This window comes from Miscanthus floridulus, chromosome 18, assembly GCF_019320115.1.
Source record: "Miscanthus floridulus cultivar M001 chromosome 18, ASM1932011v1, whole genome shotgun sequence".
NCBI lineage: Eukaryota > Viridiplantae > Streptophyta > Magnoliopsida > Poales > Poaceae > Miscanthus > Miscanthus floridulus.
This window is the reverse complement of record NC_089597.1, coordinates 27,819,060-27,889,775: the sequence shown is the minus strand read 5'-3', so window position 1 is coordinate 27,889,775 and position 70,716 is coordinate 27,819,060. Positions and strand designations below refer to the sequence as shown.

The window sequence follows — 70,716 nt, the reverse complement described above, 5'->3', positions numbered from 1 at the left end:
TATATTGTTTTCACTAAGCGGTTTTGAAACCCAAACTTGTACTATTATTTGTTAACCCCTTTGTAATATAATTTCCGCTGCAACCCGATGTATGTGATGTGTATTTGCTTAATCACGTGATCTTGGTTGTGATGTTGATTTACCGAGGTCTTTCAGGACACTCGGTGGACTACCGGGTTTATATGAGTGAAAGTATGGGTGTGTTAACGTGTTAGCGGGGACAACCGTACTTGATCTTGTATAAATTGGGCGGTTCTGTCACAGCTGGTATCAGAGCGAGATTAAGCATAATACTGTCAGGTACATAGTTTTAAAAGTCAAGTTTTGGTTTTAAAAGGTCTATTTTAACTAAAACTTTAGCTATAGGCAAATTTATCAAAACTTATTTGCAAAACTATGCTAGCGACATCCTCCTTTATGCCCAGTTAAGGACTATTAGGTGGCTATCTAAGTGCTAACTTTGGGGGATGTACTTTATTGAAATTTTTACTTTCGTCATCCATACGACGTGCTATTGTATAGATGCCATTCGCTTGAATGGTAATGTATGGATCAATTGCCTCTACACCCAGGTAAGTGTGAGTTGTGAGAGCATGACCGTCCAACTAGCGGTCTAGGGGAGAGTTAGCTGTGGTTACTGGAATATTTACATGTTACACACATATATATATGAAGGTACTTAATTGCGGGTATATTTATCGGGTAGCTATGGATATCAAAGTATATACATCTGGGGATGTATACATGGAGAGTATCTTAGTTTACTGTTTTCATTGTGCGCTTATTTATCTCTTGTGGGGATGGGCTGCAATGAATTTGCCTGCAGGTACGCTAACCACAAATGCGTAGATTGAATGTAGCTGACGACTAACTATATATCGAGAGAGTACGTGTTATGCCACCGACATAGAACGTGATTGCCACCTTAGGCTGGCAATTTCGTGAGGACGAATAGGACGAGCATGCATCATGATTGTGCTTGTGCATAAATATGTTTCCCTTCCTTTGTTTAAAGTACTAAGTAACTTGTGATCGATGTATTGCACTATCTTCCTTGTGCGGAGTTAAACAAGAATGCCTTGTTCCATGTTTCTTGAATAGGAAGTGCTTGAGAAAAGTGTGTGCTTAGTCTTGCTATAAATAATTGTGGTTACATGCTTAACCTATAATGTCCTCTAGTTTAGCCAAGTGGTGGGTATGTATGCTTGTTATCTAATTAGTGCCATAGTTATCACCCCTTTTGTCCTCGGTAAGCATACGAGTGTTGAGGAGCGCTATCCTAGAACCACGTCCAAGTTTTGGTAATCTCATGGTTGTCATTTTCAATCAAGTTCTCTCTTAGGAGCCTAAGCCTATACACGTGGTTGCTAGCCATTGAACGTTGTGCTATGAAGACTTTTATCCATGCCTTTGCTTGATTTTTGACCCAAGCTTAGCCCCCCCTTATTTGCTCGTGTGTTTTGTGGTTGTCCCGCTCCTGTGTGGGAGGACCTTGCTCAAAAATCCTTGTTAGACCTCATTGCTCCTTCTACTAATGATCTGGTGCAACGCTAATCGCTATCTACCCCGCTTTGGAACCTTTTTCTCACAGATCATGTCATTGCCTTATCAACTGAATCCTTAGTCAGTGCCTTGGCTCTGTCCCTTGAATCTTGTTTATTTTGTCTCCAACCTTCCTATGTCTCGGGATGTCTATCAGTCTTGGTCTCATGTTGCTACTCGACAAGACCAAATCTTATGTTAATCTTTATCTGGTAATCACTTGGGTGGACACAAGACGTATATGGAAATTTGGCAAGAAGTCCCCTGCTCAGTTGTCTTTGGCAATTAAGCTATGCTCTCTTATGTTGTGTTTTGATCTTTGGATCCTCTACTTGTTAACTCCTAACCTTGTGACTACCTTTGTTTGCTATCCCTCCTTCGCATAGTGCTTGCTCCTATGCAACCCAATTTATGCCATGTGAGATTTCTTGTGGGTTGTATGTTCAGTAATGGTGCCACAATTAGCGATCTACGGTGCCGCGACGAAACCGAGAGCCTCCTGTGGGTGCACACACAAGGCTGTGCTGCTCGGCGCGCGCTGGTATCGAGGTTTCTAGTCATGATCCATTACAGAACTACACCGACATGTTATTTTCACGTGAGCTCTTCCTTGGTTATCTCTCCTTATCATGTCAAGCGATCTATATGTCGAACTAGATGCAATAGGACTCCCTTGTGAAGTCGTCCAATGGTTAACCTTTGAAGAACAGGTCACTAACAGGAACATAAACAGACTGCAAGAGGGTAGACAAGTGACTCTACTCGACGTGACTGTCCCTGTAATGACGTCGATCATCTAGTGAGCAACTTATGTCATTTCATTGGATCAGAAAGGTGCACCACACTTAAGGTTGAACAAGTTATCAGTCGAATGATAAATGGACCAGGAGATTATGTGCTGTAATAGGTCACCTGGTATATATGAGATTCATGTCCAAGTTCTCAATCTTTAGGTGCATAAGGATGACGTAGACGAACCGACCTTCTTTGGTGTGACCCCTTTCTGCTGACTTCAATGGCGACCATCTGTAGGCTTCGACTAAAATTTTTATTATCAAGAGTGAAGATTTGGAACCTTTTTAGTGTTGAGGGACAACTGATTTGTTACCAATAGGAAAGTTAGTCTTCAGATAGGTAACAACTATTTGGTAACTATGAAGGCCAGATCTCACAGAACAATGTTGATCAAGGAAACAGCAAACCTGGCCCCGCAATGCAAGTGCTACTTCTCCAAATGTGCTATCCAGTCAATTCCATCTTTGACAATCACGTATATAGTACAAGACGTTGTGTCGGCTAGGTAGGAGCTAGCGAAAGCACGTCCCTAGTTTTTAGTCAGCATCTTTGTGCCCCAAGGTGCCACTAACACATGTGTCCGGACTCTATTGGATGAAGTGCCGAAGGATATATAGGAATGGTTCCTTGTCAATGTAGAAATGCCCTACATGTGGAATAATGTTTTGTGCCCTGTGAAAATAGCCACAAGTCCAATGCTTGTGCATCATCAAGTTGGTATCTAGATCAACGGCGGAAATTGTTACCTAAGAAGCATGGCAGGAAAACTCTAGCCTCCATCCTCAGCTAGAGAAAGACTGATGTTGCTATGAGAAAGGTTAGAGAGTGCCAAACACACACCTCAACGTGTGGAGCGAAGAAAAGGGAGGACACGAAATCTGTCCAGATTTTGTGGCACTAAACCGGTTATCTTCAAGCCGGCAGTTAGTGACTCAAATGGAGCTAGATTGACCCCAAACTTGGTGATCTCATTCCTTGCTTAGGACCCTTCAATGTCTTAAGTTGGTTTGAGTATTGGTTGAGTAAAACGTTGGATTTGAGAGATATCTTGTCAGGCTCGGTTTGCTGTCATTTTAGAACACAACAGTTTTGGTAGATGAAATTGTTTGGATGGTCAACGGTGTCCGGTTGAGTTGATTTTTGGTGAGTAGTTAGAAGACCCATGGATCTACCCGCCCACCAAATTTTGTGCATATTGGAGTAATAGTTTGTGAGATATGAATAGAAAACAAAAGGGTACAGAATCTGCAATTCCGTTGTGACTGCGATCATCATTTGCATTAGAGAGTTGTGTTTGTCATTCCTGCCAAGAAATTACAACTTGTAGGTGTATTGCTGATTAGACAACCCTCCATACCCTTGAGAAGACTAATTGCACCCCCATGTGCCTTGCCTTTGCCCTCTTAGATCAGCAATGCGTGAGCAGTCAAGGTGTTCTCGAAGTCAAAAATTGTGCCCTTGCAATTCGAAAGCAATTGGAAAGATGTCAAACCGCAGATTTTTGGATTATGGTTTTTGGGATATTGATTGGCCTTAGAATGGAAGCCTCGACAACAAATGTAGTAAGAAAGCTGGGTTTGCTACGATGCAAGTCAACCTAACTTGCTGTGCAACTGCACCACGAAGGCAAATTGTGCTCAACCTGCTTGGTAGTGAACTAGTCCCTAGTTTTGTGAATTACTTGCAACTTGTATTGCCCTCCAAGCCTCGCTAACATCCTTCTACGTCAATGGTTCTCCAATGCTGACATGCCTTTGGTACCTTATATGTGTTTTTACCCAAGAGGTTGCATCAGATTCAACCCAGATCACTGTTGCAACTTGGATACGAAGGCTCCCTAAGGAATGATCATCGAGAACGTTGAGCCGACGGTAGTCTAGTGCAAAGTCCATATGGTCTGTGCTATATCCACTTGGGAAGTAGATGCTGCAAGTATTTAGTCTATGTTTGTATCGCTCTTCGTACATCAAGGACGAAGTACGTAGGACATTGCTATCTTGGATTCCTCCCAAAGTAACAATACATCATGAAGGCCAACGAAGGAAATTCTTCAGACAAAACTTACTACAAAGGACAAGTATCAGAAAGTGTCTTGACCAAATTAGCCTCTCTTATGCTTGAAGCTATGTAGCCAAAAGCTCTGGCTGATATTGGAAAATGATAGCATGTCTCTCTTCCATAAAAGTCTTTCATCCTGAATCTCGGGACGCGATTCTTTTAAGGGGGGAGGGCTGTAACACCCCAGGTGTTTGCCACCAATTAAGCAATGGGTTTGAGCTCAAACATGGCATATTAAGTAATGATGAAGATGTCAAGGTCAACCTATAGAAACGAGCCCCAACCTAAACTTGGAGATTGCACCTTTGCTCGCCTATAGACCTCTTTTCAAGATATATGCTTGGGTGGTGTTATTGGGATATCTTCATGTGTCTCACATCAATATCCATCTATATTAATCCATGGAAAAGTTTCATGAAGTTTGGAATCAAGAAGTCACATGAAATGACAAGTTATGTCCTCGCCTGAATTGTTTTACAAAGGGAATGGAATTCTAGATCATCAACCAAACCTTGGTACTATGCCCAAATGACTCTAGATGAACTCTACAACAAAAGTCATGAAAGGTTCATGTTGGGCAAATGCCAAGAAAATGCTCCAATGGATCAAAAAGGATAATTTAAGCTTCATCGTGATCCTACTTTGGTCAAAGTAGAACAGCAGGTTCTATACCAGTTTTGAGGTTGGACCTTAAATTAAAGTTGTAGTCCATATCATGTAGAACAAACTTTGTTTTTGGACTAAGAGCTAGATCATCTTGGAAGTAAGTCAAATCGAGGTCACAAGATCAAATTTGCTGCTGATTTCAGCACTTAGAAATATTCTAAGTCTAGAAATTCATGGACATCGGCATTGGCGTCTCGTGTTCTCCAAATTTTGTTAAGCAACTCAATTTGGTCCAAAGATAAAAGTTGGAGTGTACATGATGGCGAAGAGCATGTATAAGGATGGCACTCAGTTGACTTCATTTTGGCTATCAATTTTTGGAAATGGTTAATCGCCGTTAATGCAGTGACAATGCTCTCTTGGAGTGTCATTAACCACTAATATGCTGCCCCAATGGCTATGGCCCCTGAATCAAATTTGTAGAGCATCAGAAGGAGAATAATTTTGCTTCAAGGCCCATAGCCCGGTTCGGAGCAGAGATGGCCCAAAAACGGACCCCAAGTCGGGCACAGAGACGCACGCCACGTGTTCGTTGTTTTGTCTCCGTGGCAGCCATGCAGCAGAGCGCGCACTTCATTGCCGCCGCGCATCCGACCTCCGCGCCACGCGCCGCCCTGCTCCCTGAGCCTCCAAATGCGAATGCCCGAGCTGCCCGAGCACTCACTCGTCTCCCCACTCTCCCTCCCTCGCTCTCTGGTGCTGCGCGCGCTCCGGAACACGGCCGCCATGGTTGCCGCCGCGAGCTCGAGATTTGGCCGCCGTTGTTCCTTCGTCTCCAGCCTCCCTCCACCCAAATTGACAGCTCCACCACCTCCATCACCTCGCGCCGCAACTCCCGCACCCCTCGCCTGAAGCCACTCGTCGCCGGCGCGCCCTCACCGCGGTGCCGCTCGGCCTAGGCCGCCAGTGCACGTGGCTGGGGCTCCACGCTCCACCTCGGGCTGAGCTGAGGCCACCGGCGAGTGCGCGCAGCCCTGCTCGTGCTCCGCCACCACTCCCCCGCCGACGACGTACCTTCTCCGACGGCAACAGCAAGCTCCGGCCATCCTCTGCTCTGTTTTTCCGACCAGGGACCTCGCGCAGCAATTCGACTAAAGGGAGGGGTGTAACTGCAATGTCATAGACTCAGGTGAATAGTGCCATAAGGACTGGTTTGTAATTATTTTGCATGAACTTTGGAAATTCATAGTAAATCGTAGAAAATTCATAAAATAGTAAATGAGGACTTTTTGGAATCCTTGTGAAATTGTATATGCAGTGGATCTATAATATGGCATGTTTTAGTTTAAATATTTTGTGGTAAAAATAGATTTGTGCAGTAAGGTTGTAATGCTAGTTGAATTTGTTGTTTTTCATAACTGTAGATCTAGGGCTCCAAATGAAGTGAAATTTTTGTGGCATGCTACTCATGTGATAGTTGATGTGTGGTAAAAATTTCATGAGTATTGGATGAAGTATGAGTGAGTTATTGGTTTATCTTGCTCTCACATGAATTCTTGCTTTAGCAACTTGTCTTTTTCATAGAGGTTGCTATACATATCCAAATGGAGTGAAATTTGTACAGTAGACTATTGAGAGGATATGTGAGCCACTGTAATTTTTGTAGAAGTTATTGTGCACTTTTGGTATATATTCATTAAGTCACCTTGTTATCTAAAATAAATTAAGAAATGCATTAAAAGAATTTATTTGGTCATGGACACTAGGTTTTCTGGTGTTCTTTAGTCATGTGTGAAATGTTGGTAAAGTTGGTTTTGCCCAATTATGTATTTGCAACATAAGTTAATAATTATTTTCTTGCCGATATGGTTTATGGACAGATCTGGGAACTTAGCAAAGTTCTTCATGATAATGTGCTTTGTTGTGAAACTTGTTTATACAAAAGTTGTAGATAATTCATGTATCTAGCTTCTATTAAAATTTGGTGTCATTTGGCCAAGTAGTTTAAGAGTTACAGCTGTTTAAAGTTGGGTTTCAGAAATGACTGTTTTCTGTCAATTGTGGACCAGTTTTTGTAAATGGATATATTTGGCTTAGTTAACTTGAGAATCATGCTAAGATGATTAAAGATGAATTGTAGAAAATTTCATAAGCTTTCCATAATGTCTTCTTGCAAGTCATTTGGATTTGTGTAACTCCAGTTATAGCTAAATCTTGGAGCTACTGTTTGCATGTCCAGAAATTGGCAGATTCCAATTATAGTGCTTGCTTGTATATTGTTAAGTGTGACGTATGCCTTGAATGATGACTGAGTTAGAGCACTTGAGATCTGGGGAAACTTGTGTCATGATTGGTTTTGTCGTCTTCTTTGCCATCTTAGCATGATAGATTGTGTGATGTTTAAGTTAAGCATCGCAAAGTACTTAAGTGTGTTAGTGTAAACTATGCTTGTCTTGCTTGCTATTTTGTGATGTGTCTCATGGTACTATTCTTCATATTTATGCACTTGCATATTGCATCTCATCTAGGTACGCTAGATGAACCACGTGAAGGACGTGATGTTGGAGCCGAACCCAAAGATGGTGTATGGAGGATCTATCCTGAAGATGGAAGGACTAAGCAAGTGTTAGGACCTATGATGTCACCAGGATGGTGCAAGCTAACTGAACTGACTTGTGGCGGATCCCAGGCAAGCCCCGGAGCATTATAAGTCTCCTAATTATAAAAGCAATTCTTTCTATATACGAGTTATATATTGTTGCATTAAGTTGTAGGAGTTGATTGAAACCGTTGATGCATTTATTACTATCCTTGCCTACCTTATTACCTTTTTACCCTGTTAGGTCAGGATCGAATAACTGCTTAGCCTTGCTTAGACCAGTAGCGATCGGAGATATCCGGTCACCTACATTATAGGTGGTTACTGGAAGAATTTAGCTATGGAAAGAATGATATCCTGGAATTAACCATGTGTGATGGATAATTGGAGACCGGACGAAAAAAGTTGGAGGCAACCAGACAGGGTTCTGGGGTGCTATTAGTTTCCGTCTGTGTCGATTAAGGACCGACCGTTGTTGGGCCTCGAGTCATGTTGAACGCATGCCTTACATTTAGCTGGCCGGATAAAGTACCTTCCGACCGCGAAGCTGGGAGATTTTTCGGGCCGAGTAGATTGCCCGCAGCGCACTGTGCCGGAGCAGGTGTGGTAGGACATGGGGGCGAGATGATAAGACCAAAGTGCAGTCGGTCGGCCCCTGGGTACATGTGGTTCCTGACAAACTTGAGATTCCTGGAAAGTTGACTCGGTGATCAATATCTCACTTTAGCGGGTGAGTGAGGTTTGTGTAAGGAATAAATCACCAGCTGGTTAGGAATCGATTCGAATCGCCATCGCTCCTAGATAGTGAGCACTTGACTCGAGTTACTGCATCGTAGTAATTATTATGGAACAATGATGGTTATCTGGATGGTATGAGATATGCTAAATCTAAATTGGTAACTGGATGTTATTGGTTAATCAAGTGATTGCTATAGTACAGGTGCTTACCTAGATGGATAGGTCATAATAAAGATGATGCAAAGTACTTAAATTGGTTTCTTCATGATAGCTTATGCTTTTCGCAAACAAGTCAGCTAGCCCACTAAAGAAAGCCATGCATAATCCTTGGTGTCGCTTTATTTTGGTTTAAGACGGGTAAGTCTGGCTGAGTACATTCGAGTACTCAGGGTTTATCCCACCTTGTTGCAGGTGATGTTCTCGACCTGTTGAAGATGGTGGCTAACCACCGGTGGGCTCAGTGATTCTATACTTACTTCTCATCTCTATGCTTTTGTCGGATGATGTCACTATGCTAGCAATATATTTGGAACTTATATTAATGTAATCATTTGAAAGCTATATTGTTTTCACTAAGCGGTTTTGAAACCCAAACTTGTACTATTATTTGTTAACCCCTTTGTAATATTATTTCCGCTGCAACCCGATGTATGTGATGTGTATTTGCTTAATCACGCGATCTTGGTTGTGATGTTGATTTACCGAGGTCTTTCAGGACACTCGGTGGACTACCGGGTTTATATGAGTGAAAGTATGGGTGTGTCAACGTGTTAGCGGGGACAACCGTACTTGATCTTGTATAAATTGGGCGGTTCTGTCACACCCTCCCATAATAGTCATCGCTGTCTGCAGCGACCGCACTGCCAGTTGGCGGTACTGCTCGAGGGTATCCCATCGCCCCCCCTCTGCGATATCTTTAAGGGTGAACACGGGCTCCCCCTCGGGGTCAGCCCAGTTCCGCCAGAAAACACATGGGAAGTTCCACCCATGGGGCTCGGGCCATAGCCGGACAAGGGCCGAACTCCCCTCAGCGGGATCTGGGACTGGCTGCTCTGCGGTATTGGCCGCTTCGACGTCCGTCGCCTCCTTCCCATGGGAGGAATCATCAGACGAGATTGTCTGAACCAGGGGCGGCGCCAGAACTTGCTCCATCTCCACCTCCATCGCCTCGGCCTCGACGGACCCAGGGGCTCTGGCCTCCGCCATCTCCACCTCAGTGGCCCCGGCGTCCACCGCCCTGACTTCGGAGGTCTTGGGGGCTCCGGTCTCACCCTCAATGGCCTCGACGATGGTGGACGCCCCAGCCTCCTTCGCCCCAAGACCCACGACATCATGGGGCACGGGCTCCTCCTCTTCCACTCGCTCCGCGGCCGCCTCGGTACCCTTTTCCTGGGTAGCCGCCTCCTCCGAAACGGCCCCGCCCAACGCCACGCCACGCTGCACGCCAGCCTGCGCCTCCGCTGCCTAATGGGCGGAGGAGCTAACGTTCACCTTGAGCGCCTTACGGGGCGCCAAGGCAGGATCTTCCACCAGATGCTTCTGGCTGGAAGCAAAGACACTCCCAAGGTCAGCATGCGACCAAGGGGCAAACAAGATGTACTACAAACTCCACCAGAAAAAAACGCTTACCGCAAACGGGGATGCAGCCGCTTCGGCACCGCCAGCCTCCTCTGCAACGGCGGTGGTGGCAGCAGCAGCACGGCCTCTGTGTCCACCGGTGCCAGCTGGCCTCCGCCGGACCCCGGCACCTCCTCGACCCTTCGCGGAGACAATGGGGTCGCCCCCACCATCGCTCGCTCCACCTCCGCCGTCGGGCCCATTGGGCCGACGACACGCTCCTCCGACACCCGCGCCTCGGGCAGTTCGGCCTCGGTCCCGGGACGGGCCGCCACCGACCCTGGGACACCTCCTCCTCCTAGGAGCGTCAGGCTCCTTGCCGGCGCCCCGGGCACCATCTCCCTAATGTCGGGGAGGTGTTCCAGGCAGGCCGTCCCCACCTCGCGCCCGCCGCCGTCACCCGAAGAATCCGACACCGACGACGAGGGAGACGGCTCCAACGGGAGACCGTCGAGCTTCTGACACCGGTGACAGGCGTCCAGCTTTTCGCGAGGAGCTTCTTCGTGTGCTTCGCCTCCTTGGCATCTTTCTTCTTCTTCTCCTCCTCGGCGCGCGCCCTGTTCACGACTCGCCACCGGGCGTCCTCGGGAACGGGCGGCGGGGAGTCTCGCACGTCTCTTATCCCCTGCTGGAACGACGAAGTAAGACAACAGACAAAAAAGGCGGAAAACAAGAAGGCCGCGAAAGCCTCGGCAACATCCAACTTACCAGTGAAATGTGCCCCCGCGACGGGCGCATCAGGAATGGCATCAAATCGTCGAGCTTCGGCTTCCCGTCTACTGCCTCTCTCACCCGACGCAGGGTCTTGTCGTCGGTAAGGGCGAAGGCGGACATCTTGATACCGGCAATCGGGTCGCTCGGGGTCATCTCGAACAGCCACCGCCGCCGGGCCATCAGCGGCAACACCCTCCGGCGGTGAAAAGCCACCACGACCACGGCCGCTGAAAGGCCGCGGTCACGCAGCCTCCCCAAGGCCCTCAAGAGCGGCTCCAGCCTAGGCTGATCAACCTTGATAACGCCGTATCCCCATTTCTCTGGCTGACTCTCTACAACCCGCCCGGTATAAGGGGGAAGTCCTCCGTCGTCGTTGCGGAGGTAGAACCAGCTGTCATACCAACGACGGTTGGACGATGACAGCTGGGCCGGGATGTAGAGGGACTGCCGGTCTTGGCGCACGTGAAGAGTGCAGCCGCCGGCCCTCAGCACCTTCCGAGCCCCCCTCGTTCCCCCCGGCTTGGTGGTGAACGTCGCTCGGAACAAGTGGAGCCACAACTCCTAGTGGGGAGCGATCCCCAAGTACCCCTCGCAGATGGCGACGAAGATGGCCGCCTGCGCGATGGAGTTGGGGCTGAAATTGTGAAGCTCCACGCCATAGTAATGCGGGAGCGCCCGCATGAACTGGTCCACCGGCGACCCGAGGCCTCGCTCGTGGAAGACGACGAAGCTCACCACATAGCCGTAGCACGGCCTCTGCTCCGACTCGTTCCCCGGAGCGATCCACTCCGGCTCGTCAGGGTCGGTGATCGGGCGAAGAAGACCGGCCTCCACGAGCGACCGCAGCTTCTCCTCGGTGACGTCAGACCGCTCCCAGGGATCCGCCGGGATGATGACGGGACCACCAGCCATTGCGCGGCGGAGGACGCTGCTACGGCGGTAATCTCTCTCCCTCTTTCTTTCAGTCTCTCTCTCTCTCGCCCTTCTCCTCCCCGCTCTATGCTCTCAACAACGGTATGGAGGCAACAAAAGCGAACGCGGAAAAGGTAAGGAGGGGAAGGGCGAGGCTCTTTGCGTATTTATGCAGGGACGAGACGAAACCACCGGGCGACGAAATCGGGGAAGTTTCCCCCAGAAAATCCGCTGCGGTTATCCAGATCCGGTTTTACCGCCCACGCGCCCACTCCCTCCTCATTAATCACGCGTACGGTTATGTCCCGTCGGCTGACACCATGTCACGTCCAACCGCAGCAGCAGCAGGCGCCGTTTCGCCTCCCCAAAAAAGCCACCTCAAAAGACGCGCCTACCGTTGTTAGCCGTAGGGAGAGAAATAACCCCCACCCGATTCCTTTCAGGCAAAGGAACTGGGCACCGAAGCCCACTACGGTCCAGGGGTTCGAAGGCTAGGCCCTTAGGGGTTTCGACAGCCACCCCAGGGCAACAGAGTCAGGGGCGACTACAGGCGAGCCTATACGAGGCCGAGGCCCAAGCAAGCGAAACGCTTGGGACGCCCTGTGTCGTGTCCGAGACCGGCAGGGAGGTCTCCGAATGGGATCCCACCGTAGGGAGGCACCGAGCCACCGAGGCCCAGCGAACGGCCTCGGCACCCACTAGAGAAACCCTCCGGTACTCTTGGAGCGCGTCTCCGGACCGCTAGCCGACCCCCAGCGAACGGGGTACGGGCCTCCACTCGGACTTACCCGATAACAGCTCACCGGAAATGCCATCGCTCGCGCCCACCGAGGGTAGCGTGGCACATTCCACCCCTCCTTCCGAGCGAAAAGGAAGCGCGAGGGTCGAATAAAAAGTCAGGAGAATCCCTGACGGCCCTCCTGCTCCGCGCAGAGGCTAAGGGAATCTTCCTGCAAAACATTGTCGAGGCCCAGCGACTTGGGCTCGCACACGAGGGGGCTCGGCAAAACAAACCCTCCTTCCGAGCGAAAAGGAAGCGCGAGGGTCGTTCAAAAAGCCAGAAGAACTCCTGACGGCCCTCTTGCTCCGTGCAGAGGCTAGGGAGCTCCTTCTGCAAAAGACGCCGAGACCCCGCGACCTAGGCTCGCACCCGAGGGGGGCTCGGCAGATAGACCCTCACGCGCGAGGGGCGAACCAAAAGCCAGGGGGACCTCTGACTGCTCTCTCGCTCCGTGCGAGAGACTCGGGGGCTCCTCCTGCAACTTTGCCGAGACCCAGCGGCTCAGGCTCGCACACGAGTGGGCTCGGCAAACAGCCCCCCGTCCGAGCGAAAAGGACGTGCGGGGGATGGACAAAAAAGTCGGGAGGACCCCTGACCGTCCTCTCGCTCCGTGCGGAGGCTCGGGGGCTCTTCCTGCACCCAAGATAAAGACAAGCGACCCGAGCCCGTTACGGTCCAGGGGTTCGAAGGCTGGGCCCCCAAGGGTTTCGACAGCTGCCCCAGGGCAAAAGAGTCAGGGATGACTACGGGCGAGCCTGTACGAGCGCACCCTGTGTCGTGTCCGAGACCGGCAGGGAGGTCTCCGAATGGGATCCCACCGTAGGGAGGCACCGAGCCACCGAGGCCCAGCAAACGGCCTCGGCACCCACTAGAGAAACCCGCCGGTGCTCTTGGAGCGCGTCTCCGGACCGCTAGCCGATCCCCAGCAAACGGGGTACGGGCCTCCACTCGGACTTACCCGATGACAGCTCACCGGAAATGCCGTCGCTCGCGCCCACCGAGGGTAGCATGGCATCTTCCACCCCTCCTTCCGAGCGAAAAGGAAGCACGAGGGTCGTACAAAAAGCCGGGGGAACCCCTGACGGCCCTCTCGCTCCAGGCGGAGGCTAAGGGGCTCTTTTCGCAGCATCGTCGAGACCCTGCGATCCGAACTCGCACCCACGGGCCCGGCAAACACAATAAAAACCCCTCACTCGAAAGAGAAAAAAGCCCCTGAAGAAGTGAAATCACTCCTCCAGGGCCTCGGGGGCTACACCCGGCGGGTGCGCTCGCGTGCACCCACCGAAACCTCGAGTACAAAACACCATCCCGACAGGAACTATCAAGAGCCAATTCTCGTCAGAACCTCAGGGGGAGTGCCTCCACTCCCCCCAAGGCTCGGGGGCTACTGTCGGATACCGTGAGAAGGGGTACCCTAAGCAAGAACCAAAAAACGACTGCTTAGACTTCGTAAAGATCGAAACCAGCTAAACACCGCTGGCCTCGGCTGATTCTCCGACTCGCCCGAGGCCCCCTCACCGCTGACCTCGGGCGATCCCCCACCGAAGGCCTTGGCCGACCCCCTCTCGTCGCAGGCCTCGGCCGGGCCGCCGACCCTCCGTCTCGCGCGAGGCGGGCTCGACAGCACTCTGCTGCCTCTTCCTTCACCCGTCCCTCTGACAAAACGTCGTGTCGCATTAACTCAGCCAACTGCTGCCCCTGACGTCGGCCGCATGCTCGACACAGTACAGCGGAATGGCCGACGGGACAGGAGGCAGGACTGGGCAGGGGTTACCCGCCACTGTGCCAACCACTATGCACATGGTTGACACCCATGCCTCACTGTGCTGCCAACTCCTGCTCCGAGAACAACGCAGCGTGGGGAGCCACGTCTGGGATACTGTGGCCTCGGAATCAGTACCCAGGACCAATAATTCCCTCCAAGGCCTCGGTAGTTTGCTTCAGGGGCTCGGCAGCCTGAGGATCCATGTCCGCCGAGCCCCCACGATGGCTCGGCCTCGGCATCTGCAGAGCCACGGCTCCCTACGACGTCATCGCACGATGACCAGCACGTCGCCCGCCATGTCCTGCCTCAAGCTGTACTGGAGCCCCACGACGCACAAGACCAAGTATGATCGGCGCGTCACTTCTGCACGACAAGGACGGGGCCACTCCATCGACCATACCACGACAGTGGCCGGCTACAGGGCTCGGACAGGCCACCCTCATTTATAGAGCGCTATGTAGCAACATATGTACGTTCCTGGTTCTCCCTTAGAGTATAAAAGGGAGGGACCGGGGCCATTTCAGGGGGAGCAACGAGTAGAAAGACGAACACACCAATAGAACTACACGCTTCCACGCTGCTTGAGAACAACGCCTCAAGCAGCTCGCACCACCCCCGTCGAGACCTGGGGCTAGCTCCCTCTCTCACCTAGCTTGTAACCCCCTACTACGAGCACTCCGGTGCAAGGAATACAAGATTGATCCCTCAGACTGGACGTAGGGCCTCGATCGCCTGAACCAGTATAAACCTTGTGTCTCTTTGCATCACTATCCGGGATAGGGGCACGCAGCACAAATTCACTCGTTGGTTGAGGGACCCCCGGTTCCAAAACACCGACAATCACAAAATACATCTAGAACATCATATGTATACTATATGAACATTGCATGCACTATAAAATCTGACAAATTTGATCACGTAAAATCTTTCGAAATATGTCGAGAGATAACTAGCCACTCTCATATTTATTTGGTATCATAAACATTAAACATATTTTTTTATATATGATTGCTTCTATCTGGTTAAATTTAAGATTTGTTGATCCTTGAGAGATGTGAAATGAGCATTTACTTTTGTACGGAGAAAGCATGTCTGGTAAATGGTTGTGTTTGATTTCTAGCGAGAAATCTCGAGCCCAAACTCGAAAATTGCACTTCCTCTCTTGTGCTTCTGCACGCCTGCTGAGTGCTGACATTGCTGTTGCGATGCCTTCTGCGTCATCGTCCTCATCTTCCTCCCTCTACATCATCGGCGCCTCCTCGCCTCTCCGTGGCGACCCCATCATCGAGGGCAGCGACACGGAAGATGACGGCGGCGGCGGCGGCGCGCTCTCGAGGTCCGTGGCCGAGCGCTTCGCCTCGTCCTTCCAAACCCAAGGCCAAGGGACCCTTGACGCCCTCTGCAGGCAGTACGGAGTACCGGCGGTCCTCCCCGCCGCCCACCAGCGCGCGTGCTCGCCGCCGCCCCCGGGGACCGTCTGCGTGTACGCACCCGCGCTGGAGGCCGGCATGCGCGTCCCGCTGCACGGCTTCTTCTGCGAGGTGCTCGCCCACTTCGGCGTCGCGCCGAGCCAGATCACGCCCAACGGGTGGCGCGCCATGGCCGGCTTCGTCGTCCTCTCCCACTCCGCCGGCGTGGCCCCGTCTCTCCCCGTGTTCCGGCACTTCTTATCGCTGTGCGCGTTCAAGTTCAAAGGGTGGTACTGCTTCCGGGGCAAGGACGTCGCCGGCGCGCTCTTCAAGGGAATGCCCCCCTTGGATTAAGGGGTGGAAGGAGGCCTTCTTCTTCCTCAAGTCGCCGACGCCGTGGCCGTGCCGCGTGGAGTGGGGCGAGCTGTCCAAGGGCTCCACTGTTGAGCCGGTACTCACCAGAGACGAGAAGAGCGTGGCGAAGAAACTGCAGGCGGCAAAGGCCGCGCAAGCGCAGGCGTCGGGAGTTACTGTGAAGAGTGAGCCTTGCAACGACACGCCGTCGTCTGGGAAGAAGAGGAAGGCGACGGAGGACGCCGCGAAGCAAGGTCCGTCTCGCCCTGAGCCGAGTACGCCACTTGATCGTGCCCACGCCTCGCCGTTCTCGTACGCGTGTTCACCTTCCCCGCCGGGCTTCTCCAGCCACTAGTCATGGAAGATTAGCCGTGAGCGTGACTATGATTCAATGCCACGGAACATGGCTCACAAACATGACGGCGGCTGCACCACCAACTGGGAGAGCGCACGGCAGATGCTGCAGAGCATCGTCACGCCGGCGCTGGAGCAGACGTTCTCGGCGGCGAAGCCCTCCGACGTCATCGCTTCGAGCTACATCACAACGCTACAGGTTCGCTTTCGCTCCAGACAGAGACAGTGACTCGTTTCGTGCATGTCTCATACTAACCCGCTCTCGTGTCATCGCCGCGCCGCGCACGCAGGCCGCGAACTACGCGTCCTTCTCGCTGGGCTACGCGCTTGAGCTCGAGGAGAAGCTGGCGGCGAGAGAGCGCGAGGCGGACGCGCTGCGGCAGGAGCTGTCCCAGGCCAAGTCCGAGCTCGCAGGAGCGAAGAAGGCGGCCGCGGAGGAGCTGAGGAGCGCCAGGGAGGCTGCGGTGCGCGAGTTCCGGGGCTCCACGGAGCAGGTGCTCTCCGATTAGCCGAGCATGCACTGGCCGGGTACGAGAAGGGTAGGGAGGATATGCAACATGTTCGCTTGCTCGTATACGATAGTGGATTATAAGCTGGAATAGTACTTTTCTCTCACACCAAACCAGCTAGTAGTAAATAATCCACGATTGTTTACGGCTTGCCGAACAAGCTGCATCGATGCTTGCGGACTTTTGGTTGCATCGATGCCTACCGAACAGGCTGCATTGATACATGAAGCGTGCCGTGCTGCGCCGGTACCCGCACCTCGACCCGGAGCAGTTCATCGTGCCGGCGGACGGCGGCGGAGCACAGTAAGTAGCACGCGGCGGCAGATCGATGCTTGCGGATTTTTGGCTTGCCGGTCCCCTAACCTAACCAAACCCAGGATCATGCGTGCTTGGTTAGATAAGATAGACCTCATGTATGTAGCCAAAACATTGCATTAGAGATCAGACGCTAAACTTAGGGGGTGATTAGTTGCTTTGGTGATGGGGAGCCGGGATGAAGAGCCAGTCCAGGATGGTGAAATGCATGCTCAAACCGTACACCCAATCATGTTTGGTTGTCTTTGTTGTTGGTCCGGTACAAGATGAGATCTTGTTTGGTTGCATGCATGGATGAGAGTTTTGAGTGTATGACACATGGGCCTCTGTATCATGGGTGCATCGCGTTGTCCTGCATCACGAGGGAAGTAGGAATCGAGAAGACGGACCCATGCGGGACGGAGGGGTGAAGATGAATGAGACGGAGCAGGGAAAGGATGCGAGGCAGGCATCCAAACACGGCCAAGTGCACCGAGCGGTGCTGGGATGGGGCTCAAGATGGCTTCCTGCGTGCAACCAATCATCCCCTTAGTATCTCTCTCGTACGCGCCTGATTTTGGTTTTTAATCGCATTTCGCCACCTCTAGAATATTGGAATTCTGGCATTTTGGTTTCTATTTCGTCGAGATGTTCAGCTGCTGGACCATGTTCATTGATGATTCCGAGTTAACTTACCGCATGTTTAGTTTTCCATTTAGGCCAAAACTTTTGCTGTTTTATCCTATCTTTTGGCAAAATGGATATAAACATCATAGGCAAAAACAACAAAACTTGGGCTGTAAAACTTTTGGCATTTGAGACCCAAGTGGCCTAAAACTGGGCAAAAAACATCTTGTGAGCGCGTGTTGTGTCTGCATGGCTAAAGTTTTGCCATGCATCTAAACACCAAATACCAAAAGTTTTGTGGCAAAAGATTAGGGGCAAAAGTTTTACCATTCCAAAAGCATCTAAACACCCCCTTAAGGTCCCTTTTTTTTTGAGTTTCGGCTAGTAGAAAATATATGGAAATAGTATGGTAGTGGTAGCCCACTGATGATGTTCAGTTGTTCACATAACAATAAACGGTCGATTATCGACATCATTGATGGCGGTGTAGCAGTCTTAAATATGTTGATGATACAATTATCTGCCTAAAACATGATACACAGGACGCTACAATACAATTATCTGTCTAAAACATGATACACAGGACGCTAGGAATATGAAGCTCCCTGTTGACATGTATGAAATGTTAGTTGTCTTAGGATACGCCGATAATACAATTATGCGTCAAAAACATGATACACGGGGCGTTGGGAATACGAAGCTCATGTTATACATGTATGAAATGTTAGTTGGTCTCAGAATCAACTTCACTAAGAGTGAAATTGTGATGACAAAATGTGAAAAATTGGGACAGCAGGTGTCCCATTGAGTCTAAGTAGACTGCATTTGATTTATTGGTTACCACTTGAGGAGAAAAGGTGCTAAGAGACTGGATATTGGAAGACTGATCAATTCCAACCTTAGCAATGCTCCTATAATCCCAAATGGAACATTAAAAAGCTTGATCAGATCAGATGTTCCTTCTTCAGGCAAGGAGGAGGCACCAAGAAGAAATATCACTTAATCAAATGAACTAAGATATGTAAAAGCAAGGAGGGGGACTAGGGGAGGGGTATCAAGATATTAGAAAAATGAATATGAATCTTTTATGTAAATGGTGGTGGAAGTTGGAGAAGGAAAAAGGCCATAAGGCAAGACATTATATTCAATTCAAATACCTCCAGGGAGAATCAATTTGTACTATGAAACACAGACAAAATGATTTACCTGTTTGCTTAGACCTTTTGAAAATTAGAAACATTAAAGATATGAAGGCACGCCGAATCGGCGGCCTTCTAGGCTGTCCACGTCAGTTCTTTTAATTTTGTGCGTTAGATCGAAATTCCACGGCTCAGATGAGATAGACGAGGATGGACGGTAGCAGAGGACGAGAGATTCTCGACATCGGTGCGGGTGGTCGGCACGCATCCTCGCATGTCGCTGGGCCCTTCCTTGCATGCATGCAAAAGTTCACTGGGCCCTTCCTTGCATGCATGCAAAAGTTGCCGACACTCACTTGCTTGCTTACTTCACTTGCTTCTTCACGGGATAACCGGCTGTCCGCAGAAAAAAAATCTCGTCCCCTCCAATCGGCGTCCCGTCGTCTCCTCCGTGGCTGTCGCCCTGCCCTCTTCCTTCCCCTACGCCGCTGCTCCGCCTCTCACAGCGCCGCCCCTCCCCATCGCCTGCACCGGCGGTGCGCCCTCTCCAGCGCTTGCTCCACCTCTCCCTCGCTCCTCGTCGCGACCGCCGAGGCTCCCCGCACCCTGTGTGCGGCGCAGCGGCGTCCCCCCGGCACGGCGCCATGGTGCGCCGTCCAACGCCGGTGGCCGTCGCGGCGTCCGAGCCCCTGCTCTCCCCCGGCGCTGCTCCGGTGACTCCGTGCCCATATCCGTCGATCTACCCACCAGATCCGGTGCCGGTGCCGGTGAGGTCATCGCTGGCAGCTAGGTTTGAACTCGCCCAGGTCAGGTATCACACCACCGTCCTCGTTGTTCTTCTCTGCATCTTCACAATACCTGTGCTTCAGTGATTTGATTTTCTTTGATGTGACTGCGGCAGGCTGGCTGGCAGCGACGGCCTCGCGTTCTGCAGTGGAAGGGCCGAGAGTCGCAACAGCGGAACCCTAGCCTCGACCTCTATCTCCCTCTAGCCACAGCTGTTCAGGTACGAATCTCCTTTCCTCATCGTTCCTCGGGTGGTTCGTGCCCCGCTGCCTTCTAGATTTGTTTTCTTGTGGGGGGTCGTGTCGTGTTGCGTAGATGCGGATACGGACGCGGACGCGTCGGGGGCTGATTTGCTGATTAATTCTTCCCTTCTTGCTTTGTTGGTAGGTCAACGGTGAAGGATGAGCAGGCACTGGAGCCGCACGATCTACGTCGGCAACCTCCCCGGCGACATCCGGGAGAGGGAGGTGGAGGATCTGTTCTAGAAGGTGGGGAAATTTTTTTAATTGTTTGATTCCTTGCTACCCTATTAATCATTACGGCGCCGGCACATCCATGGAGGTCGAGCATGGCGTGGAGAGCCAGACCACGCCCCCAGGTGTCTGTGCGCTGCAGGGGGAGGCGTTCCACCACCACTAGCAGCAGCACCAGTGCCCGGTGCAGCATTGCGTTGCGTCGCCGCAGCTACAGCTCTCGTCCGCTCCGACCTGCCGAGGCTTGCCACCGTGCTATCCGCGTCGGCTGCCCGCACCTACTCGACGCCATCCTCCACTGTTGTGGCGCCGCCTCGCACAGCCTTGCCTCCTACCAGGGCAAGGCAGAGTGGGCTGGATCCAAGGGTCAGTGCTGAGGAGTCGCAAGCTCCAAGAAGGTCTGGACCCTTTCACTTTTCTCCTCTCCTGACGGGAATGTTCTTTTTCTCTCCTCTTGGTTCTAGATCAGGTGGAGTATTGATTTGTTTTTCCATCTGATTTGGGGTCCTCTGTATCCTCGATGCTGGCTGTGTGTGCGTCGATGGACCTTCTGTTTGTGGCAGCGGATCTATGAGCCTTGTTTTGTGTTTTTTTTCCTCTGTTGGTCAATTCGTGTCCTCGTTGTTTCTCACACTAATTCTAGTTGCAGATGATTGCTGTAGTTATCTAGACGAATAGAGGTGATGGAGAAGAAGCAGGTCTCTTCTTTATGCTATAACCTCATGAGAAGCCTTGCATCTGTTATACCGAACCATGCAATCTTAAATTTGTGGGAATGTTATATGCAAAAAATTAAACCAGAAATTGCACTTTGAATAGATGTGTTGATAACTTAGCATGGCAATGTAGGAACCAGGATAATAAAGCAGGTGACATTATGTTGAGTAATTTTTTGTATATTATTATATTATTATACTGATGATAGTAGACTACATGCGTGTAGGATTGGAATAGCTAAATTTTGCACTCTAGAGTGGCTAAATTTGTTATGCGGCACTAACAGGGAGAATCCATAAGAAGCTTGTAGTGTCTTTGGTTCATGGCTACCTAAAGACATGGAAGAAGCAAGGCAGGATGAAATGAAAAGATTTTTCCATTATGCTTCTAAATCAGTCTCGCATCTGCTTAGTTTCTAATCAAGCTTTCAGCTAGGATCCTCTATGATCGATTGTTCAACCTCACTCTTTCAATATGGAAGTAGAGAAAAAGGATGCAAGCCCAAAGTATGGAAAAACGTCTCATTTGTTGGCAAAAAGTTTTGGTGGTTAAACCTAATTTATGTTCAAAATGCAGGCTTGGTCCAACAAAGAAGTCAAACATTTACAAGGGGTGAATGAGAGATTACTAAAAAGAATTGTTGTACTAAAGGGAACAGTTAAAACATTGAATTCTAAAATAGATCCTTTGACCCTAGACGATTCGCTTAACCAGTTTGTAGAACAATGCTTGGGTTCAGAAGATGTCATTTATCTAGTTGGTGGTTTTGATGGCTTCTCATTTGTGCCATCACTAGACTCTTTTTCCCCTTCATTGGACGTAGTAACACCCCTCAAACCAATGGCTGTTGGCAAGTCATATACCTCAACTGTTGCACTAGAGGGCAAGATATTTGTTCTCGGTGGTGGTGATGGTGTTTGCTGGTTTGATACAGGTTGCTACTTGGCTTCTAAGTTTAGTTCCCTCTTGAGCTCTTGTATTTCAATCTCTGTCCTGATTCTGCATTTATCTTTTGGATGAAGTTTACTGTTATGACCGAAGCCGTGGTGATTGGTCCACATGCCCATCGTTGACTCGTGACAGGTGGAGCCTTGCTGGGGTTAGTGTCAATGGGAGAATCTATGCATTTGGTGGTGGAGATGGAACTGAGTGTTTCTCTGATGTTGAGATGTTTGATCCTACTCATGGTAAGTGGATAAAAAATCAGCCTATGCTGGAAAAGGTATCAGTTTCTACCGTTCATTTGTTCTAGAATGTGAAAACTTTTTTTCTCATACATTACTGAAGCCCTTACACTTGGTGGAACATGCATAAATCTGCCTAAGACACAAATAGCTTGGGAAATAATAACCATTTACTCATGAAAACTGTGTACTTCTACAGTGAAGAAAAACAGTTCCTGGTTCCATTTTAATTTGATGTACCGGCCTTTTTGGAAAAATATTTGCTTCTGATACAAATCTCCACATAATATGATAAACTCTCTAGCTTGACTGTCTTTGTCACACTGTTCTTCAGCGCTTAACTCTAGCTGGTGTGGCACTAAATGGTGTGATTTATGCTGTTGGTGGCTTCAATGGTGTTGAATATCTGAGGTGATGTGCTTTCCTGCCTGTACTTAGTACTTGATTGGTTTGGTTTTGATCTGGTGGCAATACAACAGCTCATAAAACCTCCAGACATCTCAAAACAGTTAGTTAAACCTCATGCGCTGGCCTATGGTTTAGTGCAAATCTAAATAAACTGAATTATTTCATAAATGTTCATTAGCATATTCTCTGTTGCTATAATGGCAGTGGTATTTGAAGTGAGAGGAGCAACAAGAAAACTATTCTGCTAACTTTGCGATGTGTATTGGCAGCACTACTGAAAGACTTGATCCTCGGGAGCCTAACTGGAAAATGCTACCAAGGATGAGTGCAGGAAGGGGCTGTCATACACTTACAATGCTTGATGAGAAGATGTAAGTCATGTAACTCTTTCTTTTTATGTTGAAACAATGAACTGAAGATATGTAGGATGTGCCTTCTGAAAAAAATGCTATATATATAACGCATGCCCAGCAAATGAGGGGGGGGGGGCATCAGGGTGTATACTATCCTTTGTTGACGTAATTTGCCTTTGTATTTTCTTCCAGATTCTCGATTGGTGGATACGACACTGGCCTAAAGCAATGGTGGCTACTGTTGAGGTGTGCGAGCCAAGGATGCCGTCATGGATGATGGTTGAACCCATGAACTACACCAGAGGATATCATTCTTCAGCTGTGCTCGGTGGCTCAATATTCACCTTTGGTGGGGTGAAAGGTGAAGCAGATACAATCTTGGATGTGGTAAGTAGCAACACCAAATGACAGATTTCTTATCGTGTTCATTTGGCCGTTAATAATTCAACTGAGCTGGAACCAAAAATCATACATCCAAAATCTTGCGTTTAGTTGCCAGGGCTTGATAGTGAGGCAGTCACTGAACTGGTATTTGTCAAGGGTCGGCCTACATCAACTGCCAGGGCTTGATAGATGATGGCAGCTGCATTTCTAGTGCACTAGGCCACTAGCTGTATTTATCTGTCCACCACATTCTGGATGGCAATGAGAAAAATAATTTTGTATGGTGGTGTTAATAAGTTGTACCAACAAAAAGGATATGCATAACGAACTGCATAGCTCATAAAAGCTTACTGATTTTGTGTAGAACATTATTAGAATTTAAAGTATTTACTAATGCTTAGTAGGGGGGCCGGGGTGGGATGTGAATGTCCCTTTTCCTGAGGCAAACACGATAGGTATGTTGTCTGCCTTATGTTTATGATGATTACATTGTCCTGTCTTTTTGCAGGGCCAGAAAGTTTTAATATTCTTCGAGGACATTCAAGGGCCACAATGTTTCTCATATGTAACAATGCTGCACAAGCCATTCTATCTTCGTTATTCCTTAAGTATGCAGGTAATGGTTTTTGACATTTGCTCTTTATTATTATTGCAGTTATCACATCTATTGTCTAACTGAAATACACTGCAGCCACAATTTTAAAGAAGTATTCATCAACTGTTGCCACAATATTTACTGTCCTAGCTTCTGCTGCATTCTTGGGGCATACCTTGACCATTAATTTTCTCCTGGGCATATCAGTGGTGTTTATTTCAATGCACCAGGTAAACTGGCCTTTTTTATTACTTTTTTTTGTTGAACAACCATTGTTGTATTTCATGTATCTTTCTGTCATTTCTCCTTAGTTCTTTTCTCCACTTGCTAAAGTCAAAGATGACAAACCAGCTGACTTAATAGAGTTGGAAGATACCCAAATTCACCGGTAAGTTTTTATCTCGCTTCAAATGGTATTAACAAATTACTCCAATACTTGATTTAGGTTTCACTTGGCATTGCCCTTTGAAGAAGTGCTGTTTTGCACTGTGTCCATGATCTCCGTCTAGACTTTTATAGCTTTGGCATGTGCTTTGGGATGCCTGTTAATGTTGTTGTAGAAATAGCAAGCTGTTTATTAAGTTTCTTTTGACATGTGGCCTCATGTGGTGCATATTTTCCACAGGTCATCTGAATCTTCTTTTGTAAATATGACCGCTGGTGCCGCTGATGATGTGAGTATCTTATTTTCCATTTTAGAATAGATGTGTCATTTTAGAGGCTACATCTACTTCAGCTTTCATTTCAGGCGAGCCATCGGATTGGAACTGATGAGAGGAAAACGCTCTTGCCTACATGAACTAGTTTCTTGAGGTATACATAGATTCTTGTAGCCATATTTCTACTGTGTTGCCCAGTTAACAGTTTGACATGGTAAATAGCTATATGCACGTAGTTTGCCAATTCAGTAAGGTGTATGATTATAGATATTTTACACAAGCTAAATCGTGATTTTTTGGTGGATATTTGACTGTGACAGTTCATTTTCTATACCACTTTAAGAAAACAGATTGTTGCAAATTGATGGTAGAGGCCCCAAATGCTGATCCATAGGCTCACATTGTTTTGGATATATGCTTGAAGATGAAAATAATCTGGTTAGCTGTACCTATTAGCTCGACATAGGTTGGCAGCTGTGGGCTAAAATATAAGATTTTGATTTCCACATGCGTTCTATATTTCTATGAGCAATGTACTAAGCGAGACAAGTTTCCTGGAATATTTGTCTCTCTCACAAGCAAATGAACACCGGTTCTTTCTGTTCTGCAGGTAGGATAGGAAGACAGCTTTTTTGCCGTGTGAGCAGTAGATTTCATGTAGCATTGTGAGTTGAATAAACTATTGTACACCGTAAAGCCAAAAGAAAGAAAGAAGTACCAACATGTTCTCCATTTTTTCCTTTCATTTTTGGGATGAGGCCGGTGGCCGGCCATAGTGGCCGTGGGAGTGACAGAGCAGCATACATTTTGGTAGGCATATAATTCAATAGGGATTTTGCGGATACGCTACTTGTAACAGAAAATTTCCCTGGAGGCTGTATATGAACAACGTCGATGTGATAACCTTTTTGTATGGAACCTTTTCTTTATACTATTGATTAATTGTTTTACTATTGTTACTACATTGTTACTACCGTGTTCAGTGTTTGACTTTTGCGTAACCACGAAGTCTGTTTGGACATACTGTTGAAATGGGAACACCCATGTAAGCTGAATCTCGATTTTCACGGGAATTCTACCTGCGCTGGGGACGCGAAGCCCCTGCGGTAGAGCAAGTCGCTCATGATGCTGTTGCAGTGATAGACTGCTAACGTAACCATTTTTTAGTTGGGCTTAGAGTCTGTTCCGTGATAGACTGCTAACGTAACCAGGAACCCTCTGGTTCTACCACCCGACCATTCCAGCGATTTTTGTCGAGTCTTGGCTGTTTACGCAGTTTCTTTATGATTTTTAGTGGTGGAAATCGTCTGGCCTTCTCCTTAACAGTGGCCATCGCAAATTACAAGACAGAGCACACGTAGGCGCTTCTCCTTTCCACTTTTTACAGCGTCTCGCTGAAGAGGTTAAGGCATTTGCCACTTGGTTGTACTCTCTCTCTACTTGAAACACTTCAAATCTCCTACAACAAGCACATCACCCGCAGCGAAGCGCGGGCAGCAGTGGTTGGGGTTGGTGGACACATTTAGTGCCTCTCTTCCTTACCATCAGATAAAAATGATTCACCGACCATGCAGGACCATTTGTACTTACACATGCATCCATGCATGTGCACGTTGCTCCCGAGATGGTCGGTGGTTGGGGTTGGTCGCCATTACTACAGCTATCATAATTGCATCTACATCCATACTTGCAGAGGCTCTCGTTCCTTGTGGCTTTGTGCTTTGCATCGCCTGCGGTTACGCCTATCATGACCCAAGTCTCCCCGCACTCTTTTTTGGGCTCTTGTCGGAACCTTGGCTTACAGCCATATTAGTCCTTAATGGTCTCGGACATCGCTCACCTCGAACGCATAGGACGTGCATTAATGCATAGCCTGTTTGTGCATTATTGTGCCGTATTGTTGGTAGATACAGCATCCATAGGTGTCACGCGTGTCGTAGTGTGCATGGCCTACTCGTGCTTGTTACACAGTTAGGTCTGCACTGTGGCTTTGTTCTCCGTGTTCGCTCGTGAGTCACTTCAGTAGTGACCCACGTCTCCTCGTACCCCTTTTCTTCGCTCTTGTCGGACCCTTGCCTTGCAGTCATACTACTCAATAATGGCACCGCACGTCACTCGCCTCGAATGCGCGGAATTTGGTCGATTAGTTCGTAGTGATCCCACGCAAGAAACCTGATGAACCGCGCCAGGACCACAGACCGCTCCGCCTTTATAAGCAGAGCCTGCCTTAGCCATTGGCACTCTTTTTTGGGCTCTTGTCGCAACCTTGGCTTGCAGCCGTATTAGTCATTAATGGCCTCAGACATTGCTCACCTCAAACGCATAGGACGTGCATTCATGCATAGCCTGTTTGTGCATTATTGGGCCGTATTGCTGGCAGATACGCCATTCATAGGTGTCACGCGTGTCGCAGTGTGCATGGCCTACTCGTGCTTGTTACAGAGTTAGGTCTGCACTATGGCTTTGTGCTCCCTGTTCTCCCATGAGTCACGTCAATATTGACCCACGTCTCCTCGTATCCCTTTTCTGCGCTCTTGTCGGACCCTTGCCCTGTAGTCGTACTACTCAGTAATGGCACCGCACGTCACTCGCCTCGAACGCGCGGAATTTGGTCGATTCGTTCGTAGTGAGCCCGCGCAAGAACCCTAGTGAACCGCGCCAGGACCACAGACCGCTCCGCCTTTATAAGCAGAGCCTGGCTTAGCCATTGGTACCACCACTCGTCGCACTTTACCTCGCATAGGTTTTCCCTTTGAGCAAGCTTTGTGCTTAGGCCTTCTTTGTAGCCACCACCAGAAATGACAGGAGCCTGCGTTAGCACTTACTGCCTGAACGTTGAGGGTTTTCCTAGAATCCTGCATGCCACCCTACAAAAGCTCGGAGTCAAAGATCGTCCTGAGTATGAGGGCCGTGAGTATCAAAAGTATGGCACCGATCGGTGTGAGGTTACCATCTACATTGGGAAGAGTAAAGAGTTCCCCGACATCACCGAAGCTTGGAGTGTGACCGCAACCGGGTTTACCTTCACTGACACCTACCAGGTTGTGGCCCGCAAAGCCTTGCGGTACCTTTGCCAGCTCTATGAAGAGCCGATTGCCCGTACCCCCATGAAGTTCTTTCCACCCTTGGATAGGAATCGGCGGCCATGGATGGCTCGCATGGAGGCTTTGCAAGGGCAGGATGTGCAAGAAGATAGTCCTACCATGGTGCACTTGACCACGTACCTGCTTGCTCTGGATGAGCAGTATGACCGGCAAGCCTTGGAGCTGAGGGCGTGCCTCCAGCGCGCCGAAGAAGCCGAGATCTTCATTCGGATGCTCCAGGTGCAGCTCGCCGAAGCACATGCCAGTGCTGCAGCTGCTGAGAGCCGGGAGACTGTCATGTCAGAAGCTCTGAAGGAGGCCGAAGATCGTCATGTTCATCAGCTGGGTGAGGCCTATCTGTTCACTAGGGCCAAGCGGAGGACGCTGGTTGATGAAAGGCAGGATGCCCCGATCTTGGAGGGGGTCCCTATCCACCCGCCTGAAAGAAGGAGAACCGGTGATGTAGAACCGCCAGCACCTCCACCTTCGGAAGTGTTAGAAGCAGAACCCTTGGTTCCTCTCACTCAGCCATTGGCACGAGAAGACGCAGATCCATAGCCAGGGCGGTAGAAGAATCCACCGAGCAAAGGCATAAAGATGCGTGGTTCCAAGGTAGATTAGTTGCCTTGGAATGCTGTACCCGTAGTAGTGGTGTTTTTCGTCGCTGTCCTCTTGTATTGTACTCTTGTCGTTATTGTCATCCGTAGTTATTGAATGCGTGTTGTAGTTTCGCCTAAGGGGAGTGGATCCTAATTCACTGTGTTGTAGTTTTCCCTATTTTCACCTATAATGTAATCCTATCCAATGTTGTACTTTAAATCTAAGTGTGTTAGTTGCTTGAGTCCAACTCCATCAAATACTTCTTTCCACTAACATGTCATTTATTTGCTGGCCTAGAATAGGCACCATGTAGTGACAACCAACCTCTATGTTCGTTTACAATATTGAGACCAACCTTCCGTACCAACACGATGACAAAACATATTAGACATATAAGCTATATTTCTTAAAATTTATATACCAAGCACATCACCCGCAGCGAAGCGCGGGCAGCAATGGCTAGTTTATATGCAAGGTAGATCAAGTTCAATTAAGAATAGAAAGAAAACTCTTTTTTAGAAAGATGATTGGTTATATGACAAGCTCCTATGCCATATGTTCCCTGATCTATTTAAAATGTGTGAGCATAAGGACATTTCTGTTTTTCAAGCTAAAAATGGGATGCAACAAATCACATTTAGTAGGTGGCCGATTGATGACATGAGAAATATATAGGATAAGATATGTTTGGAACCCTGAAGTATCAAATTGAAGGAGGAAGACAGTCTTATGGAAGTTTGGAAAGAGTGGTTAGTTTTCAGTAAAGTCTATTTACAATGCTATGACAACTAATGATGCAGGTCCATGTCACAAAAAATATGGAAAGGTAAAATTCCAGTTAAAATTAAAGTTTTCTTATGGATGGTGGAAAACAATGTCATCTTAACAAAGACAACATGTCAAAAGAAAATGGGGTGGTAGCCCTGAATGTCATTTCTGTGATCAAAATGAAATGATGCCTCACTTGCTGTTTAGTTGCAGTGCTGCTAAAGTTGTTTGGGCCACGGTTGCTCATTGTATTGGGGCTCAGAATGTACCCAAAACACTACAACAAAGCTAGATGTGGTGAGAAATGGCTCTCGAATGGACAAAAGTTATACTTTTGGTATTGTTGTTGCATGTTGGGCAGTTTGGAAAACGAGAAACGATATATGCTTCGAAGGAAAGATTGTGAACAATTCTGTTGAAATTGTGTGCTATGCTTGCTCTCTCATGCGATATTGGGCATGCGCCTATATGGGGAGGGAGACAAGGAGATGCTGGTGAAGGTGTGAACATCATGCTCAAAATCGCAACGAAGCTCATCAGCAAGAAGGCGACATGCAACACACTGGGGCAGATCCAGGATGTTGATCGTCAGGAGGGTGATGAGCAAGACCCATTACCTAATCTGAAAAGGAAGACATGTCAGGCCGGGGCACTTTTTGCCCATTTTGCTTCTTCATGCGTAGTTCACTCTGGTTGTTTTGTAAGGTCCAGTTGGATGAATTATCAGGTTGTTCTGGTTTAGACTTGGCTTATGGCTGCTCCCCTCTTTCTGTCAGCTAGATTGAAGCAGTTTGGCTAGGAAGGAAGAGATCTAACCAGAGCAAGTAGGATGGTCTGTCTGTGTCTTTTGTAGTCTGAACATCTCTTACGTTACTTGTTGATGAAAATGGGGAACTCGTCGATTAGAAAAAAAAAACGGTTACCTACTATTTAGGCTAAACAGCTTTTTTGAGAAGGATTTAGGCTAAACAACTAAGCGGATGATTAAATGAACATAGACTCCACCACATAGCCCATGGGCGGGGCGGGTGAGATCATAGCTGAGCAAAATCGTTCACCCACATTCAATTTTGGGATTGTCTCACCGCGTTTTATTCCTAAATCAAAACAGACCACCTCAATTAACATTACCTTTTAGTGGCTTGCTCCTTTCTTTCAATTCTTGTTCGGCAGGCTGTAAACGATCGTATATAATCGTGGATTATAAACTGGAACAATATTTTTCTTTCACACCAAACCAGCCGAACCAATCAGCAGTAAATAATCCACGATCGAGCCCAGCCAACCGAACAGGCTGATGACTTTCTTTCAATTTTCGGCTGGCTGGAAAACGGCTCTGCTCAGCTGTAGATGCACGCGCCGGCCAGGCCCCACCGCCAATTAAACAAGACAAGCCTCCCGTCCCCGTCCCCACTCCGCACCCAATAGGCAGGCTGCAGGCAGAGGCAGCTCGGCGTGTCCTCCGTCTCCATCTCGGCCCAGCCGAGCCCAACCTGTCCGCCCCCTCTCTCCCCTTTTCTGAAGTTTTCTCCCTCCTCCGTCCTCCCCCGAGTCCACACGGCCGAGGACGCCACCGGGGGAGGAGAGGACCCGGCTCGGAGGGAACAGGGGAGGGAGATGGCGATCCTGTACGCGCTGGTGGCGCGCGGCACGGTGGTGCTGGCGGAGCACAGCGCGGCGGCCACCAACGCGGGCGCCATCGCGCGCCAGGTCCTCGAGCGCCTCCCCGACGGCGGCGCCGATAGCCACGTCTCCTACACGCAGGATCGCTACGTCTTCCACGCCAAGCGCACCGACGGCATCACCGCGCTCTGCATGGCCGACGACGCCGCCGGAAGTAAGCGCTTTGCTGCTCCTGCCCGTCCCGTCCTCTCCCCACCCTTCCTTCCCGGTACGATCGCACTCGCACGGGGGGTTCCGAGCTCGATTAGGATGCCCCCGGGGTTCATTACGTGGTCCGGCTCCATAGGCCGCCGGAATAGCGAAGATCCGGGCCTGATTCTGGGTTTTGTCGTCACGCGTCCATCTGGTCTGTTACTACTGACTAGCAGTCTGAAAGCTGACCTTAGGGGATTGGTAGATCAGGACAAACTGACGAGTTCGCGATTGGATTCCAGTGTAGCCTGCCAAATGGCGTCTAAGGGTTGATGGGCTGGGGGCATAGGTTGAGCTCGTTTTTGGAGTTATGTGTTGGCAGCTCCGGTTTTGTAGCTGTTGACTTCGGGATCAAACTTGCTCATTGCTGCACTTAACAATCTGTCTACTAATTCTCAACCCATAACACTGTCTGCTGGAGTGCTGGTTCTTAGTAGGAGCAAAATTGGTCCAATCGTTGTGTCCGAGTATCATCTTAGGTCCTGTTTGGTTCAGCTTACGGGAGTCTCGCTTATAAGTTGAGCAGAATTATATAATAAGCTACGATGTAGAAAATTTGTTGTGTAAATAAGCGGGGCGTTTGGCTGTCCTGATTATTTCGGGTATGACATTTTACGCTGGAAACCCTAAACTTTTCTCAAACTTCGTAGTACTATTTACTACTGTTTCTGTGAGTCTATAGCCTTGCAACTGGATCCAAATAAGAGTTTCTATTTGCATCCTGGTCCTTCTTCTTCAATCGATGCATGAGCTCGGAGGGAGCCGGCGGTAGGGGGAGAGCCGGCGGTGAGGGAGTGACCCGGTCGAGGAGGCCGCCAGCCAGAGGCCAGATCCAGCAGGGACCTGCTCCTCGCCGGCGGATCTGGTCCAGGGCCGGGCTAGAGGGAGGCGATGACGGTTGTGGAGGCGGGAGCCAGACCGGAGGGAGGCGCTGACGGATGGAGCGGTGCCGGGGAGGGAGGTGGCGCCGGGGATGGAGACCGCGCCGGGGAGGGAAGCCGCGCCGGAGATGGTGGCCGCGCCGGGGAGGCAGGCCGCGCCAGACCGGAGGGAGGCGCTGACGGATGCAGCGGCGCCGGGGAGGGAGGCGGCGCCGGGGATGGAGACCGCGCCGGGGAGGGAAGCCGCGCCGGAGATGGTGGCCGCGCCGGGGAGGGAGGCCGCGCCAGAGATGGTGGCCGTGCCGGGGAGGGAGGCGGCGCCAGGGATGGAGGGAGTGAGCGAACGCGAACCCGCGTTCTCCAAATCGCACGCCTTGGCTCGCTTTTTGGCCGTAGGCTATTTTCCGCGTATAAGCGGACGCGCGATGGCTGGTCGCGAGCGCGACGCAACCCGTTTGGCGAGATTTTCGGCTCATCTCGGTCGCGAACGCGAGAATGAGCGGAACCAAACAGGGCCTTATCCTGCTGACTTTAAGCTTTGCGGTACAATGCATACGGTGACTGTTTTGACTACTAGCACATCTTTCACATTATCAACTAGAATTTTATGGCACGAATTTCGTATTGTCATTGCCTGCAAATACGTCTGTTGTGAAATGCTTAGCCATGAGCTTATCAGTGTTTTATCCTTTTTTTTGCCACAGGACGGATCCCCTTTGCATTTTTGGAAGATATTCATGGGAGATTTGTCAAGACATATGGCCGGGCTGCACTGACAGCTCTTGCATATGCAATGAATGATGAATTCTCAAGGGTCCTGAGCCAACAAATGGACTACTATTCAAATGACCCTAATGCAGATAGAATAAACCGCATGAGAGGTGAAATCAATCAGGTAATGCACCCATTTTTTCAGTTGTTTCATATATGAAGGCTATTCTATATCGAAGAAAATATATATTCTGAAAACTAGCATTGAATGTATGCTGTGATCTCTGATCTTATAAACCTTTGTGGAACTGCTTCTTTCCAATTTCCATATACTTGTTTAAACCAAACCATAAAAAAAAATCCCATTGGTCTTGCACATTGCCATGAAAGAGTCTCACAATACAAAAGGATTTACCTATTCACTATTTTCTCGCAGGTTCGTAGTGTTATGATTGATAACATTGATAAGGTCCTTGAAAGAGGTGATCGTTTGGAACTGCTGGTTGACAAGACTGCAAATATGCAAGGAAATACAGTTCGATTCAAAAGACAAGCTCGGCGGTTCAGAAACACTACTTGGTGGAGAAATGTCAAACTCACGTATGGGATATTCTGATTTCTTGACTTAATTTAAAACACGTCGCTATCATATTTTTTCTTGCATATTGATCTCTCCTTCCTTTTTGCCTCACGAACTCTTAATTTTGCTTCTGGTTCATGAACTTCGTACTGACTTTTTTCACTTTCCATGGATTCTTAATTTTGCTTCTTAATACCCAACTCAATATGCCATTTTGTTGAAAAATAATATCCTTAACTTTTAGTGTGGGATGCATGTAGCCGTGTACTCCATGACATTCAAGCATGGGAACTATTTCTCCTTTTTTTGTCGTGCCAAGCAGCAACCTTTACAGTTTTGAATAATTATTATATGTGAAAGCTGGATGCCATAATCATTGGTGTGCCATAATTATTAGGCTCTTGGTATGATGCTATGATGTTTCCTCCACTGCTGTTTGAGCTTTTCGCATGCAATAATCATATTCTATATCTCTGTTTGTGCAGGGCCGCATTGATACTTCTCCTCCTGGTAATAATATATGTCGTTCTTGTGTTCGTGTGCCATGGTTTCACCCTACCAACTTGCATAAGGTAAGGCATGATCTGCGCATTGTGCTTTTTGGTGTGCATGTTTGTGTATGTCCCTGTCCCCGAGAGCAGCAGCTATCGCAATACCATTGCAATTTGTTTTTTTGTGTAGAGGAAAGCTACAGATTATGATGTGATTGTGAAAACTCAATTAAAGATGTAAACTTCACATAAAACTGCTTCTTGTGGGTTTGGCTATGGCCTTGTAGCTCTACGAGAATTCGGTGCTTGAATTTGTGTTTATTTGTGGCTATTCTTGTGTCTGTAAATGAATTCAGTTACGACTATATTATGGCTATGCTAATGTAATATTCTTGAATTTGACAAGATGACATACACGTGGAGCTGCCATGAAAACTTCTTCCCAGCACAACAGCAGCATGCCAGTATTTGCATCTATCAGTGCGTCCATCTCCGTAGGAAATTACTTTGCAATGTTGCACAATCTATTTCGCCTCAGTCACATGTACACTTGTGCCTGATCAGAGGCTGAACGGAAAGAATTCTGCTCCATCTTTGGATCATTGATTATGGCATAATGTTAAGGCTTTTGCTTCACATTGACAAGAACTGCCACTTGTTACTTGTATATACTTGCGCTCACCTTCAGAGAAAAACCTTGGGTCAACAAACATATAAGTGCGGTGCCGGCCGCGTTTTCAGAAACATAAATACCAATGACCTCCATTTCGTCGTTCACATGTAGCCCAAGTCCTTGTACTGATCAATGAGGGCCCGCTCGTACTCCCGTACCTTGTTCCTCGTCCTCTTCTCCAGGACCGCGGCCGTGGGCTTCACCTCGAACACGACATCCAACGCCGCCTGCGCCGCCTTCTTCCTCTTCAGATTTAGGCCCTGTTTAGATGCCACCCAAAAAACAAAAATTTTCAAGATTCTCCGTCACATCAAATCTTGCGGCACATGTATGAAGCATTAAATATAGATAAAAAGAATAACTAATTGCACAGTTTACCTGTAATTGGCGAGACGAATCTTTTAAGCCTAAATAGTCCATAATTGGACAATTTTTGCCAAATACAAACGAAAGTGCTACAGTAGCCAAAGCCAAAAATTTTCGGAATTAAACGCGCCCTTATCCCCTTAGACGCGCTTGCCTCCATCTTCTTCCCGGCCCCAGCCGCCTGGCCCTCCACCGCGAGGTTCGAGTTCGACGAACTTGCCGCCTCCATCTCGAGGCCACGATCACCGGCCCCTAACGCCCGCGATCGAGCCCTCTCTGCTCCCTCTCCAAACAGCCTACCCACGTTGCCGGCTTGCCGCGGCGCACATGGCCTTGCCATGCATGGCATCCACCGACGGCGTGGGCTGCCAATCGACAGCAGGGCATTGGCATAAGATCACGGATAGCACAACTATCCTTCTCATCAGGGACCAAGATTATCTTATAGGAGTATGGTACTGTATATTTCAAGCAGCAGAACAACAATCACGCAGAAACAAGAGTCCTTTCTCTCCCTATCTGACACACATGTAGCAATTACGGGATAACTCGTCTGTACTGCAAACATAGGGCCAAATAGTATACTACATACAACTACAACAAATCCAGGTTCACGACCACTCCGTTCTTACAGCTTACCGTAGAAATTTTACCCTAACAACAAACGAAAGGCATGGTAGCAACACTCAAACACAAACAGAGGGCAGCTCAAGGCGTAATTTCAGACACACCGGTGAATAGTGTCCTTCCAGGTTGTGCATCCAGAGTGATGGTCACAGCACCACAGCTGTTTCATTGATTCCCCAGGATCATGCTGAAGTATAGGTGGCTCTGCGTAGGCTTCCGACCTGTTGACGTTGTGGTCTGCTTCTTCACCGCCCAAAGCAGAAGCGCCGAAAGTCTCGGCAGATTCGCTTGAAAAGCCATTGACGAAACTTGTCCTGGACTCTGTGTTTGTTCCGAGAAGATCAGCTACCTGAGGAACAGATATCCCACTCCTGCTTCCACAGCCTTCAGATGAGACTGCAAACGAGTCCACAGAGTTCGAGTTGCTTTGGAGATTTTGGTATTGTCCCTCCTCTTTAAGCAGCATGACTTCACTGCATACCTGTTCATTAGTAGGCACACAGCTGCGACTTCCATCACATGAGAAAGTGTCTTTAGAACCAGCCACCAAATACAGAGTTTCATCATCTTTCTGATCAGAAGAGTTCTTGTGTTCACTTCCTCCATCCCCACTACCCGTGTCCACAATGGTACATTCCAGAACAGTCGAAGTATCACCGCAACAGCTGTGGTAATGTTCGTCATGGGGGAGCATAATGGTATCTTGATGACCTGTAGACACATTGTTGGAGCTTAAGGATCTGAGGACGTAGGAGTGCGAGAGGGGAGGCCTGGGCTTGAAACCCCGGCGATGAACTGGCGGCGCCGTGCTCGGCGCCTGGCTGGGAACTCAGCGATAACAGGAGACGTGAACAGTAACGCCCGAGGGGCCAAGGTAAGATAAACTCAATCTCAGGCTTAAGATCTATTCTTTCAGATTGTTTGACACTTATACCAACTCAATAACAAATCTCGCCTAAATCTGAGGGCTAATAAACTCGACTTAACAAACTCCAACTAAAATAGCACTCCTAATAACTAACTCCTATTGAACCGGCTGGAGCCAAACCGGCTCCCACGCTTGGCCCTGGTGGGCGCACTCTGGTGCATGCCTCCGCACAACTAGCTTAGCCACTCTTCTTGTTACGACGCTGGTACACTTTTCCCACCATAACATCAATCCCCCCCTCGAGGAACAGCTCGTCCTCGAGCTGGAAGGCGGGGAACTCAGCGTGGAATTCTTCCAGCGGCTCCCAGGTGGCTTCATCTTCAGGCAATTCTGCCCACTGGATCAAGACATGCCAAGTGCCCCGACAAAGCTGGGCACGTAGAGCACGGGCTGACTGTTGGAGGCGAAGACCGTGGCGCAGTGGAGGAAGGGCCAGGGGCGTTGTTGGAGGAGTCCCCCGGAACGGCTTGAGGACGCCAACATGAAAGACGTTGTGGATGCGCGCTCCTTCTGGCAACAACAGACGGTACGCGACGTCGCCAATGCGCTCGGTCACCTGGAACGGGCCGGCGAACCGCGGGCTCAGCTTGCCCCGCGGTCCCGGCAGCAGCGACTGCACCGGTCGATGGAGGATGCGTAGCCACACCCAATCGCCCACTGTAAACTCCAGGGGGCGATGGTGGCTGTCGTAGTAGCGCTTGGCATATTCCTAGGCCTAGAGGAGGCGTTCGCGCACCTCAGCCAGGAAGGCGTCGCGATCTTGGAGAAGCGCGTCGACGATGTCGGTGTGCGTTGTGCCTGCAGTATAGGGAATTAAGGTAGGCGGAGGCCGGCCATAAACAACCTGAAATGGCGAAGTCCGCAAGGCAGTGTGGTAGGACGTGTTGTAGCAGTACTCTGCCCAGGGTAGCCACTCCAACCAAGCACGAGGGCGGTCGCCGGTGATGCAGCGTAAATACATGGCAATGGTCTTGTTCACTGCTTCCGACTGGCTGTCAGTTTGCGGGTGGAACGCCGTACTGAGGCGGAGTTTGACCCCCGCCAACTTGAACAGATCCCGCCACACATTGCCAGTAAACACGGGATCCCTGTCGCTGACAATGGAGTTGGGGAACCCGTGTAGGCGAACGATGGCCTCGAAGAACGCCTTGGCAACCGACGCCGCTGTATACGGATGACTGAGCGCTATAAAGTGCGCGTGCTTGGAGAAGCGATCGACCACAGTCAAGATGACACTCTTGCCATTAACACGTGGTAGTCCTTCGATGAAGTCGAGCGAGATGTTGGACCACACCTGCGATGGCACTTCTAGGGGCTGTAGCAGCCCTACCGGCCAAAGGGAGTCCACCTTGTTTTTCTGGCAGACGGCGCAGGCGTGCACAAAGTCGCGCACCTGTGCATGGTCGCCCTCAATGTAAAACTGGGCGCGCAGACGGTGGAGGGTCTTCTGAACGCCCTCATGCCCAACCGAGTGGGCAAGCTCCAGCACGATGGGCAGCAGCGCTGACTGCGCCGGCATGAAGACGCGGGTGCCGTGAAGAATGAGGCCGTCCACGACGCGCCAAGGGGCGCCGCGTTCAGCGGCGACCGAGTCTCGCAGCGCGCGCAGTGCTGTGTCCCCCTCGAGCTCGCGGCGGAGGTTGTCGAAGAGGTCGAAGGATGGTCCTGACAGGGCATGCAGATGATCAGCAGCCTCGTCACGCGCGGGACAGCGCGTCTGCAACCACGTTCAGGCGCCCCGGTCGAAACTCGACGGCGACGTCGTAGCCGAACAGCTTGGAGACCCACTAGTGTTGAGGCAGGGTGGAGAGGCGCTGGTCAAGGAGGAACTTGAGCGCATAGTGATCGGTGCGCACAACGAAGCGATGCCCCAAAGATAGGGCCTCCAGTGACGAACAGCCTATACCAAACCAATTAGTTCCTGCTCGTACGCAGCTAGCTTCATGTGCCTTGGCGAGAACGGCCTGCTGAAGAACGCGAGCACAGCGCCAAAACCCGACCCGGACGCATCGTAGTCCACCGTGAAGGGTAGCTCGAAGTCCAGCAGTTGGAGAATCAGAGCCACAACCAGCGCTTGTTTCAGCGCCGTGAACACCGTCGTGGCCTCCTCTGACCACAGAAAAGTGTCCTTGCGCAGGAGCTGCGTGAGGGGCACAGCGATGGCGCCGAAGTTCTTGATGAAGCGGCGGTAGTAGCCCGCCAAGCCGAGGAAGCCACGGAGACCCCGCATTGAGCGTGGCTGTGGCCAGGACGTCACTGCTTCCACCTTGGACTGGTCCATGGCAACTCCATCCGCGGAAATGATGTGGCCCAGGTACGCGACGAAGGACGTGGTGAACGAACACTTGCTGTGTTTGATGCGTAGCTGCTGTTCATGCAACGCTGTGAGGACGGCCTTGACATGCTGGAGGTGCGACGTCCACGAAGGGCTATAGATTAATATGTCATCAAAGAAAACCAACACGAACTTACGTAGGTACGGCCGAAGGACCGTGTTCATGAGGCTCTGGAAAGTCGTCGGTGTGTTGGTCAGGCCGAACGGCATGACCAAAAACTCGAAGTGCCCCTAATGCGTGCGGAAGGTCGTCTTCTCGATGTCATCAGCGTGCATTCGGACTTGATGGTAGCCCGAACCGAGATCTAACTTGGTGAAAAATTTGGCGCCTTTGAGTTCATCCAGGAGCTCCTCTACCACTGGAATGGGGAACTTGTCCTTGACTGTGCGGTCGTTGAGGGCACGATAATCCACACAAAAGCACCAGGAGGAGTCCAGTTTCTTGACCAGCAGCACCGGCGCTGAGAACGCCGACGTACTTGGCCAGATGACGCCCTGGGACAGCATAGCAGCACACTGGGACTCGAGCTCCTCTTTCTGTAGCTGTGGATACCGGTAGGGGCGGACTGCTACCGGCGCCGTGTTGGGCTGCAGATGTATTCTGTGATCACACGAACAGACCGATGGCAAGCCCTGGGGCTCGGCGAAGAGGTCCTCGAAGGACTACAGTAAGCGCTCCATCAGAGCCGGCCCATCTTGGCGAAGTGCATGGAGGCGCTGAGTTGACTGTACATCATGCCGTGTCGAGCCAATGCCACGCCAGAACACGCGGCGACCTCCATGTGAGAACGCCATACACAAGTCATCGAAGTCCCAGAGGATGGGCCCCAACGTCCTCAGAAAAGTGACGTCGAGGACCATGTCATAGCCATCAATCGGGATGGAGTAGCAGTCGATGGAGAACTGTTCGTCGGCGATGCAAATGGCGATGTCCTTCATGAGGCCATGGCAGGTCACACGGTCACCGTTGGCGACGATGACCCCGGCACCCGGGCAAGGGTGGAACTGAAGGCCAACGCGTCGGGCGACGTCGCCGCGCACAAAATTATGCGTGGACCCCGAATCCAAGAGCGCAACAAACTGCTCATTGCCAATCTGTTTGTAGAGTTGCATGGTGTCTTCTGTACGAATGCTAGTAATGGTGTTGAGCGAGATCATGGGGGTGTCGGGGTTGAAGGTCAGCGGGTTTGCTGTTGCAGGTGCCTCTGGCGGCTCATCGGCGTCATCTGGTTCCTCGACGATGTAGTCAGATGCCTCCAGATAAAAGAGCCGAGCGCACTTATGGCCATGAACGTACTGTTCATCATAGTTATAGCAGAGCCCCTCTATCGGGTTCATAAACCCAGGGTCCCTCGAGGACCGTCTTCCACGCCCGGGCTCGGCCCAGGAAAACAACATATATTTCATGGGCCGGCCCAAAAAACTAAAACACAGCGGGCCGGAAGGGAAGTTCGGTCGTCGACCGGAAGGTCTACCCTTAAGAACAGGCGCCCGCTCATCAACTTCTTCGGCCCGCCTCTCCTACCGGAGCACTCGCTTTAGGCACCAGCCATCTCCAAGCAGTCTCTCCAATCAGAAGGCTTGGCCCAAAACGCTGCTTCCTACTCCGACCCCGCAACTCTGACCCCGTGACCGGGGCTCGTGGGAAGCCTGCTCACCGCTCTTCTCCGACCGACGCACTGAGAGCCGACTAGAGTCATCTGACCGGGGGCTCCTCGTTCGGAAGGAACGAGAAGACGTGCGGAGAAAGGCAAGGCATGGCTCACAAGTCAAAACCACTGTACCAGGGACCATACCCTGCACGAAACAGTGCTCTGCAGCCACCCTGACATAAAGTATTGTAGGGGCCGCTAAAAACTACCATATGGCAAGCCCCCCCTGCGTGTCTCTGGACATCGATCGCGGTATGGGCTCTAGGATTTGCCATATCGAGTGAACATAGCGCGGCTCCTCACATGCCACTAGGCATCCAAAAGTATTTGCAGGTACCGGCGTCCATCCTTCCTGAAGAAGATAGCTCGACCCCCCGTGCACATCTAGCATCCTACAGCGACATCGGCAGTATTGGGGGGCTTCAACCATTATCCAGTTTTCATCACCGTAGGCAGCAAGGCTTAGAAATATCTGTACTCTCTCCCTCTCACCTGTAAAAAGCAATCCCCTTCATCTATAAAAGGGGATGCGCTCCCTCCAACGAGGGGAGATCGACTTCACAAAGCTCAGACTCACTAGATCGACATCAACCCCTTACAACCGCAGGACCACCAAGTTCCGACCGCAACCCTTCCGGTCAGAGCCATCCGAACCTCTTGTATACCCCCTCCTTTCTCCTTCTCATTTGTAACCCCACTATAGACTTCGAGCACCTGGGCTCAGGAATAAAGTCACCGACCGACCACGACTGGACGTAGGGCACGTTGCTTGAACCAGTATAAATCCTATGTCACTGAGTGCTAGGCCACCTCCGATCACAACATACAGCAAAACTACAAATATTTACTAGTTGGTCACTTTCTGCACCGATAGTTGGCGCTGTCCGTGGGGAGGACGTTGTACATTCAACACCTTTTGGTCATCGGATGGCCCATTTTTCTGCCACCCCCGCCGTGGTGGGCTCGGACGATATGATTCGCTTCGGCTCGCTGGAGTTCCCTGCACTCTCGCCCGCCGGGATGCGGGTTCCACCCGTCTTCGAGCCATCCTAGGCCTTCCACTTCGGGAGCTTGGACTTCGTCGCCGATCGGCTCAGCGTACTCCACCTTCACAAGGAAGCTCGCGACCCGGCACCCATTGGAAGGACGTCCTCCATTGACTCCGGGACGCGCGACTTCGACGGCGCGGCATCTGCGCTTCATTCCGAGCAAACTCTGTGCTCAAACCCCGCTGTGAGTAATATACATGCTGTTATTTACTTACTATGATCTATCTTCCGCCAAATATCTAGTGGGTTACCATTGTCCCCGTCGTAGCCGCCATACGGCTGGTTCCCCTATGGCCTCGCGTCTTCCGCGGACGCATACGCCCGGGGACTCCAAAAGGTGCTGGCGCCGCACCCTCTCACGTCTGAGTTCGTGGGGATGGCGAGCTATGCTCCCACCTGTTTCCTCGACATCATGGATGATGACGTCGGGAGCGACGGCTTTAGCATCAGCGACATGGCGCCTAGCCACCATCGGTCCTGGGAATACACTGTGGCGGACGCCCCAGAACAGCCGCTAGGGGTAACAGAGTCCTTCCGGACCCATGCCCCACCAGGCCCTCACGCGGAGACCCCCGAGCTCACACGTGAGCACGGGGAGGATCTGCGACTACTGTGGCCGCATCAGCCACCAACTGCACCAACGCGCTCGGCGCACCACACTGCGCCCCGTGCGCATAGACCTACGAGCGGCGCTCGGGGTCACGCCCGTCAGCCCCAGCGCAACGCTCCGGTTTGGGGGACCGACCACCCACAGTTTGCTCAGGCCAGTCAGAACGTTGCCGCCGCGGCAATGCTCCTGCGTGACCTGCCTGAGCCGAACGACCCTCACGGACGGGCAATCCACCAGAACCTCCGGGCACTGTTGGAGGCCGCCGCCGTTCAACAGGTGGAGTACTCCGTATCACGACGCCGACTCGCGACCTCGCTCCCTGTCCGGGGAACAGGGACGCAACAGATGGGGCACTACACCCTGTCATCGCCACAACCACCGATTGCGGCACAAGAAGTCGCAACCGCACCTCATCTTGACTTGATGACCGCCCCATGCCGACCGCCTATCTACGTGCGGCTCGGGCCGAACCAAGACGCGCGCAGCATCGACTGGAGTCCCAGCCCTGACAATCTAGAACCACAGACCTTTGTCCAACACCCCCAGCAAGCGCCTTTTCTGCCGCGCTTCAACGGGGGCTACGACAAAGGTAAGGCCAAGCGCTAGGATCAAGACGAGGGCCCCTCCACGCAGAGGGGAAAAAAGAACAGAAAGGATCGCCGCCAACCGGCTAACTTCACGTCGGTCGCCGCGGCCGATCACACGGGCACATAGCCCCAGCAAGACCCTTTGGGCCACTTCCACGATCTCATGGAGAGCTCATGCACCAACCACAACTATCCCATCAACCATCTCTACAAGGACTGCTAGCTCCTCAGGCGCCTGCTGAGGTAGGCCGGTAGGCCAAAGGAAGAAAAGGCGAGGAGGCAGCGACCGAAGAAGGGGGTGCAGCGGCAAGGATCTAGACGACTGGAGCATGAAGGGATCCGATCGGAAGCCTACTGACTGAAGGACAAAGACGACGACGCTCTCTCCGACGACCTTGGAACAGCTATGTCTTTTCTTCTTTTCCTAAGTTTCAGTCTTACTTTTACTTAGCGAACGCTCCTATAAGAGCACCCCGACCCGAACACTTTTCGGCTCGGGGCGCTCGGGGGCTCCACTAGGGGGCTCTACTACCCCTTTGTTTTTGTTTTTTTTACCTTAAGTACTCTTTTGCTTTTGTATGAAGAAACTCCTTCCTACCTGAATAAAAGGGTAGTTCGTTCCTTTGATTTACCTTACGTAACTTTGCTTTAGAACATTCCGACTGATCGCACCCCGCCTTTTCTTACGGCTACGACCGGCAGAGCCTCGCGGGCCACGCCCTGGGCTCACAAAGTTGCGACCTATGGAACAAACGGGTAGGTACGAGATAGAAAGAAATTTAAAACAAAATTATGCTAAGGGGGAACTAAGGAACGAAAGGGAATAAGCTTCCCCGAACGGAGCAACTCCATCACAAAAACAAAAACCGATTGCAGTCATTAAAACACACACGAACGTTTTACACAGGGGTCCCCCCACGAACTGAAACTTCTTACATTTACTAACTACTTGTATTTAAAAAAGGTATTAAACCGACCTGGCGGCATCTGCTGATGGCACGACCGACGAAGGCGCAGGCTACTCGCTCTCCGGTAGCACGATGTTTGGCTCGATCAGGGCCGTGGCGACGTTACCCCCCGAACCAGGCTCCGTGCTATCTACAGGCTCGGAGGCATCCTCTCCACGCATGCTTCGGGCCATGTCCTGACGGTGAACATCCATCACCCACTCGGTGGAGACCTGCTCTAACACCAACCGCGCGTGCGGCAGCAGGCTCACCCCGATTGATTGGATGTCCTCCATGCTCAGGCCTTCAGCATACCCGCTGCAGATAGTGGCGAAGTCCAGGTTTGGGTGGTACGTCGCCACCGAGGTCAGCACCCCCAACGCTCCATAAAACAGCCCGCTCCTGACGAGGTCCTTGACCGCGTCCGGGACCTCCGCCAGCTGAACCACGGGGGCGCTGGTACTTGGCGCCAACCCGAAGACTTCCGAGACGACGAGCTGGGCAGCGTTGCAAATCTGAACAAGCTCCCCCTCGATATCATGTCGCTCTTCATGGGACTTGGCCAGCTCCTAGACATTCTGGTTGAGGTTTGCCTTGGTCGTCTCCAGGTGTCGCTCCAGCGCCTTCACCTTTTCCCCCAGCTCTGTGAGAAGGGCGACAAGCTCAGAAACAGGCTAGGGGGAAAAGGAATCAACACCACGAGAAAACAAAAAGGTATGCACCGACGCGAGAGGCCTCAAGGGTGGAGAGATCCTCTACCTGCCAAGCCGCCTGCTCGCGCAGCCGGGCACTCGCATCCTCCATCCCCATCACCTGGTCCCGGAGCGTGAGCACCTCCCGATCCACCTCCGACCGGGCCCTCTACTCTACCTCTAGGGCCTTCTGTGCCGACTCTAGGGCGTCTCGCTCTGGCTCAAGGGCTGCCAAGGCCTCTTGGAGCACCGCCTCGGTGCTCACCAGGGATGTACGCAGCCCCGCCTCAGTCTCTGCCTGGCGGACCTTTGCCGCCTCGAGCCCTTGCTCGGCAGTAGTCGCCCGCTCTGTCGCACACTGCTCCTCCGCCCGCGCCGCAGCCACCTCGGCCACTCGAACCTAGGACTCGCGGCAAGCGGACTCCACCCGGTGCTCAAGCTCGGCCATCCGGGCGTATTTCGCCCGGAGGAAGTGAGACTTGCGGGACGACACCTTCCTTATTTCCTGTGGAAAACAGGCATTATAAAAACAACCGACGAAAGATTCAAAGGGCAAGGAGAAGTACCAGAAACTCACCTTCGCGGCAAGCTACAAGTCGACCTCAACCAGCTGCCGGGCAAACTAAGCTTGCTTCCGGGCACTCTCCAGCTTCGCGGACAGCTCGGTGAACTCGGACACCACGACATGCCCTTGTTCGCCAAAAATTTCCCAGAGCTGGTGCTCCCGGGAATCCCAGAGGACGAACCTCGCCTTCAACGGGTCCTCGGGGAAGGGTCACTCCAGGTCACCCTCTGATGAACCACCGGAGGGCCTAGCCTCCAACCAGACCACCGCCAGCTCCCACAGCGACACCGGCGGATCCGCCACGGTATCCGCCTCGTCGTCAGACGGGATCTCCACCACCACGTTTGCATGAGACGCCGCCTGGCGTCCCAACTCTGTTCCAGCCACGCTTCCCTCCTATGACTTCGGCTCAGATGGCAGGGATGGGGCGTGCAGCCCTCCACCCGGCGCGGTGGGGAGCTCGCCCCCCCTCGTCTCCTCCACCGCGACCGGCGGAGGAGGGGCCACAAGGGTTACCTCCGCCACCGGCATCGGGATCACCACCAACAACATCGCCGCCGCTGTCATGTTACCAGCAGCCACCCCGGGGGACACCACCCCCGGGAGGGAAGGGTTCGCCGCTACCACCCTGTTGCCTCCCTCACTCGTCGCAACGCGCTACAGAGTGGGCCTCCAAACCTCCTACATGGAGGCCGGGGCGATGCTCAACCCCAGCGTCCCCCGGCCGCTGACAGAAATCGTGGGTAAGCCGCACTCCAAAAAGACTCGACCACCAAAAGTCGAAGAAGCAACCAAAGAAAACATACCGAGTGGCGAGCGGCACTACTCTGAAGACAGGCTCCGACGACAATGGGCCCACAGGATGAGGACCGCTCCCGGACTGCGACCCGCGCCCCCTCACTTCAAACAGGGTCGGAGTTGTCCCAACCCGCTCCTGCCCGGCCTACGGGTCGCTACGACCTCCGGTTCAGGGCTCCCCGACCGGAGCAGCGGGTGGGGCGTCCCCCGACTACGAGTCGCGCGTCGATCGGGAGCTAGTCTGCCCCTCGGACCGCCCGGACTGATCGGCCGCACCCACGGTAGGTGGGGCCTTCTCTGGCCGCAAGTTCGGCGTTGGCACCGGTCTTGTCGCCGCACATTCGCCGGGCCGCCCCTCGGACTGCCCGGCTCGACCGGCCACGTCCGCCACAGGCAACGACGGAGCTAGCAACGCTGTCGAGGGCGCGGTGACCACGTCCGCTTCACCGCTCGCTCACCAACGACGTCTGCGCTAGCCTCGCGCTTCCTCGATGGTAAGAGGTATGCAAACCTCACTAAACACTAGGCCTAAACCTAGAGCAAGCGCATAAGCGGTGGTCTAATCAACCTAAGCACTTCGCAAAAGCACCTACGCTAATCACCTGATGAATCACTAAGCACTATGCAAGTGGAGATCACTAAAATGGTGTATCAACACCCTTGATATGTTTCCTTAGCTCCACACTCTCAAATGGCCGGTTGGGGGTTGTATTTATAAGCCCCACTGAGAAAGTAGCCGTTGGGGTCGAATTCCCGCGAAATTGCTACTGACCGGACGCTGAATCGTCCTGACCGGACGCGTTCGGTCGTCCCGACCGTTGAGCTAGCAATATACTGATCGGACGCTGGCTAGCGTCCGGTCGCCTACCACTGGACGCGTCCGGTCGCAGATTTGCCGCTCTGGAACCTTACTGTACTCGATCGGACGCTGCTGTCCTATGTCCGGTCGGTTGCCGCCAGCGTTCGGTCCAGTGTCCGGTCGCCTGTCTGCCAAGTCCTCTGCCCAGCATCCGGTCGCTTGTCCAGCGTCCGGTCACCTCAGTGAGCTTGTTTCTTCGCGATCTTGCGTACGGCTTGGTTCCAATTTTCGTGCTTGGACTTTGCTTGATATCTTAGGTCTTCTCTTGTGCTTCTAAGGTCTTTCTTAAGGTGTTGATCATCGGATCACCACGTCGCCTTCGTCCAAGTCACGTCTTGCACCCTATTGAACTACAAAATAAACACTTGCAAATTCATTAGTCCAATTTGGTTGTGTTGGTCATCAAACACCAAAATCCAAAGTAAATGGGTCAAGGGTCCATTTTCCTTACAATCTCCTCCTTTTTGGTGATTGATGACAACACGACCAAAGCAAGCAAATGATAAGAATTTGGAGATTAAAAAAACTACCTACTTGCTAGGATGCAATGCAAAGGGCAAGGTTATATGATACTAATTGACAGATACCAAATAAAAACTTTACTTAAAAGCTTGTCTTGCCCTTGCAAATGTCCCCATGTGATATTATGGATTAAAGCCTAGCTTTCTAAAAAAAATTCTCTCATTACTTAGGCTAATCCATAATTCACTTTCCTCCCTTTCTCGGACCATTACTACTTGTAACTAAATGCTTGACTTTGGTCCTTCAAATTCTCCCCCTTTGACATCAAACACTCAAAAAGGAATACATTAGTAGCACAAGGGAGGGTCAAACTTTGTGAACCAAATGAAGGATTTGATTAGCATGGAACAGGTCACAAAACTTGACTATCACATTATATAGACTAAGCTCCCCCTAAATTTGTGCATACATATGATGAAAAGCAAAGCATATGCATAATTAGCAATTTTATTGCACAAGAGAGGTTAATCTATATAATGCATGGAGAAAGCAAATAAATATCAAAGTGAGATCAACATGGTGATATCGGTTTAGAAATACCACATATGAAAATCAATTTGATTTCTACCAATTGAAGTATAATGCTTTCCTCCGGGGACTCCATTTTCCTTGCAATGAGACTACTACACACAAGATAAGCTTGAAAAGGTGTTAGTCTCAAAGCATCCAACTTGTAGATTAAGCTCCCCCTAAATTTGTGCAGACAAGTGTTGAATACTTGTAAATTTTGTGCACATTGATTTAAGCATCAAAATACCACTTGAAATATGATATTTGGGAGAGATTATCTACAATTTGGACTTTGGCACATATTAGATAAATAATTATAAAACAAGCTATGTGCCGTGCTCCTAAACAATTTTAAACCATGTAGGTTTGCTCCAAGGGTTGATAATGAAACCGAGCAAGCCTACCATATGATATACCTATTGAATGCATGACAAAAGATTTAAGCATGTAAATGCAAACATAGGCATAAAAGATAACTAGATGCTTTAAGAGTATATCAATTGAAAAAAAAACAATACCAATTGAAATGAATACTAATTGAAAGTAATGACATCTAGTTACCTAACATGGGAAGGGGAATTTGGGTCCATAGTATTCACTAACCTAATTGGCAATAACTTTGTCCATCATGATGCACCCCATGAAATGCACCCAAACTTTGCCAAGTCTCCAAATTCCCCGAAGTCCGACGGATTTCTCACTTCCCTTTCGGGATCCAAACCTTCTTGGTGCTCTTCATGTTTGAAATGATTTCCTTTGGCACTCAAAAGCGTTTGACCCCATTGTTGGCTTGCTTGTTCACCTTGATGGCCACCACCTTGTCATTTTTCTTCTTCTTCAAGAGATAAGGTGTGGAGGCCTTCTTGTCCACCTTGTTGGTGTAGGTGTTGGAGAGCTTGCTTGTTTGCTTTTTCTCCTTCTTCTTTGCTCCTCCCCCATTGTTCACCTTGCACTCATAGGACTTGTGACCTTCCTTGTGGCACACGTAACAAACCACGGTTTGTCCTTTATCAAGCTTCTTCACTCCCTTGACGGTGTTATCTTGATGAAGTTGGGTTTGCTTCGCCTTGCCTTTCACTTGAGTCAAGTCCTTGGTGAGGCGAGCTACTTCTTGCTTGAGTTGCTCATTCTCCTTTGCAACCTCTTGTGTGTATGTATCTACAACAACTTTCTCAATACAAGCTTGGTTGCACAAAGGTGAGTCTAAACATAAATCATTACAAGAAGTAGAGGCATCCTTTTTAGACATGTTAAAGATAGAACTTTTCCTTTTAGATGCCTTGGTGGGGGTTGTGCTAACGGCTTCAAGATTAGCAACTTTATTAGTTAGCTCATCACAATGTTTGCACATGGTTTCCATTTTAGCAAGCAAACTATTATATGCTTCTTGTGAGCTAGCTAACTTTCCTTTTAATTTTTCATTTTTCTTTAAGAGTTGCTCATCATTGATTGTGCATGCATTTGTTGTTGCACTAGTCTCAAGTTGCTCAATTTTAGTAGATAGTTCAACATTGAGATTAGCAAAGTTCTCATATTGTTCAAGCAAGGTTTTGTATGCTTTTTGTGAACTATCTAGCTTTTCTTTTAAACTTTTGAGCTTCTTTTGTTGACTAGTGCAAGCTTTAGCATAATTAAGATTTTCTTGCACAAGTTCATGATAAGAAGGCATATCATCATCACTATCACTCTCACTAGAGGAAGAGCTTTCGTTACCTCGTGCCATAAGGCACACACGAGAAGAGCTTGATGATGAGTGCTTGCGGCCTCGCCTCTTGTGATGGGGTTCTTCTTCACTTGAAGAATCATCCCATGATCTTATTGATGTGAGGGCTTGGTTCTTGCATGCCTTCTTCTTTGTCTTAGGTGTGGGCTTGTTTGGACAAACTTCCACAAAGTGCCCCAACTCGCCGTATCCATAGCATCCTCTCTTTCTTTGCTCATTTCTTTGATTTGTGAAAATGAAATCTTGAATTTGGATGGGCACACCCTTGACATTGAGCCTTTGGATCATCTTCTCCACCTTGTTGATCACTTTGATTGATTCTTCATCAAGATCAGAGGTGGAGGAGAAAGATTGATCATCACTTGAATCTTCATCATCATTATCATCGTCCTCATCTTCTTCTTCATCTTCATCTTCACTTGAGGAACTTGAGCTTGAGCTTGTCTCAACTTGCTTGCCCTTCATCTTCTTTTTCTCGCTACAAGTGAGAGCTTTGCCTTTGCTTGATGAAGAAGCTTCTTCTTGACCCATCTTATGTGACATTTCAAATGCCACTAACTTGCCAATGGCTATGCCCGGGTTCATGTTGCTCAAGTCCTCCATGTTGTGAAGGATGGTGATGATGCTTGCATATTTCTTTTGTGGTAGCATGGAGATGATCTTCCTCACGATATCCGCATCATCTAGCTTTAATAATCCTATGGAATGGAGCTCATTGATAATTAGATTCAAACGAGAATACATATCACGAACAAGCTCATCATCATTCATAGTAAAGGAATCATAGTTTTGTTTTGCTAGACAATGTTTTTGCTCACGAACATTGCTTGTGTCGTCATGGAGCTCTTGGAGTTTTAACCAAATTTCATATGCCATATTTAAAGTGAATACTTGGTTAAAAACATCCATACTAAGTGATTCAAACAAGCAATTTTTAGCTCTAGCATTGAAGTGCATTTCTTTTTTATCACTCTTTGTGGGGTTTTTGGGATTCTTGATGGGTTTCATCCCGTCACGAGTGACTCTCCATACACCCAAATCAACCGCCTCAAGGTGGCAAGCCATTCTAGCTTTATAGTATGGGAAGTTAGTGCCGTCAAAGTGCGGAGGCCTAGCGATATCCATCCCAACCACTCTAAATAGCGTCGGCTCAACGACGGTTAAGCCAAAGGTCCAAATTGAGCCAACCGACTCTGATACCAACTGAAGGGACCGTGACGCCTAAGAGGGGGGTGAATTAGGCGACTTAAAAAAATCTAACTTCTAAAACTATGGCCTCTTTTTCTAACCCTAGCAAAACCTATGCAATAGATAAACTTATCTAGATGTGCAACTATGGTTTTGCTAGTGTGTTGCTATCTCTACCGCAAACGTAGTAAAGTAATCAATGTAAATGCGGAAGCTAAAGAGCAAGGTAGAGATATGCAAACTTCCGTCGATGACTCCGGTATTTTTACCGAGGTATCGAGATGCGCGCAAGCTTCCCCCTAGTCCTCGTTGGAGCCCCTCGCAAGGAATCCCTCGCAAGGGCCAAGCTCCCGGTTAGGTAACTCCGTGGATAGCCTCAGGCCTTCCCCATGCGCAAGTGGGTCTCCGACGTGCCTTTCGGCAAGCCTCTCCCGATGCTCCCCGCCGTCTTCACTATCAAGCTTCCGACCGAAACGCCGCGGGCCTTGTTCCCTCCGGTACACGGTGGCGGCCACACCACAAACGTGGTTGGTGTGATCTCGCAAGACTTCAAGCCCCTCCGATGTACAACAATGGTGCTCGCAAGCACCGAGTGGTAAGAGGTATGCAAACCTTACTAAACACTAGGCCTAAACCTAGAGCAAGCGCATAAGCGGTGGTCTAATCAACCTAAGCACTTCGCAAAAGCACCTACGCTAATCACCTGATGAATCACTAAGCACTATGCAAGTGGAGATCACTAAAATGGTGTATCAACACCCTTGATATGTTTCCTTAGCTCCACACTCTCAAATGGCCGGTTGGGGGTTGTATTTATAAGCCCCACTGAGAAAGTAGCCGTTGGGGTCAAATTCCTGCGAAACTGCTACTCACCGGACGCTGAATCGTCCTGACCGGATGCGTCCGGTTGTCCCGACCGTTGAGCCGGCAATATACTGATCGGATGCTGGCCAGCGTCCGGTCGCCTGCCACCGGACGCGTCCGGTCGCAGATTTGCCGCTCTGGAACCTTACTGTACTCGATCGGACGCTGCTGTCCTGCGTCCGATCGGTTGCCGCCAGCGTCCGATCCAGTGTTCGGTCGCCTGTCTGCCGAGTCCTCTGCCCAGCGTCCAGTCGCTTGTCCAGCGTCCGGTCACCTCAGTGAGCTGGTTTCTTTGCGATCTTGCGTACGGCTCGGTTCCAATTTTCATGCTTGGACTTTGCTTGATATCTTGGGTTTTCTCTTGTGCTTCTAAGGTCTTTCTTAAGGTGTTGATCATCGGATCACCACGTCACCTTCGTCCAAGTCACGTCTTGCACCCTATTGAACTACAAAATAAACACTTGCAAATTCATTAGTCCAATTTGGTTGTGTTGGTCATCAAACACCAAAATCCAAAGTAAATGGGCCAAGGGTCCATTTTCCTTACACGTAGGATCATCCGACGCGAGTTTCGACTCGACGTCGCTCGCACGTTCCCTGACCCTCATGCGCCGGGCGACCTCCTTCTTCTTCTCTTCCTTCCACTAAACCTCCTTGGTTTTCTTCTTCTTCTGGGCGTCTGCCGCCTCCTTCTGGGCGGCCTGCCAGGCCCGGCCCGCCGCCCCCTTGGGAAGGTGTGGCCGGGACTTGTACCTCCCAAGCCCCTTCGGAACGAATGAACCGAAATCAAAAAAGAAGAGGGGCAGAGGAAAAAGCACGAGCAAAGTGAGGGAGCATACCAGCGAGGGCACGATCGAGGCATTAAACGGTATGGGTTTTCCCACCACCGTCTTGTTAGGCCTCAGCTACAGCACTCGGCCGACGCGACTCCAGATCTCATCGTCCGGCAGCTCCTCCGACGACGCAAGGTCGGGGTCCGACCGACCATCGTACTTCCACATCGGGTGCGTCCTCTCCGCCAACGGCGTGACCCGACGATGGTAAAGGGTGTGGAACACCCGCACCCCGTCAAGGCCATCCCTTACGAGCTTCCAGAGCTCCTCCTCGATGGCCTCCACCTTGTGCCTCTCCGTATGGGCGCAGCCCCACGACCAACTCTTCTGCTTCACCGGCCTCCTGCCGGTAAACGCCGGAAACAGCGCCCCCGCCGGATTCCTAATGTAGAACCACTCCCCATGCCATCCTCGGTTGGAGTCACATGGGGAGTACATGAGATACGATCCTCCCGTGCGTGGCTTCCGCTGCAGGACGAAGCCTCCGACCGGAGCGATCTCGGCCGAACTCCAGTCTACCATGGCTCTCCCGGAGAAGAAGAGCCAGAAGAGGTCCACGTGCGGCTCCATCCCGAGGTAAGCCTCGCAGATGGTGACAAAGCCAGCAATGTGCAGCACCCCTATCGGGTTGAGGTGCTACAGTTTCAGACCCCACTCGTTGAGGAGCCCGCGCAGGAACCAGTGCGTGGGGTATCCTAATCCACGCTCATGGAAGGTAAGGAAATACACCACCTCATCGGGACGAGGTTGCGGGAACTCCTCCTTCCCGGGGACCCTCCAGTGCGCCACCTCCTACGGCGGCAGGAACCCCTTCGTGACGAACGCCTCCAACACCGACGCCCTCACGGTGGACGACCTCCAGTCCAACATTTTGTGAGTACCTCTCTTCTCCCTTGCTCTCTCCCCTTCTTTCCTAGAACCCTCCGCAGCTCTCAGGAACGCTCACGACAAAGAGGAGAGAAGGCGGCGACAGACGAAGAATAGGCAAGAGAGCAGAACAAAAACCTTCTCCCCTCTCCTACTTAAGGAAAAGGGAGCGGCGGTTACGGAGGGATGCATCGATCAGGGAAGCCGAAACAACAGGGCAAGATTCTTTCTCTTTCTTTCATTTAATGCAGATAAGATGTGCCCTGCTCGATGGAACGGCTCCTGATCGAACGGGACATGGCCTAGCCATGGCCCATCACTACCGCATGATCAACCACTACCATGCGCCGGGCATAAAAATCGAAGTGCCACCGCACGCGAACGACTCCCCGTCTCCCCAGGCCAGACCTAGAGAGATCCAACAGCAAAATCTCCACCGGGAGAGATCAACCGACCTCCTGAGTTGATCGATTCACTTAGGATAAACACCTGAGATACAGGTCCTGGTCGGACTTTTTCGCCTGGAGCTCTTCAAACCTCGTCTCTCAGGTCGCCAAGGTGAGCATGTGTTCATTAATACAAACAGTTCACACAAGGGCTAACCCACGATTGACAAGCACAGGTACCGGTCGGACGTTTCTGACTGGAGCTCTTCGAACTCTGTCACTCCAGTCGTGCAGGCACCACCACACAAAATCTCCACCGAGAGACAACCAGACCTCCCTGAGTTGATCGAGTCACCCACGATAGATCAACCGACCTCTTGAGTCGATCGATTCACTCAGGATAAGCACCTGATATACAGGTAGGAAGCTAAGGGGCGCCCCATGCGGGCCATGCCGACTCTGTCTCGAATGACGAGCACGGGTCCCGGTCGGACATTTCCGACTGAAGCTCTCTGAACCCCGTCTCTTAGGTCATCAAGGTAAGCATATATTCATTAAATACAAAACTGTTCACACGAGGGCTAACCCACGATTGACAAGCACAGGTCCCGAACGGACGTTTTTGACTGGAGCCCGACGAATCCCGTCTCTCCAGTCTTCAAGGTAAAACACTATCAAAGCCCCTCTATTTCAATTTAAAATATTCATACATCCATACGCGTATTTCATTCCATACGCTTGAATCCCCCGGACGGTTAGGGCATGAACCGCCCAGGGCTCGGGAACTAAGCATCGCACGTGCAGCGAAATACACCAGAACGCTCCGTGTTGCACCATGAAGCGGTGGCTTGCCTCATTCAACATGAGCAACCAAACAGAGCCAGGGGAGAAAACCGTAGATGAGCATCGTGCGGCCTTTGCTCGGTCTAGCAAACCGGGTCATCTCAACCTTCTCGTTCAATCCTGAACCTCTCGCCAGACCCACAGAATCCCCATCGAGGGGAGGCCGTCAGGCCACCCAGGTCGCTCTGTGGAATGACCTAGGCATCTACCGGGTTGCAGGTAAAGGAGTAGTGGAATGCCACAAGAGGGCTATGCCAACCCCGTCACGAACGACGGACCCGGATTCCACTCGATCACACCCGTTAGCGAGCTCACCGAGCTAGTCTTTGAGCCCGAGCGATCGGGATAGGCGACGAAACTCAGCCCTTCCGGTTGTGAGGAACCAGATGGGGTAGCGCAAAACAACTCACAACCCCCACGAAGGCCCGACAAGGCTCGGGGGCTTAAATGCCATGGGACCGCGACTCCGAACTCGCGTCGATGGGATAGGCGACATTCGGCTACGGCTCTTGGGACCGCGACTCCTAAACTCGCGTCGACGGGATAGGCGACATCCGGCTACGGCTCTTGGGACCGTGACTCCTAAACTCGCGTCGACAGGATCAGCGACATCCGGCTACGGCTCCTGGGACCGCGACTCCTAAACTCGTGTAACGATTTTAGACGGCTTCACTAACTAAAACTAACTCTCTCAATCCACGGCGAGCACCGATGCCTGGGTCTACTCGTGACTCCACCTTACCCGATCCCACGGCGTGCACCAACGCCAAAGATCGAACTCTGTTACATCCAAAACTAAACTTCCTCGCCCGATCCCCGACGCGCACCGACGCTGGGATCAATAAGTTCTGTCTCAATCCAATCCCCGCGCTTAAAAACACCTTGGCTGCACAATGACGCCATGGTTAAACAAAATCACGTCTTAAAACTCAAAACACGCGCACCCACAGACACAACACAAAGAACCCCTCAGCCGGTTCTACCCGAACCACCCGGGGGCTCAGGGGCTACACCCGCGGGTGCGCTCGCTCGCACCCGCCAGCAAGACAAAAAATCCCCTGGACGATTCGGCTCAAATCGCCCGGGGGCTCGGGGGCTCCTGTCGGGTTCATAAATCCGGGGTCCCTCGAGGACCGTCTTCCACGCCTGGGCTCGGCCCAGGAAAACAACATATATTTCATGGGCCGGCCCAAAAAACTAAAACACAGCGGGCCAGAAGGGAAGTCCGGTCGTCGACCGGAAGGTCTACCCTTAAGAACAGGCGCCCGCTCGTCAACTTTTTCGGCCCACCTCTCCGATCGGAGCACTTGCTTCAGGCACCGGCAGTCTCCAAGCAGTCTCTCCAATCGAAAGGCTTGGCCCAAAACGCTGCTTCCTACTCCGACCCCACGACCGGGGCTCGTGGGAAGCCTGCTCACCGCTCTTCTCCGACCGACGCACTGAGAGCCGACCGGGGGCTCCCCGTTCGGAAGGAACCAGAAGACGTGCGAAGAAAGGCAAGACATGGCTCATAAGTGAAAACCACTGTACCAGGGACCATACCCTGCACGAAACAGTGCTCTACAGCCACCCTGACACAAAGTATTGTAGGGGCCGCTAGAAACTCCCATATGGCAACCCCCCCCCCCCCCCCCCCCCCGCGTGTCTCTGGACATCGATCGTGGTATGGGCTCCAGGATTTGCCATACCGGGTGAACATAGCGCAGCTCCTCACATGCCACTAGGCATCCAGAAGTATTTACAGGTACTGGCGTCCATCCTTCCTGAAGAAGACAGCTCGACCCCCCGTGCACATCTGACATCCTACAGCGACATCGACAGTATTGGGGGGCTTCAACCATTATCCAGTTTTCATCACCGTAGGCAGCAAGGCTTAGAAATATCTGTACTCTCTCCCTCTCACCTGTGAAAAGCCATCCCCTTCATCTATAAAAGGGGATGCACTCCCTCCAACGAGGGGAGATCGACTTCACAAAGCTCAGACTCACTAGATCGACATCAACCCCTTACAACCGCAGGACCACCAAGTTCCGACCGCAACCCTTTCGGTCAGAGCCATCCGAACCTCTTGTATACCCCCTCATTTCTCCTTCTCGTTTGTAACCCCACTACAGACTTTGAGCACCTGGGCTCAGGAATAAAGTCACCGACCGACCCCGACTGGACGTAGGGCACGTTGCCTGAACCAGTATAAATCCTGTCATTGAGTGCTAGGCCACCTCCGATCACAACGTACAGCAAAACTACAAATGTTTACTAGTTGGTCACTTTCTGCACCGACACCTTGCTTGCGGCGTTCGGCCATCTCCTCATGTGATAGCCGCTTGAAGGGTCGTGTTGTGGCTGTCTACGCGGGTGAAGCTGATGCCGAAGTCCCCTAGGAACCCGCCGGCGCGGTCAGTGCTGGTGCAGCCCCCACGTTGCGTCGAGGCGGTCGAGCCGGCGGTGCTGGCAAGGCGAGTGGGGCAGGAGCAATCCGTCGCTCGTACGCGCGTGCCAGCCGCATGGCCCGCTGGAGATCTTGCGGGCCATGGAGCTCTACGTCGACGCGGATGTGGTTCGGAAGGCCACCAATGAACAGCTGCGCCTGCTGGTACGACGAGAGGCGGCCGGCGTGCGCCATACGCGCCTAGAACGCATCTAGGTACGCATCAACCGAAGACGTGAAGGGTAGGTGTGCCAGGTCCGCCAGGTGATTGCTACTGAGCGGGGGTCCGAAACGCTGATGACAAAGTCGCTTGAACTCTTCCCACTCAGGCCTGTCGGCGTCACGTTCCAGGATTGTGTACCACATCTGAGCCGTGCCGGTGAGGTCGTAGGACGCGAGCCAGACCCAATCAGCGTGGCGAGTCTGCTGGCCACGGAAAAACTGCTCACACTTGAGCAGCCAGCCAAGCGGGTCCTCCTTGCCGTCATAGGTTGGGAAGGACAGCTTATGGTAGCGTGGAATAGCAGGGCCCTCCGGCTCTGGCGGTAGATGAGGCAGTGGCGGCGGTGTACGCATCGCGAGCGAAGGTGGCGGTGTAGCGACCCCTGCCCCTTGCATGATGGATGACAGGGAAGGCACGGGCGATGGCGAGTGCGGGAAGGCAATCTGGGTGATGGGAACACCCGTGGATGGCGGCGGTGGCGGCAGGGCTCCGGTGATGGTGACTCCGGTGGTCGGCACTGGTGGTGTGGCCTAGAAAGGCGATGCGGATAGCGGCAACTCCGAGATGGCCGAGGCTGACGCAGGCAGCCCCGGAATGCCGCCGTAACCCGGCAGCCCATACTGGAAGAACGGCTGCCCCGAAGATGAGGGTCGGCGCTCCACAGTAGCGAGACACAAGGAGATGTCCCCCATCTGGCGTTGCATCGCGTAGATGGCCGTCGTCAAGGCGTTGAAGGCTTCGATGGGAGATGCTGGGGTCGCAGATTGCGGACTGAGCAGCGACGCGGTGGTGGCAACGATGGGCGCAGAGGTGGTGAGCACAGGGAACACGGAGGTGGTGGCGGCGGCAGAGGCAGCGGCGGTGGTTGGAACGACGACGGCGGCTGACCCAGGACCAGACATGGCTGATACCAGGTTGTTGGAGCTTAAGGATCTAAGGACGTAGGAGTGAGAGAGGGGAGGCCTGGGCTTGAAACCCCGGCGACGAACTGGCGACGCCGTGCTCGGCGCCTGGCTGGGAACTCGGCGACAACAGGGAGACGTCAACAGTAACGCCCGAGGGGCCCAAGGTGAGATAAACTCAATCCCAGGCTTAAGATCTGTTCCTTCAGATTGTTTGACACTTATACCAACTCAATAACAAATCTCTCCTAAATCTAAGGGTTAATAAACTTGACTTAACAAACTCCAACTAAAATAGCACTCCTGATAACTAACTCCTATTGAACCGGCTGGAGCCAAACCGGCTCCCACGCCTGGCCCTGGTGGCCGCACTCTGGTGCATGCCTCTGCACAACTAGCTTAGCCACTCTTCTTGTTACGGCGCTGGTACATTTTTCCCACCATAACACACATGTTCTGAAGTTTTATCAAATAAGAAATTCTTTTTTGCACTGTCTCCATGCAGTGGTGGGAAGTTGTTAAGAGGTCCATAGCCTCCACGATCTGGCGCAGCATCACTAGGGACTACTTCATGGTAGTTTTTAACAACATGGCATACCTCTTCCCTATAACCAGAGCACAAACTCGTAACCTCATTTCCACAGTCTGCATCGGACTTGGGATACATTACTTCAGGGATTTCTGGAATCAACACTTCATCATCATGAATTACTTCAGAACAGCTCAGAACATTTGGTGTTTGTTTCTGCAGCAAGGGCATTTCAGTTTCCAGATGACAAGAGGTAACAAGCCTATCACTCTCATTGGAAGGCAAAATCTTCTTGTTTTCACAATCTTCATCATGGCCGGGCAAGAAATCCATGGTTTCAGATTTTCCCAGGAGCAATATTTTATCACCATTAACCACTCTATGGAAGCTCCTAATGCTTTGTGTTTCTTTCTGTTGGAAGGATGTTCCAGTGCCCAAATAATCAGCAGCCACATGACTCTGAGTTTCATCACTCAATAAAGTTTTCCTAACTCCAAAACTCTGCTCAGCCAACGTCTCCATAGTTTTAGAACCTTCAAGAATCAATGATGAATCACATGTGACATCTTCACTGTATTCAAAGCAGCCTTGAAAGCTTTGCTGTTGTTCATCTTGCAGGAGCACCTTGGCATCAGGATAGGGTATAGCCAACTGAGTATGTGTGTCCTTAGATGACAAAGTGATGCTCTTCTCTTTAAAGTTTTCATCAGGTACTGCAAGCATAGCCATGGTTTTGGTGCCTTTAGGAATCAATGCAGTGTCACTTGGACACTCTTGATGGAAGGATGCTGTTGCTTGCTTCTCCTTCTTCCTTCCTTCTCCCTCCTCACTGCAAACCACCTTAGCATGCCGCTTACAATTCAACAAAGGGGTTCTCATTTCTTTATCATTGTCCTCATTGCAGTCAGGTACTCCAGCAAATACTGTGGACATATTTAATCCTTTGTCACAGGAGACTATAAATTTTGGACAACCTTGATGAACAAATGACTTTTTACAAGTGTTGTATCTGGCAGGTTGTTTGCTAGATACATCCCGTTTATTTCCATCCTCACATAGAAATGGACCCAGGCCTGTCTGAATTCCACTCTGCTTTCCCCCAGAAGACTTGGTGGATCTTCTCCAGACAAATGAACGATTAGATGCTGGATCTCTGTTCAGCCTATCAGCTGAAGGCGTATCCAGCATTTCATCGTTATGGCATGGAAATGGCCTGTTATGCTGTGTCTTCTGCTGTTTTTTCCTCTGGGAAAGGGCATTGCTAAACTCAGCACTCCTTGGTGGAAATGCTTCGGTCTTGAACCTTTTTCAATGGTTGTAGATTTCATTCTTTCTCAGTAACCGAGAAAACACACTTGTTCGCCCTTCACTGTCAGCACGGAGTTTGGAATCTAAGATGGGTGGATAGCATTCATCTTCCTTCCTAATACAAACTTGGTGGAAAGTAGTATGGTTTTCAGAGTCACTGCTACCCTTAGATTCAGAAGAGTGGCTCTCATCTTTTAGCAACGCAAATAGATCATCAACACCTTCAAAAGTATCTTCCTCCTGGGGAAGAGGTATATAGTCATCAGTAGATTGGTCATGCATTGCTTCTTGGTTGCCAGGTACGGTGACAGTGGCCATATCTGCTCCAGATTGCAGGGGAGATTTTGAGCTCTTAGACTTAGCCACATCAGAGATGTCTGATTGTATACCTCTGTGCACTAATGCCACGGGATCAATTAATTTTTCACCCGGCGATGCTGTATGCTCCCCAAGAGTGGTGGAGGAATCCCGTTCAAAAGGAGTGGTGGAGGAAGATGTTTGACAGGTGCTTCTGAATGAACCACATGAACTGCTGTTTGGGCTGGACTGCACATCAGTTACTTTAGCCAGAGAAGAAGTCTCAAGGTCCCCGGGGAGATCATCTTGTAATCTTGGATTCTGAGGAAGCTGCAACCTGTTCTGTGAAGAAAACAAATGGAGAAGCTTTGCAACCTGTATAACAGAAGCACCCTGAGGTCAGTAGATAAGCATATTGACAGAACACCAGAAAATTGTGGAGCAGACCTGTTGGTGTGACAAACCATAACTAAACTTGTTTTTAACAGAATAGTTCTGAACAGCATCTTGAAATTCACTAAGCATCAAAGGCTTGCAAAACCAAATCCTCTTGAAACGTATCTGGATTCAGTGAAACAGAACAGGAATAGGATTATTATGACATAATATCTCAGGAAGAGCAGTATGAGAATTATCGGGAATATTGTATCATGGGAAAGCTACAAAATTAGTTGGAAAAGGTAAAATATAGGGAAGCAGGTGTTTCAAGTGGGTTATCATAATTTATAACTCCTAGTAAATTTACATGGTAGCACTGGAGTAGATGACCTATAAGACAGTACTTAGTATTTAGTAAATCTCAAAAGTATTCATGCCTGAGAAGGATACCCCTTTCCTGATGTGACATATGCATCAGGAATAATGTTCACAGCCCCATCTGAAGTTGCTTCAAAAACACCATGAAGCTTACACTGATCAACATCATATAAGAATAAAGTTGTGCCAGCTTTAACTTTCTCTACAAAATCAGCACAGAAACGAGGGAGGCCAAAAATTTTCTTGTCAAAGCACTCCTTCCTGGTCAGATGGTTGCACAGAAAAACTGCACCACCAAAGGTTGCACACTCTTTACTCTGTGCCTTCACCATTCCAAAATCCTCTGAATTCCTTGATAACATGAAGATGGACAATGAAAACGATAAGAAAATAAATAATTACACTAAAAACAAGAAGAATAACACATGCTTCTTTGGCTGCTGCAGATATTACAAGAAAGAATGGCGAGCAATATAATCAATATATAAAACAAGGTATGATACAAAGCCTATCATGTCCAAAGTTCTTTTTTCTTCCTCTGAGCAAGTGCCACAGGGAGGCACAATCTTATATTTCATTGATGAAACAGTTTACAGTTTCTGACAAGGTTTTTCAGCAAGGGGTGATATGAACGTGCCTTAGAACGTTTTTCAATAAGAGGAGAAAGCAAGGAACAAGTTACACACTACCAACGGTACGCCTACGCTAACCATGGAGCACCAACCACACATAACAAAGGTTTATATTTGACACAAATAATTGGCGATCACATGAAGCTAAACCACCCAACAAGAACTAAGAGATCCATAGAAGATGAGTGAGTGACTGCAATTGCTGTGTGCTGTTGTGAAATTCTCCAGGTTGAGACCAACAACACATAACTAGGGGCTCATGTTGGGTTTCAACTCTAGCCTACCCCAACTTGTTTGGGACTAAAAGGCTTTGTTGTTGTTGTTGTTGAGAGCAGCTGTGAGCTGTTGCACGAAGATCTGTATCTTGAGCTGTGAGCTGTTGCACGAAGATCTGTATCTCGAGAACTACCAAGTTCAAACAAGATAAAGGAACACAGTCGGTCTGCCAATCAATGACTGGGTAGATCTGGTTTCCAATTTTACTTGCAACTTAGAACAGAAAAACTGCAAGGAAAACCTTTTTAAAGTTAAACCCTCCCACAGTCCACAGATGTGCACACAATTGCCCTTGCTTTTGCTGTTCCCTTCCATAGTCCCCCACACAAAGAGGAACAATTCAACTACATTCCAAGGAACCGCAATTCTTAGAAAAATGTACAGCTCGAAACGAACTATTAATAGGGGCGGGTTTTTGCCGTGCTGCATGGGGGGTTGGTGGAATCACAAACATTTTCGCAAAGTAAACTTTACCCGCACCAAGAGTTCTCAGCCTTATGACACGAATCTAGACCGATCGATCCTGCGCGCGCTGATGAGGGAGAAGCGCCAATCAAACAGGACCAGACCCACGGATGGATGATCAGACCAGCACTGTACTACGCGGCAAACAAATCCACTACTAACTGATGGACTAAAGAAGCTTCGGGTTTGGTTTCTCGGAGCAGCTAAAACAAACCGCAGAAAACGAGGAACTTCACGCAAAATTCAACCGGAAGCACGGAGGCAAGGTAGGGTTCCTTACCACCTAGTACCAACGGAAGGAATCGATCAATGCTGCTTGCCGCGTCAGGATGGGCTCGCCGTCCCCGCGCCAACCCAGTATCAGCAGAGGGCGCGGGGGGAGGAGGACGTCGACAACTACTCCGAGCGCAAGGTAGCCCGAGGTGGCCGGCGTGGGGGCGGTTTCGTGCTTTCGGCGCGGCGGCGTAGTGGGTGCTGGGGCTGACGCGGAGAGGGCGGTGGCGTGGCCGTTGGGCGTGAGCGAGTGCCTCGAGGTTGAGTGCTGGGCCGTGGTTGTTACTCTGAAGTCCGGCCCATCAGAATATCAGAACACTTTCATTTTTTCAGAGTAAATATGGTGTTTGTAAATAAATCATGGGCATAGTAAAATACTAGAAGCATAGGTTGCTGCAGAAATTTATGAATAAATTAAAATAATATTAGACTAAATTACTTATGTAATAGAATAAACTATTATAAATTAATGGTAGTAGATGGCGTGGCGTACTAATGACGACAATTAAATGCATGTGATAGTGGACTGCTAAGGTGAATTGCTTGCATGTTGAGATAGAATGGCCAGTGGGGTTTAGGATTATAAGATGATATGGATATGGATATGGAATATAAGGAATATGGAATAAACTATTATAAATCAATGGTAGTGGATGACGTGGCATACTAATGACTACAATTAAATACATGTGATAGTGGGCTGCTGAGTGGATTGCTTGCATGTCGAGATAGAATGGCTAGTGGGGTTTAGGATTATAAGATATATAGATTTAGATATAGATATAAAAATTATTAATAATAATATCAATCAGATGTCTTTCCTCAAAAAGTAGCAGTTTGGAAATAAATACTATATTTTTTTATGCATACAGTGGGATATTTTGTTGAGAGTATATGAATAAGGAAATGACTGTGGCACATGTGTATGTAAAATCTTGGAACTGGATGGCATTCTTATGTCTTGGTTTTAGTTGTTCTACCATTTATGCTATATGCCCATATGTCAATGTGTCAAACTGTCTTGGACCAAATTCTAATTCTGACGGCAGAGATTATCTTGCATGGAGGCAACATGAAGCTGTAGAGGCTGTTTGGTTGTGTCATAAATCCCAAGCGTCCTCGATTGCCCGGGATCAAGATCGTTGCCTGGTCGGCGAGCTGCCAAGGCACGATACAAGTTGGTCCGTACATGAACATCTGAAGGACAAAGCCTTCACATCTGAGCGTAACAAGCTCGCCATGGATCATTTTATCCATATCTGAACATTAACACGAGAACAATGGCAGTAAATCAACAATCAATTTCACTGAAAAGGATATTCCCGGACAGTCTCCAAGTAATGGAGATAGTAATCTTATCAACAAAGTGCCCACAGAATCTCAGCCAAACATAAGTCAGAAGCATATTAAGATCGCCTTACAGAATCATAGCTCAGAACACTGAATTCAGGTCTCAATGTAACCAACTGAAAGATAACAATACGATGATTGAAACAGCCTATTTACAACAGCTCAGGTACTGCGAGACAAAAGCATAATGGAACCATCCTAAGCTATGCTAATCGTGGAGTTATCAACAGAAATTCCACCAAGGCCAAAAAGCAATTCTACCAGAAATTCCACCGAGGCAAAAAGTGTTAGTGCTACGTGCTGTCATCATCAGCTCCTATCTTGCTACCTGGACTAAAATGTGATCTTCTACCTCCATTCCTCATCAGAAAGAAGTGTGCATGCATGATCGAGTCACCTGTGAACTGTTATTTCTGGAGCGCCACTGGGCATGCTGATTCCTATATCGTTCTGCAAATGAAGGTCTCATTAGCTTACTCTTCTTTGCTGAAGCATCTCTCTCACTTTGAATATCTCGGGCCGAAAAGCCAATGTGTTCCTTCCTTTCTTTCAAAACTGCTTCTCTGTTCTGTTGTATTCCAGCAAGTGTAGGGATGCATGATGATTTATCAGAAGTAACAGAAATCCCATTGCCACCAAAGCTAAATGATACCTTTTTTGCCAAACTGCAAGCTCTCGTTGGGGGTAAGACATCTGAGAGTTCAAGTTGAATGGTTCCCTTTTGTTTGCACCCCTTGGCCTGCAACTCTGATTCGCTCCCTTTCATAATGTGCAGAGTTACATTGTTCTGACCAGTTTCACTTTCAGAAACGAACCTTTGGTTCAGCACAGGTGAACAACACCTATCGTCCTCAGTGTGTTTTCCATTAAATGGTTTGGGAACTTGATCTTCACAGCTGATGTTATTCTCCATTGCTGAATGGAAGCTTACAGTCCCCATCAAAGCTGACTGATTTCCATCACTGTCAGAGTTGCAATCATCTAGCTCAAGCGGTATATAATCAGCATCGTCTGGCTTGTTTTTTTCTATGATATCTGGTGACTTGAAGACCACAGGCTTAGGGCAAGGGTGTAGAGGGGACTCATGTTTGTGAGCAAGATGCTGGCCATTGTGTTTGGCATGCATGAATGGAATCTATGGTAAAGAGATTCTGTTGTTGCAGAACATAGAAGGCGGACGACTAAAACCATTGCTATGAGTGTATAACCTGAATTCTCGACCAGTACGAGCCAGAGAGATTTTGTAGTCCCATAAAACTTTTGATTTTGATTTTTGGTAGGGTTGAAGCCTGATCATTCTTGAAGAAAATAAGTCTACAAGATTCAGAACCTGTACATGACAAAATCCTAAGGTCAGTAGCAAGTAATTTCTAATTAACGGCAATAGCTGAATTACATCACACATAAGAAACAGTGAACCTGTTGGTATGATATACCAAAGAAGGACCTTTGAGGCTGAAGACAATGTCCTTTAATGGCATCAGAAAATTCAGCTTCAGTTAGGGGCTTACAAAACCAAACTCTTCTGAAAAGAACCTGAATTTCAGAGACAAGGTATGCAAAATAAAAGAAACCTTTATCAGAATGTTCACACATGATAAACCAAAACAAAGCAACAACTAAGTCAATGATTCACAAAAAAAAAATTCATAGAAAGGTAACATGAAGCAATGAATAATTGAGCCTGCCAAAGAACATGAAGCACTAGACTGGTAAAACCATGAGAAAAAAGCCAAAAGCAAAAGCATAATTACCTGAGCTGGTCGAAGCTTGCACAATGAAGCACATGCATCAGGAAGAATGTTCAGTGCTCCATCTGAAGTTGCCTCAAACACTCCATAGAGTTTTCTCTCCTCATGCTCAAACAGAAAGAGAAGCATACCAGCTCTGATCTTCTTTATAAAAGTTGCAGCATAACCAGGTAGGGCAAAATGTTTCTATTCAAAGAATTGCCGCTTAATCTCATGATTGCAGATGATAACTGCACCACCATATACTCCAGGATTGTTAGAGATGTCTGATTTTTGGTGCCGCTGATTCCTTCAAAATGAAAGAAAAGACAATAACAGTCCATAAACACAGCATTCAAAGATGAAATACAAGTCCCCATGCTAATAATGGTGGCATTGTATACTACAGGCTCGTTAAAGGTGTTTCATTTTTGCATTGCAGATTCCATTAAAATGGTAGAAAAGATAGTAATATGCAAAGAAGACATTCGGTAGCTAACTTCTGAAGATTTGGCAGTGACTGAACTCATAGTAAGTCTTGACATTTTCAATCATGCTAACAATGATCAAGATCTACACGTACACCAACAATGACAGAATTATAACAAGATAAAAGCACAACATTACTACGGACACCAAAAATTGGTTAGCCTTCTCCATTGCAAAAAACAGTTCGACGCAGCCTCTCTGCAAATGCAGCGGTAATGCTTGCCTCGGTTATTCCTTCCCCAGACCCCACTCATGTGGGAGCCGCCAGCACTGGATCTGTCCTTTTTTTCCTCCATTGCAAGAAACAGTTCAATAATGCTAATAGAACAAGCATGGATCAAATAATAAAAGCTTCCAAAATTCCAAAACCATGGATGTTCAAAGAAAGCAATCATGAACACTGAACAGCTACTATAACTCTGGGGGAACAATGGGCAATCTGCTATGTACTATTCTTGTAGAGCTGGAACCAAACATGCATCATTCTTAATTTGTAATAACAACAGCAAAATCATCCATATAACAGGAACTCGGATTGAACCCTCAAGGCCCCTGAACCAGGTGTTATCCTCTCTTCCATAATTGTACCAAGAAACTTAAGTATAAAAAACCACACATGCGTCTGAAACAAGTACGTGCTGTTAGAATTTGCAACAAAGCATTGGTACCCTACAGGCAACATCTCATGCCCATGGCACAGGTACTAAAAAAGAATTAACAGCCCACAGCTGCACTATATAGTGAAGATCACCCTAAACCCCACCACATTCACATCTAGGTAGCAAGAACTAAGAAGCAATTAAACAAGGTGAAATGCCAACAATTTTTCCCCAGCAAGAACAGGCAAGAAATGCATCATCAGTAAAGAATCGCACACCAAGCACAACTACACGTATCACCAAGAACCCTAACCAAGCATGCCCAAGACCGTGTTAGATGCAAGGACCAAGGAGAAGGCAGGGAGGAGGCATTTACACGGCGCCGTACCAAGGCTGGCGCTGAAACTGAAACCCTCCTCTCCCGCCTCCCCTCCCGCTCCAGCCTCCGCCTCTCGGCCTCCAGAACGGGCGGTGCCCCGCCTCGAACGGCTGCCTCTGGTGCCCCTGCATCTGCATCCTCTAGTTCCGACCGATCGCTCCGCCCTCCTCCCACTTGTACACGTCTCCCCCGCCCCCGTCCGCCACCTCCTCCTCCGCTTCAGCGCCTCCCCTCCAGACCTTACCCTCCCCACTGGTTTCCTTCTCCACCTCCATCTTCTCGGTGCACCTCGCCGCCTCCCGCTCCACCGCCATTCCTCCGCCGCCGAATCCATCTCCATCGCCGTCTCCCTCCCTCGGTGCGTGCGCGTTCGTGCGTGTTAAAGCAAAGCGAGCCACTTTGCGGAGTGGTGGTTCAGGGGAGAGTGCGCGTGTCTTTGAGAAGAAGAAAGGTTTTTATTTTTTATTCAGCCCATTACGATTCTCTAAGTTTTAAAAAAACGTCATTATAATTCATCTATTTAAAGGTCAATGTCTACTGCATTAATACCATTTTCTACAATGGACGCACTGGCAGACGTCTACTCGCGTTAAGTCTCTGCCTCCTCCGTTACACTGAGGCCACACCACCGTCGCTCTCTGTTTCTCCCGTCCTCGTTCCCCTTCTTCCCTCTGGGACGATTGAATGCGGCGGCACCTCGGCCTTGGGCCGCATCCAGGACACCAACGAGCAAACGCAGAACAACGCGGCAGGCCACCTCTGGCAACGTGGTGAGCAGCGTGGCCGGCGGTGCTCGCGAACTGTGGCAATGCCGAGCGCGCGGTGCACTGCGACAATAGCGAGAGCACGACGGGCTGTGGGTCGACGAGCACAGCCTGCGCAGCCAGCAGCCCGACTACCGACACGACGCGGGAGTCCGCGTGCGAGACGGACACAGGTGGGAGGCCGGAGGCCGCGTGCAAGATGGACGGACGTGGCCGCCGGACTCGCTGACGGACGCCAGGTGCGTCCTCCATTCGTCCCTGGCGGCGCGGCCCAGGATATGGCCCCACTTATTGGTCATGTGGCGCTCCCCGTGGTGGTCGTCGTGGCAGAGCTCGCGCATAGAGCGGCAGACGGTGGCCATGCTCCGCAGCTCCGCCCGGCGGGGGAGCGAGCTGCCGCTGCCGTAGCTCGCGAGCGTCACTGGCCACGCTGCTCGCCACGTCCCTGCAGAAGCCGCCTGTCGGAGGTGCTCGCCTCACAGCCTACGCGCTCGCCCCACAGCCTACGCGCTCGCCCCTTCCTCGCCACGTCCGCCGGCACAAACTCGTCGCCGCCATTGAGCCACCGGACGGAACTCGTGTACGAGCCACCGCTCGGGATGGAACTCGACGTCACGCTCCGCCGGGTCGCAGGTGATGCGTACGCGAGCGCCGACAGCGCCGCCGCCGCGCGGGGCGCTCTTCGAGGTGCACGGCGCGGCCGTCGGGGCGGAGGAGGGTGTGGCGGGGGGCGTCTTCTTCACCTGGCCGTGGCGAGAAGGCTGACGGCAAGGCATAGGGCCCACATGCCCACCATCTCCATCGCCCACCTCACCATCTCCATCTCAACCTGCTGTATACATCCATGCTACTTGCGAGGCCGTCGCGCGGCGCCTCTTCCCCAACGGCTCCACGCCCGAGCTCGCCGCGGACCTCGAGGTCTTCATCTCGGCGCGCGCGCGGGAGATGGTCGTGTACACCCGCATCGTCTCCGTGGCCATGAAGAACTACAAGGAGCTCTTTCTCGAGCACGACGCCGACTGCTTGAACACCTACGTCGTCGACGTCAAGTCTGGGAAGAAGCGGATTGCCATGGGCGCGCTACTCCCGCACGAGAATGGCGGCGGCGTGGGCGACCTATAGTGGCAGCGAATGGTCATGACATGCGGGCGCTCGACAAGCTGAGCAACTACGTCGCCATGTGTTCAGGAGCATGTCCGCCCTACCCATGGACGTGTGCATGGCCCTGGGCGTTTGGAGATCCTGACGCTGCCGATGAGCATGCAGTCTCCAATCTTGGGGGTGCCGGTCGCCGGCGGTGCCGCCTAGCGTCACGTGGTGGGGGATGGAGATGTTGCCCACGACAGCTATCTCCCTGATGACAACGCCCGTGGCGTGGTCGAGCAGGATCCCCTTGCCGACGGTGGCGTTCGAGTGGATATCCGACGGCGAAGACGTGGGACTGGAGCGCCAGCGCCAGCGCGCGGCGGCTTTGCGCCCAGAGCACGTGCGTGATGCGGTGCACCTGCACGGCGACCCAGGCGAGCACGCAGGGTATGGTGATGAGCGCATGGGGTCGGCGAGCGTGAGGGCCGACGGCAATAGCTGCAACCGTGTCGGCATCGCCACATCTGCATGGAGGCCAGTAGCCGAGGCCTTGGCAGGCTCCTCCGTGCGTGTCTGAGGCGTCCGCGAACGGGACCGGCTGAGCCAGTGTAGCTGTTCCACGAACAAGCTAACCCAGCTGCTCCATGTCCTAAGGCATGGCCTTCGCGGCAACCTGCAACAGTGCCCCACCAGTGGCCACTCAGCGCTCGCGCTTGCTGGCGCGGATGGCGGTGGCTACAGCCTACGAAGCCAGTGCGTGCGTTCCGTTTGCGCGCGCAGGCCGCCGAGGGCGAGCGCCGCCGCTCTGGCTCGCGCGCTGGCCGCGCGGGCAAGCGCTCCTCCACCGCAGGCCTTAACGCCTATACGCGTCCATGTATGCATATACATCTGACAGTGGGCCTATATACGTGGCTGGTGTAGAAAATGGCATGAATGAAGGAGAGATAAAATTATAATAGCAAATATCCGAATATGCGAATTATAATAGCGTTTCTCGGAACTTCCAGAATTATAATGGCCTAAATCAAAATAACCCAAGAAAAAATGGAATAGTTAATCAATTGGGCCCGACTAAACGATAGCGAAGTTGCGATCACGGCCCAAACTCCATACTGGGCTACAGCTACAAGCATCTTCCTTTTTCTAGACCCATTTTCCTATCGGGACCTAATTTTTTCTTAATCATTTATTAGACCCTTCTTGTTCCACTGATAAAATTGACCCTTTCAAGGCCCCGTTCGGCTTGGTGAAACTTGACTGAAACTAGCCGAAAACACTGTTCTGGCTGAATTGTTGTGAGAAAAAAATACTGTTCCGACTGAAAAAACAAGCCGAACAAGCCGGTTTCTAGATAAGCCGAACGAGGCTGAGTGTCCAAAATTTGTAATAACTGATAAGAATGCTAGCTTCAACTGAAACGCTCTATTTATACGCGCATAAACAACATAAATTTAACCCATTTATCAGCTAAAAAAACATCATTCTTATTCTTATACCCCTTTTGGAACGTAGGAATTTCACAAAATCATGTAGAAATGGAATGATCTACTGAGTGGGTGCTACTCATCCATCCAACCTCAAATTACATCAGCTACTCATCCAGTCGTGCTACCCCATGTAAATGGAAGATCCACTGATCGAAAAGAATGTTGTTGGCAGAATTAACATTTCCTTTTGCTGCTGAGTACAGAAGTACTATTCACCACTCTGTTTGGGTAACATTTACAGGTATGGAGAATTACAGACGATGACAAGACCATGGAAGGTTCTGTTTAAGCTCTAGATACACAGATCACTTTGTAGCTGAAGTAGCCAGCCATCAACAACATCCAACTCATCGCATATGGTGCCTGAAAGAACAGACTGAAGTTCAGCAAATCAAGTAATTTTCGAAATGGAATGAATCATCCAAGCTGAAGCAAGATGCTCTCACCTCAGTGTTTCTTTTGTTCCACGACGAACTTTGCAGCGAATGGTCGGGAGACCAAGGCGCTGGTGAGCCTCATAGCGGTGGCATCCAGAGAAACCTGAAGATCACACAGGAGAATATTCAGCGCAGCGAAAATGGATCTAGACCTCCAAATAGTGAGATCATGAATGACTAATTGGTTCTGGAATCTTGGACTACACACCATAGTAGATCCCATCGACCTCCAGCACATCAATCTGCAGTAGTCAAGAAACTGAGCCAAGTAAGAATCATAGCAGCCAGAAAGTCCAGCAATGTGCTCCATAATGTTGCTCAGCTGGAGGAAACAGATGTCTACAGATCCTAGCAAAGCTCAATCTAATTAAATTGGTGTTTTTCTACTCTTTGTGAGTTTATAAGAGTTTAACATGACTAATGCATATATTTTTTTTCATCATTAATAATGCATTTTTTTCATTATGTGTCCCAACTTCCAGATAACTGAGATGAAAAATAAATGTGCACAGCTCTTATTG

The 70,716-nt window shown here is 50.1% G+C and overlaps 4 protein-coding genes and 3 pseudogenes across 5 annotated transcripts in view; 3 read left to right on the top strand and 4 right to left on the bottom strand.

The window, feature by feature from the left end:
• Positions 1-15,332: 15,332 nt before the first annotated feature.
• Positions 15,333-17,060, top strand: LOC136519954 (uncharacterized; annotated as a pseudogene).
• Positions 17,061-18,961: 1,901 nt separating this feature from the next.
• Positions 18,962-25,290, top strand: LOC136522137 (uncharacterized; annotated as a pseudogene).
• A 4,991-nt stretch (positions 25,291-30,281) lies between these two features.
• LOC136520984 (vesicle-associated membrane protein 711-like) lies at positions 30,282-34,009 on the top strand. Its single transcript, XM_066514699.1, has 5 exons — positions 30,282-30,660; positions 32,284-32,474; positions 32,727-32,890; positions 33,356-33,442; positions 33,768-34,009. Exons 1-5 carry the CDS (start codon positions 30,441-30,443, stop codon positions 33,769-33,771), a joined length of 666 nt encoding a protein of 221 aa, XP_066370796.1. The 5' UTR covers positions 30,282-30,440; the 3' UTR covers positions 33,772-34,009.
• Positions 34,010-56,414: 22,405 nt separating this feature from the next.
• Positions 56,415-56,789, bottom strand: LOC136523560 (uncharacterized). The gene has a single exon (XM_066517202.1). It carries the CDS (start codon positions 56,787-56,789, stop codon positions 56,415-56,417), a length of 375 nt encoding a protein of 124 aa, XP_066373299.1.
• Positions 56,790-59,167: 2,378 nt separating this feature from the next.
• Positions 59,168-62,139, bottom strand: LOC136522892 (uncharacterized). The gene is made up of 4 exons (XM_066516690.1): positions 61,882-62,139; positions 60,288-60,579; positions 59,920-60,033; positions 59,168-59,847 (listed from the first exon to the last, which is right to left on the bottom strand). The coding sequence occupies exons 2-4, from the start codon at positions 60,558-60,560 to the stop codon at positions 59,176-59,178; spliced, it is 1,059 nt and encodes a 352-aa protein (XP_066372787.1). The 5' UTR covers positions 60,561-60,579; positions 61,882-62,139; the 3' UTR covers positions 59,168-59,175.
• A 1,120-nt stretch (positions 62,140-63,259) lies between these two features.
• LOC136523559 (uncharacterized) lies at positions 63,260-67,437 on the bottom strand (annotated as a pseudogene).
• A 2,302-nt stretch (positions 67,438-69,739) lies between these two features.
• LOC136522176 (sulfiredoxin, chloroplastic/mitochondrial-like) overlaps positions 69,740-70,716 on the bottom strand; it is a 2,569-nt gene continuing 1,592 nt past the window's right edge. Inside the window, exons 3-5 of one of the 2 annotated variants that reach the window (XM_066515968.1) lie at positions 70,404-70,437; positions 70,205-70,298; positions 69,740-70,134 (exon numbers count right to left, since the gene is read on the bottom strand). In XM_066515968.1, coding sequence (XP_066372065.1) covers positions 70,044-70,134; positions 70,205-70,298; positions 70,404-70,437 — 219 coding nt within the window. In that variant the 3' untranslated portion in view covers positions 69,740-70,043. The remainder of the gene's footprint in view (positions 70,135-70,204; positions 70,299-70,403; positions 70,438-70,716) is intronic. The other variant, XM_066515969.1, reaches the window with a different exon arrangement.

What these genes read in the sequence shown, in the direction of transcription:
- LOC136520984 (XM_066514699.1), top strand. Translation starts at nt 30,441, where the DNA reads ATGGCGATCCTGTACGCGCTGGTGGCGCGCGGCACGGTGGTGCTGGCG. An exon ending in TGAGAGGTGAAATCAATCAG is followed by an intron (nt 32,475 to 32,726) that starts GTAATGCACCCA and finishes ATTTTCTCGCAG; the next exon opens with GTTCGTAGTGTTATGATTGA. An exon ending in TGGAGAAATGTCAAACTCAC is followed by an intron (nt 32,891 to 33,355) that starts GTATGGGATATT and finishes CTGTTTGTGCAG; the next exon opens with GGCCGCATTGATACTTCTCC.
- LOC136523560 (XM_066517202.1), bottom strand. Translation starts at nt 56,789, where the DNA reads ATGCGTACACCGCCGCCACTGCCTCATCTACCGCCAGAGCCGGAGGGC.
- LOC136522892 (XM_066516690.1), bottom strand. Translation starts at nt 60,560, where the DNA reads ATGGTGAAGGCACAGAGTAAAGAGTGTGCAACCTTTGGTGGTGCAGTT. An exon ending in GAAAGGGGTATCCTTCTCAG is followed by an intron (nt 60,034 to 60,287) that starts GCATGAATACTT and finishes CACTGAATCCAG; the next exon opens with ATACGTTTCAAGAGGATTTG. An exon ending in ATGGTTTGTCACACCAACAG is followed by an intron (nt 59,848 to 59,919) that starts GTCTGCTCCACA and finishes TCTGTTATACAG; the next exon opens with GTTGCAAAGCTTCTCCATTT.